At 37.5% G+C, this 69,894-nt stretch overlaps 2 protein-coding genes across 3 annotated transcripts; both read right to left on the bottom strand.

Moving 5' to 3' along the window:
- Positions 1 to 8,063: 8,063 nt before the first annotated feature.
- LOC115924823 (mesenchyme-specific cell surface glycoprotein-like) lies at positions 8,064 to 20,271 on the bottom strand. The gene is made up of 11 exons (XM_030987687.1): positions 20,076 to 20,271; positions 18,303 to 18,521; positions 17,698 to 17,893; positions 17,204 to 17,345; positions 14,732 to 14,846; positions 14,206 to 14,379; positions 13,745 to 13,807; positions 12,527 to 12,774; positions 9,825 to 10,042; positions 8,832 to 8,941; positions 8,064 to 8,362 (listed from the first exon to the last, which is right to left on the bottom strand). The coding sequence occupies exons 1-10, from the start codon at positions 20,269 to 20,271 to the stop codon at positions 8,842 to 8,844; spliced, it is 1,671 nt and encodes a 556-aa protein (XP_030843547.1). The 3' UTR covers positions 8,064 to 8,362; positions 8,832 to 8,841.
- Positions 20,272 to 45,288: 25,017 nt separating this feature from the next.
- LOC580575 (mesenchyme-specific cell surface glycoprotein) lies at positions 45,289 to 65,078 on the bottom strand. 2 transcript variants are annotated; one of them, XM_011677482.2, is made up of 12 exons: positions 64,862 to 65,078; positions 59,220 to 59,436; positions 53,216 to 53,434; positions 52,596 to 52,791; positions 51,980 to 52,121; positions 51,483 to 51,597; positions 50,960 to 51,133; positions 50,434 to 50,496; positions 49,359 to 49,606; positions 48,667 to 48,884; positions 47,746 to 47,855; positions 45,289 to 45,434 (listed from the first exon to the last, which is right to left on the bottom strand). In XM_011677482.2, the coding sequence occupies exons 2-12, from the start codon at positions 59,434 to 59,436 to the stop codon at positions 45,325 to 45,327; spliced, it is 1,812 nt and encodes a 603-aa protein (XP_011675784.2). In that variant the 5' UTR covers positions 64,862 to 65,078; the 3' UTR covers positions 45,289 to 45,324. The 2 variants fall into 2 exon arrangements, with proteins under 2 accessions (XP_011675784.2, XP_011675781.2); XM_011677479.2 differs by having other exon boundaries at positions 59,220 to 59,445; positions 64,862 to 65,076.
- Between the last annotated feature and the right edge of the window lie 4,816 nt (positions 65,079 to 69,894).

Here is a 69,894-nt window from a genome sequence, read left to right as displayed (position 1 = left end):
TCTGGTCGCTCGTCGACATCGGAGTAGGAGGCTCGACGTCTGTGCCTTCGAGGACAGATTCATGTAGCTCAGACAAGCGGCGCTGGCGATGCCCATCTCGGTACTCTTTCATCTGGTCACTAGTCGACATCGAAGTAGCAGGCTCAGCGTCAGTGACATGATTATCCGCAAGGACATCGAACCTATTCTTCGTCGGGACGGTATAAACATTTCCTGGTCGATTATCATACCTCGCGGGATTAACGCTTGCGATAGTTCCCACTATCTCATTGAGATCTATTTTCTCCTTTACCAGATCAGCACTATCGAACTTAGCTTCAAGATGGATAAGCCTGTCGGCTAGATCATGAACTGACGACAAAACTAGATTGAATAGGTCATAGAGATCAGCTTGCTCAGTATTCGTCTCCTGATTTCTTTTGTCATTACTCGCTTGATGGATATTGTCATTGATTGCACTTTGCAGCCTATTTACCAAAGTTTCTTTTACACCATTTTTATTTAGACCACGTTTCTGCAGTTCAGCTTTGAGTTCCTTCACACGGAGACTTCTTACGTTAACGATGGTCATTGTGACGTCATTTAATATAATTGTTCACCTGTTTGCTGAAAAGTACTGCGTTAACATCAGTGCGTAATAAATACTCTTGAGGACTGTATGTCACCAATTACACACATTACACCATTACCGAGGGTCATTTAACCCATTGCTTACTGGAACCTGGTGGTCCCTGTGTTAAGTCTATGGGAATTAGAGAATTCAGTAGTCAACAGGTTAATTTTTTCAATATTTTTTTTTCATGAATTTTTTTTTCCCTTAAAATTATTTTTTCCACATTTTCTTTTTTTCCCCAAAAATGCTTTTTTGGGTAATTTTTTTTTTTTTCCCGAAAAATGCTTTTTTGTGTAAGAATTTTTTTTTTTCGATTTTTTTTTTTTTTTTTTTTTTTCCCCAAATTTTTTTATAATTTTTTTTTTTTTTGTAAGGTTTTTTTTTTCTTTCTTGAACTATCTCGACAGATTATTTTTCTGTAATTTCCGAAAAAAAAGGGGATTTTTTTTTCTTCGGGCAAACAATTTTTGGACCCTCCCCCCCCCCCCCCCCCCCACAAAAAAAGGGCTATCTAATATAACAGTTATTGACTGGCAGGGGGTGTAATATAACATTCTTTGGACCTGAAGGGAGTTATATTTCCCCTCGTGACCATATTTTCCCTCAGCGCTGCGCGCTTCGGGAAAATATAACCACTTGGGAAATATAACTCCCTTCAGGTCCAAAGAATGTTTTATATACCTCATACATAGATTGCCATTCACTGATTGGTCAAGACTATATCACATGTCAAGGAGCATTTCGATCTATCAAGTATCATTACGTCAGAGGGGTTGATAGCTATTATATACCTCACTTAAGTAATCCAGCCATCTGATTGGTCGAAATTGCATTCATAAACTTCAACTGTTCCTGTAAAATTCCCGGTAACCATGCATAAAACATTTAATATTTTTAATAACCATGGTTATTAAAAAAATAGGTCAGCCTCCATGGTTACCCCATAGGTTTACATGTTAAAAAATGGTTTGAGCGATCGAGGATACCGTATGTGTGCGAAGGATTGGTCGGTAATTTCAATACAATTGAATCTCGATCGATCTTACCGACAATTTTATCTTGCATTGTTGACATGAAGACGAAAATAAACTTCCAAAAACAAAAAAACAACATCTGCCGATAGATCTTGATTTAAGTTCGTGCCAATATGCATTGCAAAAGTAAAAGAAGGGTCCGTTTAATGGAGCTTTTGCGAAGCATTCATCACGCCGAAGCCGGTTTCAATCCATTTTAATGTATATATTGTACAAAACTGCCCAGCACGTGAACAGCGCGCGATGGACGAGTGGTGTAAGGCGTTGGTGTAAGTTTCATCACTCATTGTACGCAAGGGTTCGACTCTCACCTTCGACAAAAAAAAAAAGTATTTATTATTTTTTATTTTTTAGTCTATTTTTTTTCGGCATATAAAAGTATTAATGACTGCTTTAATATTCGAGAAATAGTTGTTTTTATACGCTCTCGGGAAGGTTACAATTGGGCTATTCCCCTCGGCACGCCTCGGGTAATAGCACAATTCTAACCTTCCCTTGAGCTTATAAAAACAACTATTTCTCTCAAAGCAGTCATTAATACTATACTATCAAACCCTGGGATAGGACCCCAAACCCCTCCCGCGACTTAGTTGCGCACACAAATTTTTTGAGTTGCTAGGCTACCGCAATCGCGCGGTTACGCGCAGCGCGTAGGAACCTTGGACTTGATGTTGTATTTTTCTTATTTGGGTTAGTAAATTCCTCTTGATCTCGTTTCCTGTTTTTAGAGCTAGATCTAGACCTACAGCTAGACCTAATCATGAATCAATAAAAAGGATGAGGTATATAAAACAAATATGGACTGCTCTGTAATCGGATGATGGTGGGAACTACCACTCCCTCGGTGGTGTTCACACCGGCCCTTCTATCACCCCTCGGCTTCGCCTCGGGGGTGATAGAAGGGCCGGTGTAAACACCACCTTGGGAGTGATAGTTCCCACCATCATCCTCATGAGCAGTCAATATTTGTATAATATTACACCCCCTGCCAGTCAATAACTGTATAATATCAATGAATTATAAAGCATAACAATCGTATATTAAACATGGGATTAATTTCTTCATTTTATATAATAAGCCAACATTCTAGAAATTGAAGTAGTTATATGACGTATGTGTTCATTCCAATTTAGATTTCCATCGATAATGACAGCAACAGATTGGGTTGTTCTCTTTCTTTCGAGAGGGATATTATCTATAATTATGTTGTAAGGAAAGTCAGTGACATGAGAATATGCGTGCTTGAAATACATGCAATTTGTTGTATCGATATTCAGGGATAACGTTTTGCATTGAAACCATAGAGATAATTTTGGTAACTCATTATTAAGTGTATTTACTATTAAAGTGTTTGATTTATGATGTGAACAACAGATGTATATATTTTGATTTTGTTACGTTGAAATCTTGATAATCAATAAATAAATAAAATAACCAGACTGGAATTCGTCACTGCTGTCTAATTAGGTGACCTGCAGCAGATCGATCTGCGCTGAATGAGGAGGAAACTGTTGCCGTACGGTCAAAAATGAATTACTGATAAAAAAAAGCTTCTCAGCTCATACTAAGAAGGTGTACCTCCTTAAATAAATGAAATACATTTAAAAGGAACAAAAAATGGAAGCATCTGACTGGTTGAAATTGATCTTAACAAATATGAAACTTGACCCTCAATTGCATACTTAAGATGAATTCACTTAAACTTCGCGTAATTATAAGATTTGCCTGTCAGGTCAAAAATAACATTTATACGAAATTTGGGACACCTGCTGTACATTCCAGCATAACTGCACAAATCGTGTAAAGTGCGACAAAATGGTACTATGCAATGGCCGCTTTAAAGCACCATCTTCACCTTTAATTATAGGTTTAAATATGGGTGCTGGATATGGGTGACAGACGGACCACTATACGGAAACCGTACATAGTATGTTAGCAGGGAACGGATTAGTTGTTTCGTGACGAAAATGGCGATAAGTTCTTTTACATAAGGTCATAGCTGTTCTGTCTACAAATTCATTCACATTTAGTTAACAAGAGAATTGCTCTTTTAGAATATACACTTAGCTACAACATATTAGAATTTGGGAGAAAATCGGTCAGGAATATGGGCGATACGGTCCGATTAACATCAACAAAGACATCGGAAACATATAAATATAATGTAATCAATTGACTCTGAAGGGCTATACGATGATTTCACAATAAAAACTGTGGTCAAATTCATACTCTATCAGAATATGATAACAAATTTGGGGTTCATGGGTCGGTAATGAATCCACCATAAACATATTTTTGCCTATTTTTTAGATTTCGGCAAATTTGAGCGCGAGCGGAATTTTATTTTCAATGCGCGCTGATTTTAAGTCAGAACGGACTGACTTATAAAGAAGCAGAACCCAGTGGCGGATTCAAGGGGGGGGCGTGAGCCCCTCCCCTGGCCCCATGGGTGTCGATACTTACGTAATACCTATTCATCAGGGGGGGATGAATGAATAGATCATCCCCCCCTGATGAATAGGTATCAGTTACGGATCGACACCCATGCCTGGCCCCCAAAACAGATAAATGTAACCTTTTTGAAGAAAAAAAGGAGACGGGCCCCATCCCCCTGGCTCAAGGGAGGGGGGGGGGGTGGTGGGGGATGGATGTTGAGTAAAAACAAAACACTTCCATCCGTTGAAATATAGTGCTCCTTACCCCCCCCCCCTTTATTCGCCGCTACATATTTCTCACGATTTGGGCCCCCTATTTGGCCCCCTCCCTTGACGCCGGCTGGATCCGCCCCTGGCAGAATCAACCATTGGGTCCATTTATTACCTTTGTCACAGGGGAGGGATTTATTCTATGAATATTGACGGTACTACTTGAAGCAATTCATGTTTACCCGGTACAGAGTATTTTGACGAGCAAGTTCCCCGCCCCTCTTTACCTTGACATGGTACCCTTTAGATTTCTAGCAACATGTTTTTGAAATCTCATTATACCCACGCTCCACAACTCCCCACCACTGATGATAAGAATCTTCTATGGAAAACCCGCTTGCGTGAACAGCATGACAAATTATTTCAAGAGAAGATTTTCTTCTTTAAAAATATGTATTTCCTTTCAGAAGCAAGATTATATTGCATTGTAATTAGCCTGGTGGTACAGCGCATGTACATGACAACGGTAAAAAACGGTAAATAAGTTCACGATTAGTTCAGGGCGTGTTTTTGGTCCTTTTAGGCCGCTGACCCTAGGGTGACCAAAGGGCTGCCCGCTGTTTTTGCTGAAAGTTTTAATACCGGCGGGTTTGAATTGCGGCGACTTTCGAGGACGATGCACACATTAGGCGGACATCGGGTGTACACGTCCTCCTAGTGTAATCGGCCGATCATCGTAGCGTGTTAACACTCGCGACCTCATGCAATCCGCTCGTTTGTGCAACTTTCATCAGTACAGCCCAGAATATCATACAAGTCACACACTTTTGCATGTACCCATGCCTCTTTTTACATAGGAAAGGTGCCCCCTTTTACCTCAGATAAGTGCCCCTTTTTATTTCGGTGCCCGTCCCACATTCTTATAATTGCCTCTTACCACTTCTGATAAGTGCTTCCTTTACCGATGATAATTGCCCCTATTCAAATCTGAGAAGTGCCCGTTTCTTTTGTAAAAAGTGCCCCTTTCCCTTCTGATAAGTGCTCTAAGTGCTCCTTTTCATCTTTGATGAGGGCCCCTTCTCCCCATTCATAAATTCCCTCTTTTATTTTGAAACGAGCCACCTTGTCTTTCTCAAAAGTGTCTCTTTTTCTTCTGATAAATGCCCCTCTTCTTTTTTAATGAGTCACTTCCCTTTCTCATAAATGCCCCTTCGCACACGTCTGATAAATGCATCTATCAAAATCTCATAGGTGCCCCTATTCTTACGACAAGTGCCCATTTTCCTTTGTAATAGGCACAGGTTAAAGGAAGGAAATTAATATGAAAGATTTGACCCTCTCTATCCTTTAAAAAAATCTCTCTCCTATTCACTCGCTAACTCAAGCACACGCACACAAAATATCACGCCCAACTTAAAATGTGCAACCCATGCGATGGGTGTAACGATTAAAAAGAAGTAGAACAAAATAATATTCTAATGTTTTTGATTTAGTTAAAGAAAAATATTTTTGCCACTTCATATCCACATTAAGAAATAAGATTGCAGTGATTTACTCGAAAGAAATTTCCTTTGAAATTATGTCATACTGAAATATTAAAACTATATATTAGAACAGATTAGATAGATCAATTATAAGTATACATATAGGGCAAGCTAATACCTAGTCATTGGCTACATATTTTTGTATTCCCACACGCCAATTTTCGTGTGTAGTTTCTGGATTTTGAAACGACTTTGGTGGTTCTAAGCGTGAAATAACAAATAAAGTCAGACATTCAGCATGACAGTTGCTAATTTATTTCAAACAGAAAATGACATCATATATACTACATATATTCATCTTGTCATCACATTTGACATAAATCTTGCTTTCTTACTTTCTTACATTTGCTTATACAAGACTAATATAATCTTAACGATAAATACCACCTATAAAAAAGACTTGAAGTATGGAAATCAGGTAGCGAATAACTTAGGATACTTTAGAAATGTTAAAACAAATATGCTATGTACCTTCATCAGCCTCCTCACAGTAAGAAGGACCTTATTAGACTTAGGCCTATATCCTCTAACAAAGAATTAACGCCCTATTTTGACCTGATCATGCAAATTAAGATTGTTATCTCAAAAACTTTTGTTTCAGACTGTATGATATCGATATGTATGAGCAAAAGGAGCCCTCTTTTTAGATACCATGGAATATGGCGTTTGATGCCAGGAGAAAACTACGAGACAATCCTTCAATTGGCAACATATTTTGAGACGTTCAAAGCCACTGTTTTCCATTGAAATTTCCATTGTCTTTTTTTCCTCTTTTTTCCACATCATTTATTTATTGAATAATACGTACATTTGAAAAAATAATTATATTGATTACAAAGAAACACACATGAATTATACTTATATGGCAAAATTAATTATACTTTGAAAAAAAAAGATAATCAACGTTTTTTTCCAGAGGTGATACTTTTCAACATTTAAACCCCTCCATAATATTTCCTTAAAATAAATGTCGAATATTTTTGTAAAATTACATTTTCTTTTTTGCGTATATAAAACGTAAGAAGCTTAATTAATTAATAGATTTGTAAACACAACATATTTTGAATTTATATAATCATATTAATTGCTTACAATTATATCAGTGTATTATTATTTGTTTGTTATCAAACGATACTACTGTTTTTCTGAGAAAAAATAAAACCTTGTTCCAAAATATTTTTGAGTAATCACAAACATAAAATAAATGATAATAATTTTCTGCACATTTGCACTTCAAACAAAAATCATGATTAGATTTGTTGAAACGGTATAGATTTGATTTGATTTGATTTAATTTATTTTTCCACTTAAATATCCACAAGTTAAATGACATATATAAACCATACAGCATTACAATATATAATAGAACAAATGAATTATACAAGTAACGAAATACTGACAAGTATGTTCGTAATAAGATAAGTTTACATAGTTTAGATATTCTTCACATGCTAATTACTTATAGAGTAGTTTGAAATTAAACTGTTTTAATCGTTTTTCTTAACGTTTGTCAAATTCATTTCCATCTATTTGCCCAGGAAATTTTTTTTCCAAAAAATATTCCCAATAAATGTGAACATTTGGATTTATAAAGGTTCTATCAACAAATACCTTATATATATATAATTCGTGACATTGTTAGTTTTGTAACTGACATATTATGACATACTTTTGGTGTCAATTCAAAATAATGAAGACGTGTTTTTTCATATGAACACAAACAAGTTTCACATTTTAATTTTTTTTTCCAGTCACGAGGTATACACTTCCAAAATAATTTGACCTCACATAATTAATTATTTTTAATACAAAGTAATTATTGTCCCCTTTTAACATCCACATCCCCTTCGGCGTCTATAATGTCCCCAATAAATAATTTTCCAGATTTTAGCCAATGTTTCCACCATAAACATAATTTTTTTCTTTTAAACATGTGTTTACCAATTACAGCTGCATTATAATATTAGTGACCTCATTACATGATTTTTTTCTTCAACACATTGACATTTTTTCCATGCTGAAATACATTGTTGAGAAAATAAAGGTACATCTTTTAGAACTTTTAAATCTTCGTTTTTTAAGAAACTCATCTTGTCTTCGTTTCCGGCATAGCCCTGTGACATTAAAAAAAGAGAGTGAAGGGCGGGGGCTGGGGCGGGAGCAGAGGAGGAGAGAGATGGGGAGAGAGAGAGATATGGAGATAGATAGATATAGGAAGGGGGAGAGAGAGAGAGAGAGAGGCAGATGAGAAAAAGAGGAGGAAGAGGACTAATAACCATGACAAAAGAAAACACAAGTGTTAACCACCTCGATCACTAACAATTTCCAATTTAATATCCCGTAATGACTAATTTATTAAAAGTTGTTCGAGAAGCTTTAGAGCTGACGCCCAATCGGTAATAGAAATAACTTATGATTAAATAAGCAGAAAAGCAAAGAGCAGAGTCAGACAGAAGACGACTGGAGATGAAATCAAGATGGCGGCGTTGTTGTCTGTTGTGGTTGGTGGTTCAGTAGTCACACCGTCTGAAGAAAACATGTTTGAAAGTAAAATAAGCAAAAGGGGAGTGAACAGAAATGTTGGGATTTTGGGTTACTCTTCATTCACTAGGTCCATTATGTACTCCCACTCCCAACCTGTGCACCGTAATTCGCCTCATTTATTAGCATAACAATGGTACAGGCCGGCATCAGAAGACAGAGAACACAGCAGTAGAGGGCTATATTAAGAGATCGATATTAAAGGGGAACCAACTACTGGCGAGTAGTAGAAATTAGTCCCAGATCAGGACTCCCATCTCACAGGATCTGTCTGACTGTCTGTCTGTCTGTCTTTGATCTCGAGATCTCGACCACCTCACATTATTACTGTAAGGAACAGCCCAGGCCAGATTTCAGGTTACAAAGATGAAGAGGTTAAAAGCTGTTGAATTGTGGGAATATCCCTAGCACAGAAGAATAGAGATGAAAGGGGGGGGGGGGGGTTCTTACGTACCTGTAGGGGATCAATCGTCATAAACCTCGTAGAGAGATATAGTCCCGCTGACTGCACTCGTAACCATCAGCATGGGTACTCCTGTTACACTCACGGATGCAGGGATAAATCTAGAATAAACAATGGACGATATAAGAAACACAAGTTCTAAATCAGATTATTCTTTGTCTTGATGATCTCTTTTTGGTCACTCAGTTTTAAGAGCTTTAAAGGGATCCGGTAACTTTGTCTTAGATCCTTTAAAAATAATCCTTGATCTAGCTCATGCTGCAATTATAATTATAAACCTTAAGGTCAGTCAGGAACTCCATGACTTTTACAAGCCGATCGCTTGTCTGATTATCAAGATATTTTATAATGATTGGAATTACAAATTTTGAAAACCGTTCGCCGAACGGTTTTCATAACATACAGTCTATTGGGGAAAACGAGTATGGTTAAACCGGTCACTCAAAGATTTTTAATTTTTTGAGTCACTTCTTGATCATTTTGAAGCGCGATTTGTTTAGGGCTTCAATATTACACCATATGACAGACACTGGTAACATGTAGGACCGTGTATCACAGATTTAACATTGTTAGACGATCCCTTCAAGAGAAGGTTGAGTTCTGATAAAGATGATACATAATTTGTGAGCTTTGTCATTCTCTGCTAGCCAGAAAAAAATGTCATGCTATAAATCCTTCTTAGCGATGGATTGCTCTTCAAATGCCATCATGACGAGAAATAGCAGAAAAGTTTAAAACAGATTTTCATGCTTCATGTGTGTAGTTTCTTTATGCTAATTTCTGAGAGAAGTGCATTTTTTTTCATTGAGACTGATATCAAAAGAGTGAATTTCTTTTCATTTCGATAACTGCACAACCTTTGTTTGTTCATTCGTTCGTTTATTTCCATTTTTAGTTAAAATAAATATAAAGTGCAGTAAATGAAAATACAGACACCAGGTTCTTGCAAAGTGCTAGCGATCGTGTTCAAAATGCTGCCCTTACTTGAGATCTTCAGGATCAAGGTCGCCCAAGTTACGGTCGTCAAGAAGATTCTGGAACGTATCATTACGACCACCAGCACGGTACACGGTTTCGAACGTTGGTACGATCTCGCCAGATTCTAGAGAGTAGACGAGGATGGCCGATGTGCGGTCGACGCCGATGAAAATAATACGACGTCCACCGAGTTCGCCGATCTCCACCGATTCACATTCGGGACCCTAAGTAGGATGTATATTTATGAGACATACTAACGTAAGTCCGAATATAGAAAGTCATCTGTCATATAAATATGGAATGATTAATGAAATGTTCTGGTTTACCCAGGGACCAGAAAAACCTCTCCTACTCTCCCTGCTGATCAATTACTTATTATTAACCCCAGAGGCAGCGGAGCGACTTCCAAAGTGGGGGGGGGGGGGCACCAACCAAAAAGGGCACTTTCTGGGAAAAAAGGGCACCTACAAAGGGAAATCTCAAAGCGAAAATAAACAATTTATAGACATTGGTATATACCCCTATAATCTGATTACATTATCAGGGATGATTTCAATATTTTTTTCTCATTATACATCGTATAAAATATTGCTTTTTAAAGCATCATACCTTGCAGTTGGGTGTGATGGTCGAAAATATCATTTGTGAGCGAGGAAAAATATAAGATTGGTGAGAACACAGTGCGAAAACTATTTCTTACAAAGAGGAAAAAACAATCCTCATCGGGTTATAAATAAGCACATTTTCATATAAACAGCAAACTGAAAAGACCTTTGATAAGTAACATAATTATAACATCTATAAATGTGAGCGAGCGAGCTTTGGGAGATATTGCTCTTAGTCGCTTGAAATTAGGGGCACGTTTAATGATGAGAGGAAAGGGGGACACTTATCGAAGGGATAAGACACTTATTAGAAAATAAAAGGAGCACGTGTCAAAGTACAAAGGGTTATTATCAGAGGTGAAAATGGGGCACTCACCAGGAATGATATGGCACTTATGAGAATCGAAATTGGGCATTTGTCAACGGAAAAGAGACAACCATCAGATTTTGATAGGGGCATTTATGAAAAAGGGATAGGTTCCTCATAAGAAAGGAAAAGGGGCACGTATCATTGTTAAAAAAGGTTAATTATCAGAGGTGAAAAGGAACACTTATCGCACCTGAAAAGGGGCAAACACCATATTTGAAAGAGGCACTTATGAGAATGAAAAACGGGTACTAATAATAAAGGGAAATGTGCATTTGTTGAAAGAAAAGGAGCACCGATCAGATTTTGATAGGGGCATTTATCGGAGGTGAAAGGGGGCTTTTATGAAAAGCGGAAATTATGAAGAAAAAAGAGCATTTATTAGGAAGGAAAAGGGGCACGTGTCAAAATAAAAGGGGGTGTAATTAGAGATGCAAAGAGCACTTATCAGGAGGAAAAGTGGGCACTTGTCAAAATAAAACGATTGTTTCTCAGAATTTAATAGGGTCATTTACCAGACATAAAAAAGGAGCACTAGTAGGAGAATGAAAAAGGACTATTTTCATAGGTGAAAAGGGGCATTTATGAAAAGGAAAAGGGCTCTTTGTTAAATGGGGGCACTTATCATAAGGAAAAGGGGGCATTTATTACAAAGGAAAGGGGGCACATGTGAAAATATAAGGTGCGCTTATCCGAGTTAAAAAGAGATAGTTATTAAAAGGGAAAGGGGCACTTCTTACAAAGGAAAAGGGGAAATTGTCAAAGTAAAAGGGGCACCTCTAAGATTTGAATAAGGCAATTATCAGAGGTGAAGGAGGCGCTTAACAAAAGTGAAAAGGGGCGCTTCTCGTATCCAAAAAGAGGCACTTACTAGAGATTAAAAGGGCACTTATGAGAATGGAAAATAGACACCTATTTGCAAAGGAAACTGGGAACTTGTCTGGGAAAAGAGGTACGTGTCAAAATAAAAGGGGCACATATCAGAGGTGGAAATGAGAGGGGCACTTTTAAAAATTAACAGGGGCACATATCAAAGTAATAGGGGCACTTTTTATGTAAAAAGGGGCGCTTCTTACAAAGTTAAAGGGGCAATTTTTCCATTGAAAAAGGGGCACTTTTTGGGTACTTGAAAAAGTGGGGGGGGGGCACTGTGCCCACCTGCCCCCCCCCCCCCCCCCCCCCCCCGGGTCCGCCGCCTCTGATTAACCCGGCCTTTCCACTCAATACATCCGGATGGAAAGGGGCAAACGTGGGCAAAACATTTTCCCAGGGATGGGACTGAGGAAGGATCGAACCAAGGGCCTCACTTTACCAAATAATGTAAATGACAGAAGCTAACTAGACATGTTAGAGCCATTGAGTGCGTCAGACAAGTATGCACAATGAAACAACTGATGTCTGACAAGAATTACGAATTAAGATCTCGCTTTGTCGTGCAAATTTCATCTTGAGGCAGATTTAGGCTTTATAGAAATAAAGAGAAAGATATTAATAATAAAAACGTTACTTATAAAGCGCTTCCCACCGAAGTCTCTAAGCGCGTTAACAAAACAAAAAAATTGACTGACAAACAATTACATACTAAATAAAACAAAAAAGTGCAAATACAAATTACAATGCATATGGAATACACATCAAAGTGAACATAATTTATTGAAGAAAAATTAATTAAAGATTAATTAAAGAGTTAGTTAGAGAAAGATTCATTTGGTTGAAAATTTTGAAAGAAATTCTACCAGATTATCGGAGCGTTTATCAAACAAGTCTGCCGGTGATTCGATGACTGGATCATCCGATTTGGTGTTGGTGTTAAAGACGTCGGGGTAGAACTTAGCGATCATCTTCTCTACCTCGTCACCACTGTCATAGACGAGTGTGATGTCAGAGGCCCTGAAGATGGAAAACCCTCGAGCACCAAAGAAATAAAGCTTCTCGAATTTTCCCGAGCTGTCCAAGCCGTCGACTTTGCTGAATGCTAGACGTCCTGTAAACAACCCGTGGTAAGAAAGAGGAATATTAATATATGTATATGTATTTTTATCGGTGGATGTGTCCCTTGTGTACCACAACGTACCGGGTTCATATCCCTGTCACAGAACTTAAAGGGGCACGTTCCCGCCAGTGTAGTTATCGGAACATGCCATCTGCGTAAGAACCGTATTCTGTTGGTGTCAATAGGCAGCTATAGCGCCGTCCGCCAGCGCGTACGTATTTTGAGCGCCCTCTGGAATAGGGGAACATGCCCCTTTAAGATCTTTGGCAAGATATTAAACTTCATCTGCCAAACTCGACCCAGGCACCAATTTCTTAAGCTGCTTAAGAGCTGTAATGGCAACCGTGCTCAAGTCCGCCAATGTCCGCTGATCATCGTTTACAATAGACCATCCAATACCAACATATGTGTTGCTATGTCAGATCTGCCGTAGCATCATCAGGAAAATAAAGGTAATATGGAGATATTGTATGAAAGAATGCAATTTTTTTGTAAGCATGTGCTGAGCTAGGTAAGTTACAAACCCATGTTTCTTGTTAGCTTACTAATGATTGACAGATGATGGCTCAAGATGAACGAGATCTGGAGCCTTTTTTTAGGGTGGAGCTAAGCCGGTCTGAGAATATTTTTAATATTTAGAAATCTATGAATTATATTTAAATGTTTATGTAACAAAATATGCGTTGCATGCAGCCCTGCATGTAAACAGGAATTAACTTATATTTGCATGTCATCCGACCTTTGCTATTGTAAAGGTAGATTCCGTTGTACCAACATGGAGGATATCAGTCATTTGTTAAACAGGTGTGTAATAGTACATGTATATCACGGGCATAGCTGCGGGATGGGAGACACGAGGTACGGGTCCCCACGGAACTACGAGTGAAAGAAAAATAAAACGTTTTAAAAGAGAAAAGACGGAAGGAAAGGAAAGGAAACATATTAGAATTTGATTACTCACCAAGCATATCATCGTCACCAAGTTTCCCAATCAGCTCATTGTCAAATGTTTCTGCAAAATCCCCTATAAACATGATAAACGTAGCAAACATCAACATTTGAATTTAATGGTACTGAAGATGTTCACTTAATAGATCATACCTGTAATTCACGTCCAGTAAATATTATACCAGACTCTAACCACAACAACAACGGCAAAAATAAATAAAACAATACAAAATAATTAAAAAAACACGATGGCTAACATTTTAATTATGAAATAAAAAGGTATATGTGTTATTTTAGTGTTGGCCATGTACATCCAGTTGATCAAAATTCCGACACTGAAATGCTGTTTATTTTCTCGTATATACATAGATACATAGCCACACACGCACAAGCACACATACACACACAGGTATATCCTCACCTACATAATTAGCATTACACACCCTCACAATATATATGTATGTAAACTTTTACCAGCTTTAAATTTCTTTCCTCTCTGATCTTCGGCCCACTTCTCAGTTCCTAGCTCGTAATCAAAACTATCGCCTTCATTGGCCGTGATGATATAACCAACTCCGTCCACTTCAAAATACTTGATTCCATCGGGCTGGTAGAAGCTGGAGATGTTGTTTCTCCTGAACATGATTCCTGTTAAAAAGAAAGATCAGACGCATCGTGGATTTATCCAAACGAAGCGTCATTCACATTACGTCAGTACATGCCCTAATTGAGCCCCTAAGTTACAGTTTTAACGTCACTTGCACTTTCCATGTTGCACCTGTTATATAAGCGATATTTATTTCAAATTAAGTGTTGCAAGCTGTGACACTCACTGACGCAGCCCTGCGTCAAGCAAAGTGCTATTGAATTGTCTTAGGCTGATTTCTCGAAAGGCTTTGCGACCGTTTTAAACATAAACGAATAATTTATATTAAATAAAAAAAATCACTTGATTGCGTGAGTGACGTAAGCAGTTAATAGTTATAAGCGACCTTCTTACCACCATCTCTGTCGCTTGCATCAAGATCCAGGTTGAGCCAGCTTTTTTCACCCAGGGGGTAAATGTCCTCTATTTCACCAGCCAGTAGATCCACCACGGCGATGGCGTTGTTTTCCTTTAAAAGCAACATAATTGATGTAAGCAAAAATGCCGGGGACAACAAAGATCATACATGGTTCGATTTAAAAATATAAAAATTAACCATTTTCACCACTTCAGTTGAAGTGACTCTAACTTAAAGAACAATATTAAGGATAGGTCCACGATTCAGTTTTTTTACATTAATTTTGAAGAAGTTTTAAGAACACTATTGAATTTGTTTACCACAAAGAACAGAATGTACACTGTTTATAACAAAACGAGTTTTTAATAAAGCAATTAAAACATTCTTATTGGTGATTTGTGACGGAGAAAAGTATGGTTAATGCTATAAATCTCGAATATGGGGCTTTTTAAATTGTAGGCACACCCGTTGCAATTATTGGCAATTAAAAAATTAAAAAAAATTGGACAGATTTAGCTACCCCTCTCAACAGTGGTGGATCCAGGGGTGGGGGGCGGCCCACCACCCCTGGTGAAAAAAAACATGTAAAAACACGTTAATTTTACCTTTTTGTGGAGATGGGCCCCTCCCCCGCCGTTAAAGGGGGGGGGGTGCCATTATGGTGTAAGGGGAATAGCATTAGATTGGTTTAGAAGCTACTTAACAAATAGGAAACAGTTTGTTACTTTAAATGGAATTGATTCAGATATGCGGACGTCACTTGTGGGGTCCCTCAGGGATCCCTTCTAGGCCCGCTTTTGTTTATTGTGTATATTAACGATTTTCAACTTTCCGCAAAGATGTTATCATTCATTTTATTTGCAGATGACTCAAGTGTATTTTTCTCTCACAGAAATCCACAAACTCTTTTGCAGACTGTAAACTCCGAGTTGACTAATGCGACTTTGTGGATTCATGCAAACAAGTTGTCTTTAAATCTAAAAAAAAACTAATTATATGCTCTTTAGTAATTCCCTGAGTATATTGCCTGGCAATGTAATGTTTGATGGTGTTGAGATTGAAAGGGTATCTACATTTAAATTTCTTGGCTTGCATATTGATGAACATTTAAATTGGAAGTACCATATTAGTAAGCTTTGTAAATTATTGTCACGAAATACTGGTGTAATTTATAAATTGGAATCTGTGTTCCCGCTGAATACGTATGTTGTACGCAACTTTAATTTTGCCATATTTGCACTATGGTGTTCTAGCTTGGGGCAACTCATTCAAATCTCAAATGGATAAATTACTACTGGTACAGAAAAGAGTAATACGAATTGTTTGTAATACTCACTATCTTGCGCATACAGATGTTCTTTTTTTTTTTTTTTATAATAGTGGTGTTTTGAAAGTTGAAGATATTTATCATTTACAACTAGGAGCTCTAATGTATGAATTGAATGCAGGTCTACTGCCAGTAGCCTTGGCTGGAATATTTAAGAAAAATAACCAAGTTCATAGTTATTCCACACGACAGGCGCAAGCAAATCACTTACCTCTTGTTCGAACGCAATTTGCCCTTACTACTTTGGGGTCCACTGGACCTAGGTTTTGGAATTCCCTTGAACCAAGAATAGCGCAATCGGTCAGTATTTATGTCTTTAAGCGCAAACTGAAGTTACTGTATTTGAGTCGATATCGTCTAGATTTATAGTTGTGATCAATATTTAAGAAAATTATTTGCTATATAGGTCAGCATAATTCTACTCCCGTTTCTAACATCCATTCATCTGTCTGTCTTGTTTAGTTTTTGTCTGTATTTCATTCCTGTTGCTCGTAGTATATTCCTGTTCCAGTTGTTTATAGCCATTATTTAGTACTCAGTAGATTTTATTGTCCTTATTTGTGTTTAATATTTTATCAGTTGTTTAGTTAGTTTAGTTTTGTAAGCATTTAAATGTACACATTATTCTTATCTGACGAGTTTGTTCTTTTAGGAAATACTCATGAACTACTCATGAGGGACCTTAAATCCACAAGCCTTGCTTTCAACCAGGGTCACCTCATTTTTCTATTGTAACGCCATATTCTGTTCACTCTTTTATATTCATGACATATTTGTAATGTGTGTTATGAAAGAAAGATAAATAAACTTGAAACTTGAAACTTGAAACTTGAAACTATTTTTCAAATTTTCGAGGGCCCCCAAACTAAATAGTACTCACTACCCCCCCCCCCCCCCCCCCCCCCCCACTGAGCGAATTATCAGCCGGCGCGATTTTCAAATTTTCGGGAGCAAACAAAAAGAAAAGAAATTAGTGCTCACTACCCCCCCCCCCCTTAATATTTTCTCACGAATTGGCCCCCTCCCCTGCCGCCGGCTGGATCCGCCCCTTCCTCTCAACACCATGCACCGTGGATGTTAATTTGATTGTTCGATTGTTGTTTTTGAGATGTTGTCCTCAATAATCTTGCAATGGACTCACTTGCAATCCGACGAATGCTTTTGTGTCATCATAATTATAGGTGATGTATTCAGGCTCTAGATTTTGGGCGAACGTTTCATTGGCACCGTCTAACTCTCCGTGGTATGGATAACGCACCCCTCTTGCAACGTATTCATCCGATCTAAGAGGTTAAAAGCAAAAGCATTGGAGGACGTGAAATGGACCATCAACATCATGGACTGAATTTTAATTTACAATTTCAACACTTAACAAAGTATCCATAAAATCAATCGATTAATCTTTACCAACTGCATTTTTTATCGTTTTCATTATTATCATCATTATCCATCATCATCACCATCACCATCATCAAAATCACCACCTCCAACCCCACCACCACCACCATCATCATCATCACAACCACTATCACAGCAACCACTACCATCACATTCACCAATACCACACCATGATTATCATTACAGTCATCATCATCATCATCATCATAATCTTAAACACCACCACTTATACTTTACCTATCATTGAACTGTGTTAAGTTGATCAAAGTTGAGGTGAACGTGGAACCGTCAACAGATAATCGGATGATGGAAATAGACCCTTCTCGATTGATGAATTCTGTCTGGTCGGCATTCTGTGCAGCTTCTCCCTCATTCGCGATGACGATCGTACGACAATCGTGAGAGAAATGAAGCATATCAGGTGTGCTGCCAACTAGATTCAAAGTTGAAAGAGAAGATTAAGTTCTAGTAGAAAGTTTTTTTAGGGGGAACTTATTTATTCGTTGTATGCCATTTTGGAACAATAATTACAAATGTCCCCCCAAAAGAAATAGATGGTTAGACCATACTTTCAGACCTCATGACATGTAGTCCCACATATCAGTTTTCGTGTGCAGTGCATGTAGTTTTATCAACATTGATCAAGTTTCTTTTAATGTTTATTATTCCAAAACCTCACCCTTGACTTCTCTTTCCTTTAACGACAATATGGAGTTCATTTCCTTTATATTGTTATATACATACATGATACATACAAAGGATGAACTATGATATGACTATTTCATTGATATATAGATCACATTTGGAGTTTATATACAGATGTGTACATATATATATCGTACCTGATATTTCATGGAGCTTTGTCCAGTTTCCAGAAGCTTTGTCGTAGAGGGAGTAAACATGCAGAGTTCCATCGTCTGTCTTCCTTGGTCCCTCGAGTACGAATCCCACAAAGTCGCCGCAGGTCTCGATATCGTTACATGTCGTGTCGACTGCAATACGCTCCAGAATTGTGGGTGTGGTCACATCCGACCAATCATTGATGTGGATGTAGTTATCACCTGTGTTCGGGAAAACAGTATACAAATAATGCGATGTTACTTACGTGTGTGTTAGCGCAGGGCCAGTGCACGAAGTTTAGTCAGTGCCCATAGGGATAATGCACGCGCCCGCAGGACAAGTGCGTTATCGATATCGCACTGACTAAACTGAGTGCACTGGAACTGCCCTAACACACTAGCGAAAGACGGATCGGCAATACATGCTTACACTATAGTCTAGATCTGGAGAATACGGTAGATAGCTATTACATCTAGATCGATCTAAGTTACATCTAACTAAACTAGGCCTAGAATATTCTAGATCTAGATCTAGATACAGTGTTTTGACAAAACACCCCTTTTCAGTTAAGGCAGCCATTTTAATTTGCGCGTAAACATTGCGTTATCAATGTTTACAGATGCGCATGTATTGTTGCGTCACTACCTGCGCTGTGCGGTCACGTCATATTAACATGGGCGCCATTTTAACTTACCCATAAATTAAAATGGCGCCCATGTCTGCGCACGCGCACTCTTGTAACCGTGTAAAGGTGTCTTATGCACAAATTAAATTTGGCTTAAGTACGCGAAAGAGATATCGGCAGGTATCGAGCGAGTGTTATCAATTTTTGATGGGAGCTCTTTTGCACGGTGGGAAAAACTAACGCTTGCCCACGTGATTTCAATCGACCAATCGGATTGCTTAGATGCTAGAATCCGTCTTATAATAACAACGATGATATCGAGTATTTTTCTAAAAAAGAAGAAACGGTTACAGTAAACTTGGGGTAATCATAGCATGTAGTTTAAGCTTCTATCAACCTTCACATTTAGTAGGCAAGCACTTATTCATGCTAGTTCCGGTGTTTACTGACATTTTTCGAGACCAATACCTTGTTTGTCGATCAAAATAAATGTATCTTCATGTCTCATGGTAATTTTTTAGGGAAAAGCAATCTAAGCAATCATTTCTGAATTTGAGCAACAATCCTTCGCCATTGCAGCTCTTTAATACTACTATGACGTGCAGTAACACATTGAAATTTCAGGACTCATTACAAATTCGTTTATAAAATGGGTTCAAGAATGTATAGCCAATGAGAAGCGTCAAAATGGATCACGTGACCTTGCGTATTTTTTTTTTTTTACTATATGCACGGTACTATCCGCATGGGGTGCACTTTGGTGATAACAGCCGTGGGTGAAGGTTGTGGGGAGACATTTATAGCACCATATTGAATACCATCATGCGCTGCATCGACCATAATGCACATACACCTGTGTGTATTTGTATATTAATCAGTTGATTACCACTTGTGGTTGATTCTTTTGTTCGGATTATTTAGTAGAGAGAATTAGAAATTGTTATTCTCATGGCTAACGACGAAGAATTATTATCCTTTTTTTTTCACCCGCCTTTATAATTTATTTAAATAGAGAGAAAAAAATCTAATGTTAGGCTTCCTGGAAGAAGTTTCAATTGACACAGAAAAATACCAATAAATCCAGAATAGCAATCGATGACAACCAAATGATTTTTTTTGTTGGCCTAATGCCAAAAGCAGAGAATAATACCTGCAGAATAACCAATTTTGTTCGTAGAATCATAGCCGGTCTGCTCCACTGCTCCAGCATCAATACCATAGAGACCTTCTTCTCCGTTATAGCTGTATGGCAAGTAGATGGTGGAAACTGGACGGAGAGTCACTACTGCAGAAACGACTGGTATTAAGACCAACAACGTGGCGATGCAAGAAACCTTTCGCAGCATCATGGGTGCTTTAAGTATCCTCTGCATGTTCTAAATCGGAATAAATAAATTTAATGACGATGGATTTGTATAACGCAAATGCTAGAGGAAATCACAATTTGTTATATTATCGGGTTAGTATATTGTCTACAGTCCAGCTACATACCGGAGGCCTTCTAGCCTTCTAGTATTGGGTCGGAAATCGTAAACACTTTAAAGGTACCACAACGTTTAGGTATGGGGTCATGAATTTGGTTCAAATGAACGTATTGGAAGCATATGCGATCTTACAATATTCAGTGATCGTTGTCGCGGTTGAAATCGAGTCAAAAGTTATGAAAATAACATAATAAACTCTTTATGTTGTATAGCTCCCTTTCAAGGTCAAGATATTAATTAAACTATAAAACAATGTTTCGTGACTAAAATCGACCGATTAGCTTTTCCCGTTTGGAAATTATATATCACAACTATGACATATTCTGAGATTTTCATGGTCGCAGCTACCATTGTACGGCCGTAGGCGCTATTGGAAATTTATCAAAATTCACTGGGAGCACCGGTAAATTTTTATATTCAATTTATCTCGAAAGCAGAAGTCTTTTAGGGGCTAAATTTCTAGTGCTTATAATATATCCAAAGGGGCATCCAAATATATCAAAATTTTAAAGAATCACTTTCCACCCAATTTTCAAAATTTCCCAAAACTTTGTATTACCTTTAACACAGAACAAAATGGTACAAGTGTATGTTGTGAGTGGAATCCATCCCAATGTGGCATTGTAGGAAATTAGAGGGCCGACAGCTTAGCCAAAACAGCAATAACACATGATATTGAAAATGTTCTTCCTTCCAGCTGTAAAGAGATGCTCTCAAAAATCCAAGATAAATCGATGAGGCAATAATAACAATGATAAAACAATATCTATAAAGCGCATAATAATCAAATGTTTCTCTAAGCGCTGTACCAGCATGAATGATGAGAAATATAATCACATAAAAGGAATCAACAAAGAGAAATAAACAAATGTTATAACTACTAAAATGACTAACTTAACAAAGTAACTTACATAATTAAAAGATAGCTAATATGGTCAAAACAAATAACGTATTAAGTAAAGATAGCTTAATCTAATTAATTAATTGCCAAAGAGGTGCGTTTTTAGTAAAGATTTGAACGTTGCAGAAGTGGATGTCTGTTGTTTGAATTTGGGAAGATTGTTTGGTCCACAACTGCAAAAGATCTGCCCCCATAGAATATAGTATTGGCCTTTGGTACACAAAGTAATGCTTGATTGCTTGAACGGAGGGTTTGGGGAGGGTGGTATTGTTCGAGCAAATCAGTCAGGTACGAAGGAGAAGAACTGTATTGTGCTTTAAATGTAATTGATAAGAGTTTGAATATGATGCGCTTTTCTACAGGAAGTCAGTGTAGTTTCTAAAGAGTATACTTTGTTGGCAATACCAATGGAATCATTCCCAAAGAGGCCGTTTTTTGTACCATATACAACCAAAAATCCAAGCTACATTTGAATCCAACTTGCACAGTAGAAGAGATGGAAGCACAATTCACCGACTGAGAGTCGGTAGTTGCCTTTTGAGCGAAACTCTTTTCAAACTAGGCAAACTTCCAGATAGCCTTTGTTTATATTGTAAAATGTACATCATTATATTATTGAATGGAAACAGTTCGACAGAGAAGAATACAACTACGACAAATAAATAAAAATGTACCACTAAGCCTGGAAAATTAACTCTCTCCAAAGAATCAACGAACTATATTAAGATATATACGACAAGCAAAGAGATACGATATCCTTTAACTCTTACTGTACTAGGGGGAGGGGGGAGGGCCTGGGAGGCCCCCCCCCCCCCCATCGACGTTTTCGGAGATTGCGCCGCAACCGCTTGGAATTTTGAATTGTCGTTTCATGACTGTTTTCCCTCAAGTCTTACGCACATTTTGATACCATTTACGGCGAAATCGGATATACCTGTAAGGTGTTACATAACAATTAGTATGCGCATGTCATCAAACATATGCTATAATTGCATATATTCATGTACAAGCAGAAATGTGAATACAGGTTTAGATGTATTTCTTCCTATGAATTGATATCAAATTGATTTTTATATGTTTCTCTATGTAACTTGATGTATTCCAGAACAAAAGAATACACTAGAAATAAAACAATAGATATAATAAGAAATAAAAAACATTAAAATACAAAAGAAAATAAATATTTGAAAATCGCATCAAATTTGCATAAATTATCATTATTAATTACATCAAAATAACTATTTTGTGTTAGAAAAGAAGTTTCATATGAATAATGAGTTTCAATTAACATTCAAAAGTGGAGTCTGACAATTTTTTGAATGATTCTATTTCCCTGTTTATTTCCAGATTTGATATTCATGAATGCGTATTCATAATTTGTGCAAATTAACCTATGCATTTTCAGATATCATTAAAATAATGTAACATCATGAATTTGAGATGAAGGAAACATTTATTCAATACATTTTCAAGATTTTTCACAAGTCTACAGACAAATATGTCGAGTTTTCTGTAAAATGCATAAAATTAGCATTTTGCATAAATAATTAGGCTATAACGAGAAAAATGTGCATATTAGGAAAAAACTAATTATACCATCTTGTTGCTTACGTAAATATCTACAAACATGCAAATGTTCGTGTTCATCGGACTTGCGACGGCCGAGATCATAGGGGGGGGGGGGGGCCCCCCCCCCCCCCCCCCCAGTCACGAGGTGCTCAAAATAGCTCTCTCTCTCTCTCTCTTCTCTCTCTCTCCCGTTTTGGTTTTTGGTTGGGTACTATATAAACGTATTATGTAACTGTTAACGTAATTGTGATGTAAGTCCCTGTCTATCCGTCTATATGTCCAGTGTCTGCTACTGTTCTCTTTGTTTTTGTTTTATTTAAAAAATAATAAATTGCTCGTTCTGGACAGAACGACATCGGCCAAAACAAGGAAACTCAAAAAACGTCATGCTATAGCAGTATACACTGTGTATCTGAGTGGCCTAGATCCGAAGGATTGATAAGCTTGCTCAATGTACGTAGCAGGGTTGGCCGGGATCTAGTCCAGATTCAGGCCGTTCTTTGTTTTTATTCTTCCATCACACGCAGCGCGGTATCTGACCACTGATCGCGCAATCCCCAAATTTCCGTCCATACGTATTCGAGGTCCAGATTTAGAGGAATGGCTAGGTCTACTTTCAACGTTGAGGGTGTGTTATTTTATCAGCTGATGGGTGCGCTAAACGGAAACGGTACAGAGGCTGGACTAGGCGGGATCCAGCAGTGGACCTAGCAGTCTCCTGCAGTAGATTGTAGCAGAAGTGGAGACCCATTACATGTCAAAATAAAGTTAGCCGTTTAAAAAAATCAAACATTGAGTGATTCATTGTTTTCATCAAGCATTAGTTTATACTATGGGATATACAAGAGATTGGAAATACATGTAGTATTCTTTGACAAGGTTACCCACTTATGGAAACTTTTGCTTGGATTTGTCTCATAAAAGAAGTTGAATGTTGATTGCAGGGGTCACGGGCCACTGGCTTTATCTAGTGTGCGTGCATTTGGAACAGGTAAAAAAATCAATTCAGACGCTGAAGGTTTTTGAAATAAGCTTTTATTTAAATTCTGTCAACAATATACAACCAATCAAAATATGTTTAATACCAGAAGAAAGCTAACGATGAGTATATTCATTATGCCTTAGTCACACCTTTGCGTATGTGGCTTGCGTATTGTTGCGTATTTATGCCAAGCCGTTTTAACATTTATTCCTATTTCTTGATATCAATAATTACCATTGCTAACAACAGAAAATCATTTCTTGATATCAAGATATAGGAATAAATGTTAAAACGGCTTGCCATAAATACGCAGCAATACGCAAGCCAAAAGCGCAAAGGACTGAGGCATAAGCCACTCACCCGAAGCCGCCTGACCACAATAGCACAAGGGCTTGCAAGAGCAGCTGAAGTGCGATTGAAACTCGCTATTTAGCTCTTCTCCAAGCAATGCAAAAAGAGACGACATTGTGCTGGGTTATTACGTTTTTTTCGACAAAAGTATAGAGAAAGTGCAATTTATTTGTTAATATTATACTTTTTGAAAGGTTCAGCCCAAGTTACTCCCGGGCACCCCGATGCTGGATAGAAACACACTTTTAAGAGGTTTTCACTTTTTCATGCAAAAATGCTCATTTTATTATATGCACGCAAGTCAGATTGGGCGGATGATACACCGTTTCCATATGTAGAGCCGATAAATAGCTTCTTTTTGTTGTTGCTGTCATTCTATATTTATTTGTATCACCTTCTTCGACAATTATATTTTCCAGTTATTCGGCCCAGGTATATGCAGAGTTTACGTCTCTCACGGACATAGAATCGTTTACTTGTCTATAACTTCTCTCTTAGTTTCTCTTTATACACTTTAACTCATATAGTTGGAATATTTTCGTTTTACCCCAATTTATGCAATTTATTCCTAATAGATCTAGATAATAGTATACATTCTCAGACTTTATTGAATAATAATTTTCCAATGTGTGTTTTGCGTGACATAAAAACATAAACAAATCCTCTATGCGGCCATGCATTATGCCTCAAGGCATGTGCACACAGAGGATTTTTTTATGTTGGGGACCAGGGTAAAAATGCAATAAATTATTGAAATTTTATTGCATTTTCTTTGTTTTTTAGTATGAATGGAAACTGCCCCCTACCCTAGCCCCCGCTGCGTACAGTTATGGTTCAGTGGCAAAGCAAATCTGCTGGAGCTGGAGACGATCGCGCAAGGACTGAAACATGGAGAAGTTTTTCGTTATGAAAAGTGTGAATCCTCTGACACCTGGTTGTTCTAAAAGACCAGCAAATAATGTTACTCGACCAATAAATCAATATTGAGAAGAAGATCAGCAAAGATGTTGCAGGGGCGGATCTAGGGGGTTTAGGGGGTTTAACCCCCCGATCCCCCTTGGGTTGCCTAGTGAAAATGTGATGTGTATAGAAAAACGCTATCATGTAGTAGTAGATGTCAGTAGATGCCAGGAAAACATCAATAACGGGGGTTCAAGATAGCACCAAAAAATCGCCTCGCCGTTTCGCGGCTCGTGGACGATGCTCCGCATGTTAGTAGATGCCAGGAAAACATCACTTACGAAGGTTCAAAATAGCAATAACAAAAATCGCCTCGCCCCTATGCGGCTCGTGGACGATGCTCCACATCGTATTTGGGTTACCCCCCACCCTTAGCCAAAAGCTAGATCCGCCCCTGTGTTTTGGAAGGATATGGTAAAGCATGTAAATAAAGTTGTTCCGAATAATGAGGAGGGCATTATGTGCAGAACGGGAAGAAATTGAGAGAAAGTCACCACGGGCTGGCGCGGATCCAGCATTTCTTAGGGGGTGGGGGGGGGGGGGGGGTCCAAATTTGAAATTATGCGAGCCAAATATTGGTACGTAATGGTGACCAGCATTGACGTAATGGGGGGGGGGGGTGCAGGGAGGGGCGATTTTCCCACTCCCTCCTCCGCAAAGCGCCGAAGCTTTGACGTTTTATTAAATCATTAGTGAAAGAAGGCGATTCGTTGCCCGTTCTCGAAAATAATCCTCGTCTGAATTCAGTTTACCCCCCCTCTTGCACAAAGCGCGGAAGCTTTGACGTGTCATTAAAGTATTAGAGAAAGAAGACGATTCGTATTACCATTCTCGACTCGTAATCCTTGTCTGTATTCAGTTCCCCCCTCGAGCGCGATATGCGGAAGCTTTGACGTTCCATTAAATTATTATAGAAATAAGACGTTTCGTTGTACCGTTCTCCAAAATAATGCTCGTCTGAATTCAATTTACCCCCCCCCCCCGTCCGCGCGAAGCGCGGAAGCTTTGACATTTTATTAAATCATTAGAGAAAGAAGACGATTCGTTGTACCGTTCTCGACTCTTAATCCTTGTCTAAATTCAGCCCCCCTCTTGCACGAAGCGCGGAAGCTTTGACGTTTCATTAAAGTATAAGAGGAAGAAGACGATTTGTTGTACCATTCTCGACTCTTAATCCCTGTCTGAATTCGGTTCTCCCCTCCCGCGCGAAGCGCGAAAGCTTTGACGTTTCATTAAAATTATTAAAGAAAGAAGACGATTCGCTGTACCGTTCTCGACTCGGCTCAAGGGTTTTAGGCACTAAATTACGGTCAGATGAGTATCATCTGGGGAGGCAAGGTCCTTTCGGCCCCCACCCTTCTCCACACGTTGCTGGCGGGATTAACCGCAACTGATCTATCTCCCCTTCTTTTGACCTTTTTTTTTCTTCTTCCTCTTTTTTGGTCCCTTTTAGCTCTCCTTTTTTCCTTCCTTCTCTATTTTTTTAGTGGGGGCGGGGGAGGGAAAGGCAGAAACTAGTGCTAAGCCAATCACAGAGAATTCATGGTTTCAACAAAATGCCTGTCAGTGCATTGTAAATTTGATTTTTCTTCAAATTTCATTTAAAAATCTTTTCATATTTGATAAATATGGTGAATTGGCATATGGGCTATGGTTGGAGCGTTGGATGCGTTAAACAGCGTTGGTGTATTATGTGGATTTATCATATTCATATTCTGAATATTTTCAGCGAATTGAATAATATTGAAAAGGATACAATTCATCATTGTACTCGATAATTCTCAATAAACATATTCTCTCTCTCCCCCCCCCTCTCTCTCTCCCTGTCTTGCATAAAGAAAATATGAAAATAATATTTTGCCTTAATTAAGAAAATTGAAAATTATATCAGTATTAAACAGGGAAAAGGAAAGGGGAGGAAATTAATCAAAACAAACATTGACGAATCCAATTCAGTGTTCTTTCGTGATGCATAAGAATGAAAGTACATTAAAAGGTGAAATAATGAATTGAGGAGCGATGATAAATCAATTCTTTGACGTTGATTGATTGAATAAAAAATAATGAAACAATATGGTCTCAGGGTCATATATCTTCGAATATTAGAAAGTTTCATCCACCATCGTGTTGTTGAACACTATTTGCAATTTAATTTTAATGCGGTGACTTGTCGGTTACGAGCAGAAGGTCATTTAAGGCTTCTATATTCTATAATACTATCAACAGATATCTGGATAGAGACACTTCGTCACATCAAGCTACGAGAAAGTATATCATCATCTCACAGAATTCTGCTCGAACACCGCATCGAAATTCTTTTCTCCCTTTTTTCTTCTTCCTCTTTTTTGGTCCCTTTTAGCTCTCCTTTTTTCCTTTTCCTTCTTTCTCTCTCTTTTTTTTTAGCGGGGGCGGGGGGAGGCAAAAGCCTTTTGCCCCACCTCCATCCGCAACTTGTTGGCAGGAAAATTGCAACTCATATCCCCCTTCTTTTATTTACCTTCTTCCTCAATTTTCCTTCCCTTTATCTCCTCTTTTCCTTTTTTCTTTCCATTTCCTTCCTTTCTTCTCTCTTATTTTTTTTTATTGGGGGGAGGCATTAGCCTGGAAGGCAAGGCCCTTTTGCCCCCCCCCCCGATCTCCTTCTTCCCCCTTTTCTTTTCTTCTTCCTCTTCTTTCTTTCTTCTTTCTTTCCCTTTCTCTCCTCTTTCCCTTTCCCTCTTTTCCTTCTCTCTCTCTCTCTCTTTTGCGGAAGGGGGGGGGGGGGGGTAAGGCCCGCTGACCCCGCTGGATCCGCGCCTTCATCTACCTTATATCTACTAACGTTAAATTCTTATAATGGATCTTGAAGATTGATTGACCTGGTCTCAGTGACGGGCAAACTTTTTTTTCTCAATTACTTGGTCTAACCATGAAAACCGTCTAATTTTACTTTAGATTTTCAAACAGTAACAGTTACGACCTAAATTAGGCCTAAGGCCAAGGGCTGTACTCTACATTTTAATAACAAATTAACGTTAACGTTAGACTTAACTTAAACTGTTGTTTCTCTATGATACAAGTGGGAAAGGAACACTTTTTTTCAACAAAAACAAGAAAATCTTTCCCCCCTTTTCCCCCTTCTTTTTTCCCAGGGGGGGGGGGGGGAGGAGGGCGGCCCCATCCTTCTCAACACGTTACTGGCGGGATTAATCGCAACTGATCTATCTCCCTTTCTTTTCATCCTTTTTTTTTTCTTCTTCCTCTTTTTTGGTCCCTTTTAGCTCTCCTTTTTTCCTTTTCCTTCCTTCTCTCTTTTTTTTTTAGCGGGGGCGGGGGAGGGAAAGGCCTTTTACCCCACCCCCATCCCGATCCGCAACTGGTTGGCGGGAAAATTGAAACTGATATCCCCCTTCTTTTCTTTACTTCTTCCTCAATTTTACTTCCCTTTATCTCCTCTTCCGTGACTGGTCCCTCAGAAACTAGTGCTAATCCAGTCACAGAGAATTCATGATTTCAACAAAATGCCTGTCAGTGCATTGTAAATTTGATTTTTCTTCAAATTTCATTTAAAAATCTTTTCATATTTGATAAATATGGTGCATTGGCATATGGGCTATGGTTGGAGCGTTGGATGCGTTAAACAGCGTTGGTGTATTATGTGGATTTATCATATTCATATTCTGAATATTTTCAGCGAATTGAATAATATTGAAAAGGATACAATTCATAATTCTACTCGATAATTCTCAATAAACATATTCTCTCTCTCTCCCCCCTCTCTCTCTCTCTCTCTCTGTCTTGCATAAAGAAAATATGAAAATAATATTTTGCCTTAATTAAGAAAATTGAAAATTATATCAGTATTAAACAGGGAAAAGGAAAGGGGAGGAAATTAATCAAAACAAACATTGACGAATCCAATTCAGTGTTCTTTCGTGATGAATAAGAATGAAAGTACATTAAAAGGTGAAATAATGAATTGAGGAGCGATGATAAATCAATTCTTTGACGTTGATTGATTGAATAAAAAATAATGAAACAATATGGTCTCAGGGTCATATATCTTCGAATATTAGAAAGTTTCATCCACCATCGTGTTGTTGAACAATATTTGCAATTTAATTTTAATGCGGTGACTTGTCGGTTACGAGCAGAAGGTCATTTAAGGCTTCTATATTCTATAATACTATCAACAGATATCTGGATAGAGACACTTCGTCACATCAAGCTACGAGAAAGTATATCATCATCTCACAGAATTCTGCTCGAACACCGCATCGAAATTCTTTTCTCCCTTTTTTCTTCTTCCTCTTTTTTGGTCCCTTTTAGCTCTCCTTTTTTCCTTTTCCTTCCTTCTCTCTCTTTTTTTTTAGCGGGGGCGGGGGGAGGCAAAAGCCTTTTGCCCCACCTCCATCCGCAACTTGTTGGCAGGAAAATTGCAACTCATATCCCCCTTCTTTTATTTACCTTCTTCCTCAATTTTCCTTCCCTTTATCTCCTCTTTTCCTTTTTTCTTTCCATTTCCTTCCTTTCTTCTCTCTTATTTTTTTTATTGGGGGAAGGCATTAGCCTGGAAGGCAAGGCCCTTTTGCCCCCCCCCCCGATCTCCTTCTTCCCCCTTTTCTTTTCTTCTTCCTCTTCTTTCTTTCTTCTTTCTTTCCCTTTCTCTCCTCTTTCCCTTTCCCTCTTTTCCTTCTCTCTCTCTCTCTTTTGCGGAAGGGGGGGGGGGGGGTAAGGCCCGCTCACCCCCGCTGGATCCGCGCCTCCATCTACCTTATATCTACTAACGTTAAACCCTTATAATGGATCTAGAAGATTGATTGACCTGGTCTCAGTGACGGGCAAACTTTTTTTCTCAATTACTTGGTCTAACCATGAAAACCGTCTAATTTTACTTTAGATTTTCAAACAGTAACAGTTACGACCTAAATTAGGCCTAAGGTTAAGGGCTGTACTCTACATTTTAATAACAAATCAACGTTAACGTTAGACTTAACTTAAACTGTTGTTTCTCTATGATACAAGTGGGAAAGGAACACTTTTTTTCAACAAAAACAAGAAAATCTTTCCCCCCTTTTCCCCCCTTCTTTTTTCCCAGGGGGGGGGGGGGGGGGCGGCCCCATCCTTCTCCACACGTTACTTGCGGGATTAATCGCAACTGATCTATCTCCCTTTCTTTTCATCCTTTTTTTTTTCTTGTTCCTCTTTTTTGGTCCCTTTTAGCTCTCCTTTTTTCCTTTTCCTTCCTTCTCTCTTTTTTTTAGCGGGGGCGGGGGAGGGAAAGGCCTTTTGCCCCACCCCCATCCCGATCCGCAACTGGTTGGCGGGAAAATTGAAACTGATATCCCCCTTCTTTTCTTTACTTCTTCCTCAATTTTACTTCCCTTTATCTCCTCTTCAGTGACTGGTCCCTCAGAAACTAGTGCTAAGCCAGTCACAGAGAATTCATGATTTCAACAAAATGCCTGTCAGTGCATTGTAAATTTGATTTTTCTTCAAATTTCATTTAAAAATCTTTTTATATTTGATAAATATGGTGCATTGGCATATGGGCTATGGTTGGAGCGTTGGATGCGTTGAACAGCGTTGGTGTATTATGTGGATTTATCATATTCATATTCTAAATGTTTTCAGCGAATTGAATATTGAAAAGGATGCAATTCATAGTTGTACTCGATAATTCTCACTTAACATATTCTCTCTCTCTATCTCTCTCTCTCTCTCTCTCCCTGTCTTGCATAAAGAAATATGAAAATAATATTTTGCCTTGATTAAGAAAAATTGAAAAATTCATCAGTATTAAACAGGAAGAAGGAAAGGGGAGGAAATTAATCAAAACAAACATTGACGAATCCAATTCAGTGTTCTATGGTGATGCATAAGAATGAAAGTACATTAAAAGGTGAAATAATAAATTGAAGAGCGATGATAAATCAATTCTTTGACGTTGATTGATTGAATAAAAAATAATGAAACAATATGGTCTCAGGGTCATATATCTTCGAATATTAGAAAGTTTCATCCACCATCGTGTTGTTGAACACTATTTGCAATTTAATTTTAATGCGGTGACTTGTCGGTTACGAGCAGAAGGTCATTTAAGGCTTCTATATTCTATAATACTATCAACAGATATCTGGATAGAGACACTTCGTCACATCAAGCTACGAGAAAGTATATCATCATCTCACAGAATTCTGCTCGAACACCGCATCGAAATTCTTTTCTCCCTTTTTTCTTCTTCCTCTTTTTTGGTCCCTTTTAGCTCTCCTTTTTTCCTTTTCCTTCTTTCTCTCTCTTTTTTTTAGCGGGGGCGGGGGGAGGCAAAAGCCTTTTGCCCCACCTCCATCCGCAACTTGTTGGCAGGAAAATTGCAACTCATATCCCCCTTCTTTTATTTACCTTCTTCCTCAATTTTCCTTCCCTTTATCTCCTCTTTTCCTTTTTTCTTTCCATTTCCTTCCTTTCTTCTCTCTTATTTTTTTTTATTGGGGGGAGGCATTAGCCTGGAAGGCAAGGCCCTTTTGCCCCCCCCCCCCCGATCTCCTTCTTCCCCCTTTTCTTTTCTTCTTCCTCTTCTTTCTTTCTTCTTTCTTTCCCTTTCTCTCCTCTTTCCCTTTCCCTCTTTTCCTTCTCTCTCTCTCTCTCTTTTGCGGAAGGGGGGGGGGGGGTAAGGCCCGCTCACCCCCGCTGGATCCGCGCCTTCATCTACCTTATATCTACTAACGTTAAATTCTTATAATGGATCTTGAAGATTGATTGACCTGGTCTCAGTGACGGGCAAACTTTTTTTTCTCAATTACTTGGTCTAACCATGAAAACCGTCTAATTTTACTTTAGATTTTCAAACAGTAACAGTTACGACCTAAATTAGGCCTAAGGCCAAGGGCTGTACTCTACATTTTAATAACAAATTAACGTTAACGTTAGACTTAACTTAAACTGTTGTTTCTCTATGATACAAGTGGGAAAGGAACACTTTTTTTCAACAAAAACAAGAAAATCTTTCCCCCCTTTTCCCCCCTTCTTTTTTCCCAGGGGGGGGGGAGGAGGGCGGCCCCATCCTTCTCAACACGTTACTGGCGGGATTAATCGCAACTGATCTATCTCCCTTTCTTTTCATCCTTTTTTTTTTCTTCTTCCTCTTTTTTGGTCCCTTTTAGCTCTCCTTTTTTCCTTTTCCTTCCTTCTCTCTTTTTTTTTTAGCGGGGGCGGGGGAGGGAAAGGCCTTTTACCCCACCCCCATCCCGATCCGCAACTGGTTGGCGGGAAAATTGAAACTGATATCCCCCTTCTTTTCTTTACTTCTTCCTCAATTTTACTTCCCTTTATCTCCTCTTCCGTGACTGGTCCCTCAGAAACTAGTGCTAATCCAGTCACAGAGAATTCATGATTTCAACAAAATGCCTGTCAGTGCATTGTAAATTTGATTTTTCTTCAAATTTCATTTAAAAATCTTTTCATATTTGATAAATATGGTGCATTGGCATATGGGCTATGGTTGGAGCGTTGGATGCGTTAAACAGCGTTGGTGTATTATGTGGATTTATCATATTCATATTCTGAATATTTTCAGCGAATTGAATAATATTGAAAAGGATACAATTCATAATTCTACTCGATAATTCTCAATAAACATATTCTCTCTCTCTCCCCCCTCTCTCTCTCTCTCCCTGTCTTGCATAAAGAAAATATGAAAATAATATTTTGCCTTAATTAAGAAAATTGAAAATTATATCAGTATTAAACAGGGAAAAGGAAAGGGGAGGAAATTAATCAAAACAAACATTGACGAATCCAATTCAGTGTTCTTTCGTGATGAATAAGAATGAAAGTACATTAAAAGGTGAAATAATGAATTGAGGAGCGATGATAAATCAATTCTTTGACGTTGATTGATTGAATAAAAAATAATGAAACAATATGGTCTCAGGGTCATATATCTTCGAATATTAGAAAGTTTCATCCACCATCGTGTTGTTGAACAATATTTGCAATTTAATTTTAATGCGGTGACTTGTCGGTTACGAGCAGAAGGTCATTTAAGGCTTCTATATTCTATAATACTATCAACAGATATCTGGATAGAGACACTTCGTCACATCAAGCTACGAGAAAGTATATCATCATCTCACAGAATTCTGCTCGAACACCGCATCGAAATTCTTTTCTCCCTTTTTTCTTCTTCCTCTTTTTTGGTCCCTTTTAGCTCTCCTTTTTTCCTTTTCCTTCCTTCTCTCTCTTTTTTTTAGCGGGGGCGGGGGGAGGCAAAAGCCTTTTGCCCCACCTCCATCCGCAACTTGTTGGCAGGAAAATTGCAACTCATATCCCCCTTCTTTTATTTACCTTCTTCCTCAATTTTCCTTCCCTTTATCTCCTCTTTTCCTTTTTTCTTTCCATTTCCTTCCTTTCTTCTCTCTTATTTTTTTTATTGGGGGAAGGCATTAGCCTGGAAGGCAAGGCCCTTTTGCCCCCCCCCCGATCTCCTTCTTCCCCCTTTTCTTTTCTTCTTCCTCTTCTTTCTTTCTTCTTTCTTTCCCTTTCTCTCCTCTTTCCCTTTCCCTCTTTTCCTTCTCTCTCTCTCTCTTTTGCGGAAGGGGGGGGGGGGGGTAAGGCCCGCTCACCCCCGCTGGATCCGCGCCTCCATCTACCTTATATCTACTAACGTTAAACCCTTATAATGGATCTAGAAGATTGATTGACCTGGTCTCAGTGACGGGCAAACTTTTTTTCTCAATTACTTGGTCTAACCATGAAAACCGTCTAATTTTACTTTAGATTTTCAAACAGTAACAGTTACGACCTAAATTAGGCCTAAGGTTAAGGGCTGTACTCTACATTTTAATAACAAATCAACGTTAACGTTAGACTTAACTTAAACTGTTGTTTCTCTATGATACAAGTGGGAAAGGAACACTTTTTTTCAACAAAAACAAGAAAATCTTTCCCCCCTTTTCCCCCCTTCTTTTTTCCCAGGGGGGGGGGGGGCGGCCCCATCCTTCTCCACACGTTACTTGCGGGATTAATCGCAACTGATCTATCTCCCTTTCTTTTCATCCTTTTTTTTTTCTTGTTCCTCTTTTTTGGTCCCTTTTAGCTCTCCTTTTTTCCTTTTCCTTCCTTCTCTCTTTTTTTTAGCGGGGGCGGGGGAGGGAAAGGCCTTTTGCCCCACCCCCATCCCGATCCGCAACTGGTTGGCGGGAAAATTGAAACTGATATCCCCCTTCTTTTCTTTACTTCTTCCTCAATTTTACTTCCCTTTATCTCCTCTTCAGTGACTGGTCCCTCAGAAACTAGTGCTAAGCCAGTCACAGAGAATTCATGATTTCAACAAAATGCCTGTCAGTGCATTGTAAATTTGATTTTTCTTCAAATTTCATTTAAAAATCTTTTTATATTTGATAAATATGGTGCATTGGCATATGGGCTATGGTTGGAGCGTTGGATGCGTTGAACAGCGTTGGTGTATTATGTGGATTTATCATATTCATATTCTAAATGTTTTCAGCGAATTGAATATTGAAAAGGATGCAATTCATAGTTGTACTCGATAATTCTCACTTAACATATTCTCTCTCTCTATCTCTCTCTCTCTCTCTCTCCCTGTCTTGCATAAAGAAATATGAAAATAATATTTTGCCTTGATTAAGAAAAATTGAAAAATTCATCAGTATTAAACAGGAAGAAGGAAAGGGGAGGAAATTAATCAAAACAAACATTGACGAATCCAATTCAGTGTTCTATGGTGATGCATAAGAATGAAAGTACATTAAAAGGTGAAATAATAAATTGAAGAGCGATGATAAATCAATTCTTTGACGTTGATTGATTGAATAAAAAATAATGAAACAATCTGGTCTCAGGGTCATATATCTTCGAATATTAGAAAGTTTCATCCACCATCGTGTTGTTGAACACTATTTGCAATTTAATTTTAATGCGGTGACTTGTCGGTTACGAGCAGAAGGTCATTTTAGGCTTCTATATTCTATAATACTATCAACAGATATCTGGATAGAGACACTTCGTCCCATCAAGCTACGAGAAAGTATATCATCATCTCACAGAATTCTACTCGAACACCGCATCGAAATTCTTTTCACCTTTTTTTTTCTTCTTCCTCTTTTTTGGTCCCTTTTAGCTCTCCTTTTTTTTCTTTTCCTTCCTTCTCTCTCTTTTTTTTAGCGGGGGCGGGTGGAGGCAAAGGCCTTTTGCCCCACCCCCATCCGCTACTTGTTGGCAGGAAAATTGCAACTGATATCCCCCTTCTTTTATTTACTTCTTCCTCAATTTTCCTTCCCTTTATCTCCTCTTTCCCTTTTTTCCATTTCCTTCCTTCCTTCTATCTTATTTTTTTATTGGGGGGAGGCATTGGCCTGGGAGGCAAGGCCCTTTCGCCCCCCAATTTCCTTCTTCCCCCTTTTCTTATCTTCTTCCTCTTCTTTCTTTCCCTTTCTCTCCTCTTTCCCTTTCCCTCTTTTCCTTCTCTCTCTCTCTCTCTCTCTCTCTCTTTTGCGAAAGGGGGGGGGGGGGGGGGTAAGGCCCGCTCACCCCCGCTGGATCCGCGCCTGCATCTACCTTATATCTGCTAACGTTAAACCCTTATAATGGATCTAGAAGATTGATTGACCTGGTCTCAGTGACGGGTAAACTTTTTTTTTTCAATTACTTGGTCTAACCATAAAAACCGTCTAATTTTACTTTAGATTTTCAAACATAACAGTTACGACCTAAATTAGGCCTAAGGCCAAGGGCTGTACTCTACATTTTAATAACAAATTAACGTTATCGTTAGACTTAACTTAAATTGTTGTTTCTCTATGATACAAGTGGGAAAGGAACACTTTTTTTTCAACAAAAACAACTAAATCTTTCCCTCTTTTGTCCCCATTCTTTTTCCCAGGGGGGGCGCCCCCCCCCCTGGATCCGCCACTGATCACGGGGAAAAAAGTATACGACTATGTAACAAGTACATTTCTAAGAGGGAAAATGCCGACTATAAATAAATGATAATGATAAAATACCAAGGAATTTAGGAGTTTCATGGGTACCAATCCAAAGGAAATTCGTATTAAAATAAGAGCCCCCGTCAGCACTAAAAGAGCCCCCGTGAGAAGGCTCACGGGGGCTCTTTTTTGTTGGAAGAGCCCCCGTGGACAAAAATTTAATTTGAGCCCTGCTCGTAACTGTGAAATAAAAACCGTGTGGGTGTGCTATATTAGTGCCCTTTTGTGGGGCATTAATCCTCATTACTGTCATATATGACTTAAGGGCGTAGGTCCCCTATTTGATATGCATATTAGCACACACATGCTTTAGCAGTCACGCAAAACAAACACTGGCAAATTATTATTCAATACAATCTGAGAATGTATTCTATTATCTAGATCTATTAGGAATAAATCATTGTCAAAATAATTCCATAAATTGGGGTAAAAAAAAAATATTCCAACTATATGAGCGACAGTGTAGTAAATATTCAATCATATTTATGCTGGAAATATTGAATGCATCATCCTCCATTGCACCTCTCTGTTTCTCTCTCTCTCTCCCTCTCATCTCTCTTTTCTGTTTCCCTTCTCCTTTCTTTTTCTTCCCGCTCTCCCTCTCTTTTTCTTCCCGCTCTCCTTCTCTTGCGCTGTGCATCTCTCTCTCTCTATCTCTACTCTTTAACCATCTCCCTCTCTCTCTCTGTCTCCCTTTTCCTTAAATTTCTGTGTTTACGACATGATAATTGTCCACGCCCCCATCAAAAAGACCCAGTTCACTGCCTACACTTCAAAATTTGCTGTTCTTACCTTCGTATTTTGAAGTCCGAAAGAAAGTTCACCTCCTCGATTGGCTGTTCTTTGATATTTAAAATTCGCTTAACGTTGAACTATTCGATAATGTACTGGTGATTTGCGCAAGTCGATGTGGCGTCTAAATGTATACCATCCAACTAAACCGAACCTGACACCACGAATGCCGTTAAAAAGCAAACGATAGTTTTCGCGCAAAATAGGCAAATAGATAGAATAGACAAATAGCCAAAGATAAGCCCCGCCTCATTTGTAAATAGATCGAAATATGAAATATGTGAATGATATTTCAGCATTATTCATAAGGTGCTGCGGTGCGTGAACTGCGAAGTCTGTCCGACCTGAACGGTATACAAACGTAACATGCGTAAATTGAGGACCATAGCTATGAGTATTCATTCAGTATTCAACATGCAAGATAAGAAAAATATCCATTATTTCATAGTACACAGAAATGACTATCTCTTCATGAGATATTTTAGATTTGATTTTGATTTGATTTGATTTTCTTCTTGTATTCATGTAAGTTTTTCGATAACAATAAAAATATAAAGTACAATAAGTATTTTTCTGAAAATGAATCATAAATAATCATATATATATATATATATATATATATATATATATATATAAAAGTTGTTATTAACAAAAACGAATTGATAAACTGTCAAAAATACTAATTTTCTCAAACTTTATATAACATAATACAATTATTTGCGGAAGAAGGACTATCATTGTAAGCAGATTGCTTGATAATACGGCAGACCCAAACAAAACCCATGAAATAGATTATTATTAAGCAGAACGGATAGGTAATTGAAAATACAAATTTTGATGATGGTGATATTGACAATACAGACGATGATGGTGATGAGGATGATGATGGTGATGATGATGATGATGATGATAATTCGAATGAAAGAAGAGATGAAATTATGATACAGACTGAAGAGTTGTCACAGAAATTCTACCTTGAATATTTTGATAATAACATCGTTTGCCGTAAATGAGTAGAGGGAGCAACATGATTTAATAGATCCTGGGAGAGAGTTTCATAGGTCAGGACCATGGTGTCCTAAGGATCTATGGGCAATTAGTAATTTCGGGTTTACTAGATGAAAATTTGAGGAATTACGGGTAGGGTAAGAGTGAATGGATTTATTCATAGTGTAAAAGTTTTGAAATGAAAGAGGGAGCATATTATTAAAATACTTAAACATAATCAGTAAACTTTGTAGCGAATTTATGTCGAATACTGTTAGTGTTTTCAGTTTGTAAATTATTGAACTTGTGTGAGATAAATATGGGGAACCAGTACATATACGAAGGGTTTTCTATTTTGTGCAATATATATATATATATATATATATATATAGTGAACTTTTTCATTCCTTGTTTGCCATTTTGGAAGAATAATTACAAATGTCTCCCAAAATGGAATAATCATTAGATGGTTAGACCATACTTTCAGACCACATGACATGTAGTCCCACATATCAGTTTTCGTGTGCAGTGCATGTAGTTTTATCAACATTGATCAAGCTTCTTTTGATGTTCATTATTCTAAAACCTCACCCACGACTTCTCTGTCCTTTAACAACAATATGAAGTTAATTCCCTTTATATTGTTATATACATACATGATACATACAAAGGATGAACTATGATATGACTATTTCATTGATATATAGATCACATTTGGAGTTTATATACAGATGTGTACATATATATATATATATCGTACCTGATATTTCATGGAGCTTTGTCCAGTTTCCAGAAGCTTTGTCGTAGAGGGAGTAAACATGCAAAGTTCCATTGTCTGTCGTGCTTTCTCCCTGGAGTACGAACCCCACAAAGTCGCCGCAGGTCTCGATATCATTAGGGACTTTTAGATTTGCACGTCAACAGCTTTGACTGCAACGTGTGACGTCATTTTAAGGCACTGCGCATGCGTTACGTCGTCTCAGTCGATGATCGAGAATGCGTCAACCTTGATTTTCCTAAATCTAGTACATATTGATATTTATATAGCGCCTTTACATGCTCAAGGTACTAGCTATGCCGCGTGCGCATAACATGTACAGTTCCTCAGGTAGACAAAGGAACATCCCTTCCCTGCTATGTAAACAATGTGTAGAACAAGTGTCACATGCATAATCACCTGTTCTACACATTTTGACACGCATGATCAGTCCGCGTTCGTCGTGTTCTCGTCCACTCAATCTAAAAGTCCCTAATGAAATTGCGCCCTCCCCCGCTGATATCTTGCTTTCGCAACTCTGAAAAACGAAAATGTTATGCATATTTAACCGGTTCTAAGACAATAACCCCTTGTAAAGTCACCCCCATCAATTACAGTGGGAAAATTAACCCCAAGGACAATTACCCCTGGAAAATACCCCTAAGGACCCCCCCCCCCCCCAGGACAATTACCCTCCGGGGATTACCCTCTAGGAAAATCACACCTGTGTGCGTGTGTGTGTGTGTGTGTGTGTATGTGTGAGTGGGGGCGGCAGGTGTTTTTTAAAAGTCGTTTAAAGCACTTTATGTTTAAAGAGTCTACTTAATTATATGTATCCATATTAAAGTATAAATATTTGACCACAGCAGTGGGCAACATTGATTTGATCCACATATTCTGTACAGTAGGTACTCTTTTTCAACGTATAAAGCAATGGGGATTATTGTAATAATTATAATAGTTAAAAAATAAAACAGTAATGAAACTAAGTTATTACAAGAGACTAGCAGAAGCGGCGATCAAAAGGTGGGTGGGGGAGGGGGGGGGGCAGATAATCAAGTCCCATCATGCACGTTTCCAAATAACCCCCTCTCCCCTTTGAATTGTGAAATGTATCTCTTTCAATGGGGCTTTTGGGCACTCCGTTTAAATCTCTGATTTGTGCCCCTAGTCTCTCCTCTAGTAACGCATAACCGTTTCCCATTGTAACCAACACCCTCTTCCTGTTTACCCGCAGTTTCCCGTTTTTTTGTGTGTAACTTTTCGTTTTCTAAAGCCCTCACAAATTTGAGCCTCAATCAATCGGAGCATGTTTGTAGATAATTAACATTGTTGTAGGTATTGATCACCTAGACCGAAACGACTTTCTCGTCGGGGGTGCTGATGCGTGCCCATTAATTCAAAGATTCCCGACAAGCAGAAGATATACATGTAATACAAATTAACGCCAGTAGCAGCAAAGTTAATAACAAGAGAACATTATGCTGACAGCATTTTTATAACCATCTGCATCATCTTCAGCACCTTCTGCTGCAGCCACGGCACACCCTCTGAAATATTACGAAGCGATTCCGCCCCCACCCAAAAAAAGGAAAAAAGAAAAAACCTACGGCTGCCAGATGCATGCCAGGCACCCACACAACTAACATTCACACAATTAATCAGAAGTAAAACTTTTAGGATGATAATTACAATACGTGCATGTGCCATGTTTGGTGCCAAGTTATATGAAACGAATTTGATGCGTTGAGACAAAACTTATGTAGGTGGAAAGTTTAGAGCTATATATTGTCAAGCATTTCAAAGAGTTTATTATCTAGAGAATGAAAGAATGTACATGTATAATGTTTATCATATTAAATACAACTATGGAAATAGTTATGGATGGGTTGACAAACTAAGATATAGGGCAAACGTTGGAAATATTTTGTTTGGTATATATATATTTACATATAAATTAAATCATCAAAACAATCTGTTATTTGTATGAGTATGTATGAAACTCAAATCGTTCTTAATCAGAAGTATTTGAATTCTTGATTTTACTGCCTTGTATTGTCTTGTGGTGGGTTTGTGCGGTAATGTGTATTTATAAAAAAAGTCATATATTCATAATAATTTACTCCTTTACAGTACCCAATCATCTTTTTAATTTTCTATATTATATTGAATTTACAATGCGACGCATTTACCTTTATTAACGGTGGTCGTCTCAACAAATCCTCATGTTTTTTTTAATGGTCACCCAATTCCTATAACAGGGACTTTTAGATTTGCACGTCGACAGCTTTGACAGCAACATGTGACGTCATTTTAAAGCACTGCGCATGCGTTACGTCGTCAGTCGGCGATCGAGAATGCGTCAACCTTGATTTTCCTACATCTAGTACATACATATTGATATTTATATAGCGCCTTTACATGCTCAAGGTACTAGTATGCCGCGTGCGCATAACATATACAGTTCTTCAGATAAACAAAGGAACATCCCTTACCTGCTGTTATGTGAAAATGTGTAGAACAGGTGTCACATGCATTTTCACCTGTTAAACACATTTTTACATAATAGCAGTGAAGGGATGTTCTCTATCGCCGACTGATGACGTAACGCATGCGCAGTGCTTTAAAATGACGTCACATGTTGCTGTCAAAGCTGTCGACGTGCAAATCTAAAAACTATATTTTGTCCTCTTTCTGTGTCCGTGATCTTCATAGTGTTACTTCCTGCATGCATGTATATCGTCGTGTGCAATCTAAAACATTTATAATTGTAGTCAACATGGGCAGTTAAGTACGTTGACACGCATGATCAGTCGGCGTTTGTCGTGTTCTCGTCAACTCAATCTAAAAGTCGCTATTACATGTCGTGTCGACTGCAATACGCTCCAGAATTGTGGGCGTGGTCACATTCGACCAATCATTGATGTGAATGTAGTTTTTCACCTGTTTTCAACTATGATATAAAATATTTTTCTTAAAAAGAAGCAACGGATACAGTAAACTTTGGGTAATCATAACATGTAGTTTAAGCTTCTACTCACCTTCGAATTTAGTAGGCAAACTCTTATTCATATTTCTTGTTCACACTAGTTCCAGTGTTTACGGACTGTTTTCGAGACAATCATAGTTCTTTGTTTCTTCATGTCTCATGGTAATTTTTAGGGAAAAGCAATCTAACCAACAATTTCTGAACTTTAGCGACAATCGTCCGCCATTGCTACTCTTTAATACAACTATCCCCGTGTCCACACACAACAAATTCATCGTGTGACTATCCCGAAACGGAATAGTTATACCGTTTCGGGGTATTTATACTATATGACATTGTGTGTGTGTGTGTACGCTGACTAACGATACGTCGTATAACGAAACGCGGGTCTGGGCATCGTTTCGAACTAGAACTCGATAAAGTATCACGGAATGGTTTGTGTGTGGACGTATGATCGAACTAGAACGGTATAACTGGGAGGGGCTTAACGTGATCACACGCGAAAGGAGACATGACATGAGTTTCGGGATTACTTTCTTGTGTGTGTGGACGCCCTGGAATGTATACGATGATTCTTTATATTATGACGTTTCTTTATAGAGTTTCGGGATAAAAATTTGTTTGTGTGTAAACACCCTGTATGACGTGCAGTAACACATTGAAATTCGTTTATAAAAAGGGTTCAAGAATGTAGCCAATGAGAAGCGTCAAAATGGATCACGTGACCTTGCATAATTTTGTTTTACTATATGCACGGTACTATCCGCATGGGGTGCACTTTGGTGATAACAACCGTGGATAAAGGTTGCGGGGAGATATTAATTGCACCATATTGAATACCCTCATGCGCTGCATCGACCATAACGCACACACACACACCTGTGTGTATTTGTATATTAACAGTTGACCTCTTGTGGTTGATTCTATTGTTCGGATTATTTAGCAGAGAGAAATATAAATTGTTATTCTCATGGCTAACGACGAAGTATTATTATTCTCTTCACCCACCTTTACGATCTTTTTAAATAGAGAAGAAAAAAAATCTAATGAAAGGCTTCCTGGAAGAAGTTTCAATTGTTGTTAAGACATTTCTGTTGATTCCGCTCGGTTGATTCTACTGTTCGGACTATTAAGCTATTAAGATTGCAGTGATTTACACGAAAGAAATTTCTTTTGAAATTATGTCATAATTAACTTTTAAAACTATAGATTAGAAAAGATTAGATAGATTAATTAAAAGTATACCTAGAGGGCAAGCTTATACTTAGCCATTGGATACATATTTTTGTAGTCCCACACGCCAATTTCCGTGTGAAGTCTCTGGATTTTGAAGCGACTATGGCGGTTCTAAACGTGATATAACAAACAAAGTCAAACATTCAGCATGATAGAGTTGCTAATTTATTTCGAACGGAAAATGACATCATATATATATATATACTACATATATCATTCTATTCATCACATTTTACATAAATCTTGCTTTCTTACTTTCTTACATTTGCTTTATATACAAGACTAATGTAATCTTAACCATAAATACCACCTATAAAAAGACGAAGTATGGAAACCTGGGGGTGTTTCATAAAGCTGTTCGTAAGTTACGCACGACTTTACGCACGACTGGAACATGTTCTTGGGTGCTAATCAGATTCTCAATCATTTACATGTAGCACAAGAACATATCATCAGTCGTGCGTAAAGTCGTGCGTAACTTACGAACAGCTTTATGAAACACCCCCCCCAGGTAGCGAATAACTAAGGATACTTTAGAAATGTTTAAACAAAAATATGCTATGTACCTTCATCAGCCTCCTCACAGTAAGAAGGACCTTATTAGACTTAGGCCTATATCCTCTAACAAAGAATTAAGGCCCTATTTTGACCTGATCATGCAAATTAAGATTGTTATCTCAAAGACTTTTGTTTCAGACTGTATGATATCGATATGTATGAGCAAAAGGAGCCCTCTTTTTCGATACCATGGCATATGGCGTTTGATGCCAGGAGAAAACTACGAGACAATCCTTAACTTGGCAACATATTTTGAGACGTTCAAAGCCACTGTTTTCCATTGAAATTTCCAATGTCATTTTCCCTCTTTTTTCCCCATCATTTATTTATTGAATAATACGTACATTTGAAACACATAATTATATTGATTACAAAGAAACACACATGAATTATACTTATATGGCAAAATTAATTATACTTTGAAAAAAAAAGATAATCAACGTTTTTTTTCCAGAGGTGATACTTTTCAACATTTAAACCCCTCCATAATATTTCCTTAAAATAAATGTCGAATATGTTTGTAGAATTACATTTTCTTTTTTGCGTATATAAAACATAAGAAACTTAATTAATTAATAGATTTGTAAAAACTACATATTTTGAATTTATATAATCATATTAATTGCTTACAATTATATCAGTGAATTATTATTTGTTTGTTATCAAACGATACTACTGTTTTTCTGAGAAAAAATAAAACCTTGTTCCAAAATATTTTTGAGTAATCACAAACATAAAATAAATGATAATAATTTTCTGCACATTTGCACTTCAAACAAAAATCAAGATTAGATTTTATTTGATTTGATTTGATATGATTTGATTTGATTTATTTTTCCACTCAAATAAACTCAATTTAAATGACATATATAAACCATACAGTATTACAATATATAAAAGAACAAATAAATTATACAAGTAACGAAATACTGACAAGTATGTTCGTAATAAAATAAGTTTATATAGTTTAGATATTCTTCACATGCTAATTAATTATAGAGTAGTTTGAAATTAAACTGTTTTAATCGTTTTTCTTAACGTTTGTCAAATTCATTTCCATCTATTTACCCAGGATAATTTTTTTCCAACAAATATTCCCAATAAATTTGAACATTTGGATTTATAAAGGTTCTATCAACTAATACCTTATATATATATAATTTGTGACATTTTTAGTTTTGTAACTGATATATTATGACAATTCAAAATAATGGAGACGTGTGTTTTTTAACAAAAAACAGTTTAACATTTTATTTTTATTTTCCAGTCACGAGGTCACTTCCAAAGTAATTTGACCTCACACAAATAATTATTTTTAATACAAAGTAATTTTTGGGCCCGAATAACATCCACATCCCCTTTAGCGTCTATAATGTCCCACATAAATAAATATCAAGATTTAAGCCATTGTTTCCACTATAAACGTAATATTTTTTCTTTTATATAATATGTGTTTCCCCATAACAGCTGCATTCTAATTCTACACATTGACATTTTTTCAATGCCGAAATACATTGTTGATAAAATAAAGGTATATCTTTTAGAACTTTTAAATCTTTGTTTTTTAAGAAACTCATCTTGCCGTCCTTCCTGGCATAGTTCTATGACATTAAAAAAGAATATTCATTAATAGAGAGAGAAGGGCGGGGGCTGGGACGGGGGCAGAGGAGGAGAGAGATGGGAGAGAGAGAGAGAGGGGGGGGGGGGGGGTGAGAAAAAGAGGAGGAAGAGGACTAATAACCATAATAAAAGAAAACACATATATTAACCACCTCGATGACTAACAATTTCCAACGTAATGACTAATTTAGAGCTGACGCGCAATCGTTAATAGAAATAACTTAATGATTAAATAAGCAGAAAAGCAAAGAGCAGAATCAGACAGAAGACGACTGGAGATGAAATCAAGATGGTTGCGTTGTTGTCTGTTGTGGTTGGTGGTTCAGTAGTCACACCGTCTGAAGAAAAAATGTTTAAAAGTATAATAAGCAAAAGGGGAGTGAACAGAAATGTTGGGATCTTGGGTTACTCTACATTCACTAGGTCCATTATGTAGTCCCACTCCCAACCTGGCTGTACACCGTAAATTCGCCTCATTTATTAGCATAACAATGGTACAGGCCGGCGTCAGAAGACAAAGAACACAGCAGTAGAGGGCTATCTTCAGAGATCGATAAGGGGAATCAACTACTGGCGAGTAGTAGGAATTGGTTCCAGATCAGGACTCCCATCTACTGAAAAAAGTTTTACAGCATGCTGCTTCGAAAAAATTGAACAATATTCCACTTTCGGTTAGATAGTTACTCTGTCTTGCTCTTTCAAAAGTTCCGTTAAAATGTATTTCTGCCCTCAGTAACTTAAATAAGATTAACCTATTTATTTCATTTGTTTTTCTTCACATTTTATAGTTTTGTTAGCGCTATGGTACTTTTTTTGTTTTTAGCGCTCCTAAATGATCGATATTATAATTATCATTATTGTTCTGTAATATTTTTATAATTGTTATTATTAGTGTTGTTTGTTGTAAAAGTAGTAGTAGTAGTATAGTAGTAGTACTATTATAAGTTATGTGTTTAATGTTATTATTATTATTATTATTATTATTATTATTATTATTTATTTATCATTATTAATTATATCATCATTATTATTATTATTGTTATCATTATCATTATCATTATTATTGTACGGGGTTAGGAAATTACCCTGTGACCTGTAGAGGGCGGAGTGTTGAGACAAGCCGGCACTCTTTGCCTTCCCTCTCACAGGTGAGTTGACCAAACTTGAACCACTTTTATGTTTAGTAAATATTGATATTGTTATGCTAAATATTTGTTATGTACATATGTGTATTGTGTCAGAACGATTTCAGTTATTATTTTGATGTAGCATGTGGGTTGATATGACTATATTGGAAGCGAGGATTTCAAGTTAAAATGTGTGATGCTTAGCGTTATGATTTGTTATATGCATTTACATTGCAGTACATGGTCATGTACACTAATTAGTTGAACGTGGTACGTGCGCGCGCGCTAACGTTTTACCTGGTCCCAGGACCAGGGCCAGGGCCAGGGCCAGCTCTAACTTATGTGGTGAGTTATGTGGTGAGGCCTTGGTTCAGGAACGAGGCCAGTGAGAAAGGTAGGGAGCATAGAAAAGAAGTGTTTATGATAGAAGTTTATTGTTTAAAAGCATTGCATGTTGTTTGTATTTTGGTTGCTAATCAATTATAATTTGATATTAATTATGACGCATCAAACAGTGACGATTGAACTTTGCCGTTTGTCTGACTATTTAGCTCTCAGAGGGTTTCTAGCGCCCTCTATCATTGTAAACCTTATTTCTCATTTTGCTGATTACTATAAAAGAATACTGTTACATGTTAAATTGATATGGAATAATTGGAGTAAGAGCAGTGTTAAGGTATAGACCAGGAGATTATTGGAGTTTGTTTGGAAGTAAGAAAAATATTGAGATGCAGATATAAAGAGATTTATAGTTTCCAGGATTTATCAATATTTCTGGTCTTGCGATATTTTGATATTCAAAAGCAGAGATATTTTGTCTTTGTTCCATTGTTATGATATTTTTCATGATATAGTTTCATTAATCGTTCTATAATATGTGCTTACTTTGAAAAGGGGGTACCAGGATAGCCCTATTTAAGTTTATGTTATTATGATATTTGCATTGTCTTAATATTACAATGTACAACTTAAAAGTATGGTTTATTGAACACGAATTAAGTAGTGGTATATAGTTCAAATTATGAGGTTATTAAACCTAGCTTGGTGTGTTGGTTTATCCAAATTTGTGGTTGCTCTATATGAGTTTTGTATTGACTGTTACTTATTTTGTTTAAGTATTTGGGTCAGGTATTTACCTGTGTTAATGTAAAGAGTTTTCGCTACATTGTACTGTGGCTATTGGTTTTTAAAGGGCAAATTTTTTATATTTGATAAAATAACATGTTTTAAGGAATGCATGATCTCTATGATTATCAACATTATTATGTGATATGTAATGTGTCAGTTATTGGTTACTACTAAAAATAAAGAGACTCTTTGCTTGCCCCTCTCACAGGATCTGTCTGTCTGTCTGTCATTGATCTCGAGATCTTGACCACCTCACATTATTACTGTAAGGACCAGCCAAGGCCAGATTTCAGGTAACAAATATGAAAAGATGAAGAGGTTAAAAGTTGTTGCATTGTGGGAATATCCCTAGCACAGAAGGATAGATATGAAAGGGGGGGGGGTTCATACATACCTGTAGGGGATGACTCGTCATAAACCTCGTAGAGAGATATGGTCCCGCTGACTGTACTCGTAACCATCAACATAGGTACTCCTGTTACACTCGCGGATGCAGGGATAAATCTAGAATGTACAATGGACGATATAAGAAACACTCGTTCTAAGTCTGATTATTCTCTGTCTTGATGATCTCTTTTTGGTCTATTCAGTTGAATTCCGGTAAAGATGATACATAATATGTGAGCTTTGTCATCCTCTGCTAGCCAGAAAAAAGTCCTGCTATAAATCTTTCCTAGAGATGGATTTCTCTTTAAATGCCATCATGACGAGAAATAGCATAACAGTTTGAAACAGGCTTTCATGCCTTATGTGAATATCTTTACATTTCGATAACTGCACAACCTTTTCTCGTTCATTCGTTCGTTTATTTACAGTTTAGTTTAAACAAATATAAAGTGCAGTAAATGAAAATAGAGACACCACGTTCTTGCCAAAAAGAGTTGTTCAAGTAATTATCTTAACACTTGTGACATAAAAGATGAAATGAGGTATAAATATAAAAATGAGAATAAGAGAACTTTTTAAAAGGCTACAACTTCAAGGGCCTTGTTATGCAATTACTCTCAAACATTCCCAATTTAAATCCTGATATTCTCTTGAAAAAAATACTTAATCTTATGTCTATGTTTACATACACATTTACAATCTCAAATTGCCAATAATTCTGAAGAAAATGATAACACTTCCCGATCGCAAATAGGCCTACTTTCCAGAAAGTTACTCAAATACTCAAATAAATTTCCCTGTTAGTTGTTAACCCTTATCAGATTGTGGAACACGTCACATTGCAAAAGGTAATGGACGAGACTATCATAATCGCCCATGGTTGATTTCTCGAAAGTTCTAGCGATCGTGTTAAACATGCTGCCCTTACTTGAGATCTTCAGGATCAAGGTCGCCCAGGTTACGGTTGTCAAGAAGACTCTGGAACGTATCATTACGTCCACCAGCACGGTACACGCTTTCGAACGTCGGTACGACCTCGCCAGATTCGAGAGAGTAGACGAGGATAGCCGATGTACGGTCGACGCCGACGAAAATAATACGACGTCCATCGAGTTCGCCGATCTCCACCGATTCACATTCGGGACCCTAATAAAGTAGGATGTATATTTATGAGAAATACTAACGTAAGTCCGAATATAGAAAGTCATCTGTCATATAAATATTAAATGATTAATGAAATGTTCTGGTTTACCCTGGGACCAGAGAAGTCGCTCCTGTTCTCCCTGCTCATCAAGTACTTATTATTAACCCAGCCTTGCCTGGTACCCACTCAATACATCTGGATGGAAAGGGGCAAACGTGGGCAAAACATTTCCCCCAGTGATGGGACTGAGGAAGAATAGAACCCAGGGCCTCACTTTACCAAATAATGTTAATGGCAGAAGCTAACTAGACATGTAGGAGCCATTGAGTGCGTCAGACAAATATGCACAATGTAAAACTGATGTCTAACAAGAACTACGAATCAAGCTCTTGCTTTGTCGTGCAAATTTCATCTTGAATCAGTATAGAAATAAAGAGAAAGATTCATTTGGTTGAAAATTTTGAAAGAAATTCTACCAGATTATCGGAGCGTTTATCAAACAAGTCTGCCGGTGATTCGATGGCTGGATCATCCGATTTGGTGTTAGTGTTGAAGATGTCGGGGTAGAACTTAGCAATCATCCTCTCCACCTCGTCGCCACTGTCATAGACGAGTGTGATGTCGGAGGCCCTGAAGATGGAAAACCCTCGAGCACCAAAGAAATAAAGCTTCTCGAATTTTCCCGAGCTGTCTAAGCCGTCGACTTCGCTGAATGCTAGACGTCCTGTAAACAACCCGTGGTATGAAAGAGGAATATGAATATATGTATATGTATTTTGATCGGTGGATGTGTCCCTTGTGTACCGCAAAGTACCGGGTTCATATCCCTTTCACAGCACTTAAGATCTTTGGCAAGATATTAAACTTCATCTGCCAAACTCGACCCAGGCACTAATTTCTTAAGATGCTTAAGAGCTGTAATGGCAACCTTGCTCAAGTTCGCCAATGTCCGCTGATAACCTGTTTACAATAGACCATACAATACCAGCATAGGTGTTGCTATGTCAGATCTGCTGTAGCATTACCAGGAAAATAAAATAATGTGGAGATATTGTATGAAAGAATGCAATTCTTTTGTGAGCATGTGCTGAGCTAGGGAAGTTACAAACCACTGTCTCTTGTTAGCTTACTAATGATTGACAGATGATGTCTCAAGATGAACGAGATCTGGCGCCTTTTTTTTTAGGGTGGAGCTAAGCCGGTCTGAGAATTTTGTTAATATTTAGAAATCTTCGAAATATATTTAGATGTTTATGTATCAAAATATGCGTTGCATGTAGCCCTGCATGTCAACAGGAATTAACTTATATTTGTATGTCATCCGACCTTTGCTATTGTAAAAGATGATTCCGCTGTACAAACATGGGGGCTTTCCAATTTTAGTAATTTCTTTAACTGGTGTTAAATAGCATGTCACGTGCATGGCTGCGAGAGGGGAGACACGAGGTACGGGTCCCCATGGAACTTCAAGTGAAAAAAAAAAACGTTTTAAAAGAGAAAAGACGGAAGTAAAGACAAGGAAAGGAAACATATTCGAATGTCATTACTCACCAAGAATATCATCGTCATCAAGTTTCGCAATCAGCTCATTGTCAAATGTTTCCGCGAAATCCCCTATAAACATGATAAGCGTAGAAAATACGAAATTTTGATTTAACATTACTGAAGTTGTTCAGTTCATAGATCATAATGTCTATCCAGTTAATAATTTTACCTGACTTGAATGTAATGGTACTGATGTTCACTTTATAGATCATAATTTACGTACAGTAAATATTATACCAGACTCTAACCACAATAACAACGACGGCAAAAATAAATAAAACGATAACAAATAATTAAAAAAACACGACTGCTAACATTTTAATTATGAAATAAAAAGGTATATGTGTTATTTTAGTGTTGGCTATGTACATCCAGTTGATCAAAATTCCGACACTGAAATGCTGTTTTTTTTATTGTATATACATAAATACATGGCCACACACGCACAGGCACACATACACACACAGGTACATCCTCACATACATAATTAGCATTACACACCCTCACAATATATATGTATGTAAACTTTTACCAGCTTTAAATTTCTTTCCTCTCTGATCTTCGGCCCACTTCTCAGTTCCTAGCTCGAAATCAAAACTATCGCCCTCATTGGCCGTGATGATATAACCAACTCCGTCCACTTCAAAATACTTGATTCCATCGGGCTGGTAGAAGCTGGAGATGTTGTTTCTCCTGAACATGATTCCTGTTAAAAAGAAAGATCAGACGCATCGTGAATTTATCCAAACGAAGCGTCATTCACATTACGTCAGTACATGCCCTAATTGAGCCCCCAAGTTGCAGTTTTAATGTCACTTGCACTTTACATTTTGCACCTGCTATATAAGCGATATTTATTTTAAATTAAGTGTGGCAGGTCGCAACACTCACTGACGCAGCCCTGCATCAAACAAAGGGCTATTGAATTGTCTTAGGCTGATTATTCGAAAGGCTTTTCAACCGTTTTAAACATAAATGAATAATTTATATTAAATAAAAATCGCTTGATTGAGTGAGTGACGTAAGCAGTTAATAGTTAGAAGCGACCTTCTTACCACCATCTTTGTCGCTTGCATCAAGATCCAGGTTGAGCCAACTTTTTTCACCCAGGGGATAAATGTCCTCTATTTCATCAGCCAATAGATCCACAATGGCGATGGCGTTGTTTTCCTTTAAAAGCAATAGGTTAAGGATAGGTCCACGATTCAGTTGTTTACATTAATTTTGAAGAAGTTTTTAAGAACACTATTGAATGTGTTTACCACAAAGAACAGAATGTACACTGTTTATAACAAAACGAGTTTTTTATAAAGCAATTCAAAGATTCTTATTGGTGATTTGTGACGCACAAAACTATGGTTAATGCTATAAGTCTCGAATATGGGGCTTTTGAATTGTAGGCAAACCCGTTGCAATTATTGGCAAATAAAAAAATTAAAATAATTGGACAGATTTAGCTACGCCTCTCAACACCATGCACAGTGGATGTTAATTTGATTCTTCGATTGTTGTGTTGGAGATGTTGTCCTCAATAATCTTGCAATGGACTGACCTGCAATCCGACGAATGCTTTTGTGTCATCATAGTTATAGGTGATGTATTCAGGCTCTAGATTTTGGGCGAATGTATCATTAGCACCGTCCAACTCTCCGTGGTATGGGTAACGCACTCCTCTTGCAACGTATTCATCCGACCTAAGAGATTGGAAGCAAAAGGGTTTGAGGAAGTGAAATGGATCATCAACATCATGGACTGAATTTTAATTTACAATTTCAACACTTAAACAAAATAACAACAAAAGTCAGTTTAAAAAAAGTCATCATAATCTTTACCAACTGCATTATTTATCGTCATCACCATTATCATCATTATCCATCATTGTCACCATCACAATCATCAAAATCACCACCTCCAACACCATCACTAACACCACCATCATCATCATTAATACTATATCACCGTCAACTCAACCACCATCACCCCAACCATTATAACCACTACTACCATCACCATCACCTATACCACCACCATAATTACCATTACAGTCATCATCATCATCCTCATCATTGTCACTACGCACCACCATCATCATCATCTTCAACACCATCACCACTAATGTAATCATCATTACACTCATTATCACCAATGCTATCTTCTCAATGGTCTACCTATCATTGAACTGTGTGAAGTTAAGCAAAGTCGAGTTGAACGTGGAACCGTCAACAGATAATCGGATGATGGAAATAGACCCTTCTCGATTGATGAATTCTGTCTGGTCGGCATTCTGTGCAGCTTCTCCCTCGTTCGCGACGACGATCGTACGACAATCGTGAGAGAAATGAAGCATATCAGGTTTGCTGCCAACTAGATTCAAAGTTGAAAGAGAAGATTAAGTTCTAGTAGAAAGTTGTTTTTTTAATTGGTGAACTTATTCATTCGTTGTATGCCATTTAGGAAGAATAATTACAAATGTCCCCCCAAAAGGAATAATCATTAGATGGTTAGACCATACTTTCAGACCTCATGACATGTAGTCCCACATATTAGTTTTCGTGTGCAGTGCATGTGGTTTCATCAAAATTGATCGATTTTCTTTTAATGTTCATTTTAATTCCAGAACCTCACCCTTGACATTCCTTTCTTTTTACGACATTGTAAAACTCATTCCCTGTACATTATAGAATACATACACACTACATGAAAATGATGAACTATGGTATGAATATTTGATTAATATATAGATCACATTTGAAGTTTATAGACAGATGTGTACATATTTATATCGTACGTGATATTTCATGTAGCTGTGTCCAGTTTCCAGAAGCTTTGTCGTAGAGGGAGTAAACATGCAAAGTTCCGTTGTCGGTCGTGCTTTCTCCCTGGAGTACGAACCCCACAAAGTCGCCGCAGGTCTCGATATCATTACATGTCGTGTCGACTGCAATACGCTCCAGAATTGTGGGCGTGGTCATATTCGACCAATCAGTGATGTGGATGTAGTTATCACCTGTGTTCGGAAAAACAGTGACAACTATTATATCAAATATTTTTCTCAAAAGAAGAAACGGATACATTAAACTTTGAATAATCATAACATGTAGTTTATGCTTCGACTTACCTTCAAATTTAGTAGGCAAGCTTTTGTCCACTCATGTGCCTGTACTAAATGTTAAGGTTGGTAGAAGCTTCAACTACCTGTTAGAAAGGAACTGTATTCATAGTGTGTGTGTATGTATTGGATTTTTACAGACGTATATCAATCAATCGTAGTGAAAATTAGATGTGAATATAACTTGTGGAATACAGTCGATATTCTCAGTACCACCATATTCATGAAGAAACAAAGTAAAACACGGTCAAATATTATACATCTAGCATACTTGGTTTGTTTTGTCTGCTTGTTGGTTTGGTTTCAAAGTGATGTACATGACTACAAAGAATATAACATCATCTCGGAATCGAATGGTAATAAGAGAAAACAGAAAAAGAGAAGGGAGAGAGATAGTTAAATAGAGATAGAGGGGGACGACTGGACGAGAGACAGCCAGAGAGAGACAGAGAGAGAAAAGAAGAAAGAAGAAGAAGAAAAAAAAAAGGGGGGGGGTATTATGAACGTACATGTAGGAGGGAGAGACTTTAAAAAAATGATAGGTCCGCATCCCCTAATCCTTCTTAATTCCATATCTAATTTCTTTTTTTAAAGGCCGATGCCGCAATCCACAAAACCACTGCAAGTAGCCCCTGGAAGGGTAGACACACGTACGCTACGCCCCTGTCACGTACGGCAAAGTATAGTAGACGACCGATCAAAATCAGACCGGTGACTCAGTATGATAAATGGATCGTGTGACTGATAATTCGTGATATAGTAGTGCAAGAACCTACACCTAAAAGTAATTGTGTGTAGTGATCAGCCAAGTGGGCTAGACTTATTGCGTAATAGTTTAAAACGGAAATCGGTAGCACTAGACAGGTGTCAATGGCAGTGAGTCATTACCAAACCTGAACAATGACCACATGCTTAGTGAAAGAAGGGATAGTTTTATTTTGACTATGGATAATGGATTGATGGCACTAAAACCTTGTTCACCTATGATTCAGTATGAGTTAATTCTGATAGTTTTAAACAGAACAATCAATACAAATAATTATGACCAAAATAAATCAATCAACGAATTCAATGTGCATCAGTATAATATATAGTTTGCAAATCATTATTCGAATGTAAAGATTTGCTGAAAATGATGCATGTTTTCCTTAATTAATGAAAAACTGGAAAGAGAGAGATCCACTGAGAAGCAGAGCTTTTAGAATATAGATTCCTCAAATAAGGATTATCATTAATTTACGCAATGAATACATGAAAATCAAAAATGAAAAAAGAAAAAAAAGGACAAGTAAATGAATGAATTTGTACGTGAGGAGAGATGATATAATAATTAATCCATAATTTAAAAATTTATAACGAAATGCATTGTACAGCTCTGGGTGAACATTTAAAGGAAACAGACTGACAACAAAGAAAGGCATGCTAAGACAGGACGCAAAAGAAATGAAATAAATTCACAAGACGAAGGACCATGAGAGCAAAGTACAAAGAAACTCCAACTGATGCTTCATCTAACCTCTGAAGACCGTCATGATCATTGTGTATGTCGTATCTGCTTAAGACGGCGTAAGACCATGGACCTATCACGAATGGACATTCGTCGTTTTGTTAACGAATTCATTGTGATTGTCTCCGTCAATGCCGTCACAATAACATTCCGTACATGTTTCTACACTTTGATCTCATGAGGTCCACCGCCAATGAGCCGGGACAGAATCAAGATAGTGATTTTAAACATGTTAATATACATGCGCAGAAGATAATAAATCGCTTAAACCTTGGAAATCGATGTGCAGTTGTGGTTAATAATCAGAAATTGTTGTTCCATGTATTGTGTTTTATTTTTGAATAACACGTTGATATTACCAGATAGGTTAAATTTGGATTGTTTGTGATTTAAAATTCCGTTTTCCCCAATTTCCTCATAATATTCCAGAATTACAACGCACATGGCTTATAAAGATCATGGCCGTCTAATTGTTTTATAAGGTCATTGGTGCGTGCGAAAGTGTGCGAATCAGTAATAATACATTTCATATCACCAAAATCGTCTGCTTTTCAACTTTGCTGCTCCCCATTGGTAATTCTTTTTGTTTAAGACACACTCTTATATAGCACACCATCCAAACAAAACCCAAGAGAGGGAAACTGCTCCTTTGTCTATGACCGAAAATGTTTACGCAGTCGTTATTGTTAAAACAGCTGAATGTTCTCATTAAGATGCAAATAATCAGAAGATGGTGGACCTCATTGGATCAAAGAAAGAATCACGTCGAATGTCCATCCGTAATAGGTTCATGGTAAGACTGCGTCGGCTATTGACGCGTTATATGCGAGAGAGATATTTTCAACAAAGTGAATGCAAAGTAACTTTTAACGTCGAGTCAAATTAAAGGCGCGTGCATTTATTTGCATTCATTATTTGCTTGACTAGAAGATGTGATGACGCAATCGCAATGACGCCTTTGCGTCAGCTATTGACGCGTTATATGTGAGAGAGATATCTTCCAAAAAGAGAATGCAAAGTAACTGTCAACATTGAGTCGAATTGAAGGCGCGTGCATTTATTTGCATTCATTGTTTCCTTGATTAGCATAGGTGATGTAGCAATCGAAATGACGCCTCTGTGTCAGCTATTGACGCGTTATAATTATGTGAGAGAGATATCTTCCAAAAAGAGAATGCAAAGTAACTGTCAACATTGAGTCGAATTGAAGGCGCGCATATTGCTCCGTTTAGTCTCATTTCACAACGCCCCCTGTCGTCAGAGTCAGCAGCCTAACATGTTAGCCTATGGAATGTTACAACAAAAATCGTTAAAAAATTCATTTTTTTATTTAAACGAAAAGCACATCCACCCCGACGTACGTTATCACTAGCTCTTTCATTAGAACCCCCATGTCCCTTTGACTTTTGAAAGTCACCCACCGTCATTTTATCAAAATAGGTTGCAAGCTCGTCATTGCCTATAATACACATGTGAAACAAGTCGAACTTTGGACTCAGTTTGCCAAGCGACTTGAAGATTATATGTCAAGCACACGAAGGATAAGAAGCATGAATTATCATATATCACTTATGCTTGGTTCATTTAGTCCATTTCATCCAACCCCTCCCCCCCCCCCCCACCGTCATTTTTCTATTTAGTAAAAGCAAACATTTTGGCGAGGTAAGCAAAAACATGAATATTCATTAACGGTCAGACAATACAGCCTTTTAGTACGTAACGTATAGTGAATAGGAATGGGCGATGATCCGTCCAGGAGGTATAGGTCAGTGGTTTGTGCTGGCAATAATCCAACGAGCAAACATGAGACAACCGGAGCCATATGTGCATTTATTTGCATTCATTATTTGCTTGATTAGCATAGGTGATGACGCAATCGAAATGACGCCCTTGTGCAAAGAGCATTTGGCTCATGATACAAAAATCAGTGATAATGATTTGTTATGCAAAGCTACTTCTCTATACCCCCCCCCCCCCACTCCCCCACTTCCCGCCACTTTATTGCCATTCATTTATATCATCAAAGTACTTATATTTTGCATCGGTTGGTTTAGGCGCATGAGAGCATCATAATGTGAATGGGACTTAATCTTATGAAAGGAAGTGAGATGCTGATAGAAGCCGAAGGTCAATGTGTAGGAGTTGATCGACTCTCACACACATGACGCCAATGATTGATTTCAAGAAGAAAAAGTACACAATGTCAAGGGGATTTGAAGTGAAATGAATTGACGCCAGGCCGGGACGCCAGCCGCGGAAATTCTCAATATTTCCAGCATAGGTGTAAATGAAGCTATAGAGAATAATAACAATTTATCGTTATTGTTTGTCAAATTGCATGAAACGTTAACTTGTACATAACAATATGATAATAATATGATGTTCTGCTATATATACCGCATCACATTATGATGTAACGTCTCTATGTGCTTCCAAAGGATTTGGGATATTATTACCCTGCCTTTAGCTTCGGCAGCTGTAAATCAGTAGGTGAGCATTCTCACCATTAAAGGGACTTGGTAACATTGTCCAGAAGAGAGAACATGGTGCTAAGGTAGTGACTTCAATGCTAGATGTACAATTAAAGATAAACTAAAGTTTGAGTGAAAATAGACCATTGTTCATAAAAATTGGGAAAAACTGATCTGATCGATTCCTTAACTTTCTCTCAACTATATTATTACAGTTTAATTACATTTCAGGGCATAAATGTAAATCGTCACAAAGCAATGAATTGACTCCATATACCCTTCCAGACATTTAAGTGTTGAATTCTTTTTTTAAAGCCTGTCTTATGTCTTATTTTCAAGGAAAAACGGTTGGGAATATTAAAAAATTGTTGGGGGAATGTACTATCAATCACTGTTAGAGGGTGTTGCACAGTGACGCCTTCAAAGAAAACCATAAATATCTTTTTTGGTTTGAGAATTTTGAGTACAGTAGAAAATATAAAAAGTAACATTTCGTTCAAAAATTACACAGTTTTTTCATCAACCTTCAACAATGTTGCCGAGTCACTTTAACGACGTGCAGTAACAAATCGAAATTTCAGGACTCATGACACATTCGTTTAACAGTTGATTCCGCTCGGTTGATTTTATTTTTCGGACTATTAAGCTGATCGAGATAGATAGAAGTTGAAATTAATATGACTAACGACCTTGCATTATTATTCTTATTTGTACACCGACTTTACAATGCTATTATTATTATTATTATTCGATTGGAGAGAAGATATATAATGTTATATAAGGCTTCCTGAGAGAAGTTTCAATTGTTGTTAAGAAATTTCAATATCTCCGCTGTTATCTAAAGTCTGTGGTTGTCTTTATTTCTGCAGAACTCTGTATCTACGAAGCTTTCTTTATAAATCTGTGGTTATCCCTACTTTTGCAGTTACCTTTAATTCTGAAGTTGTCTGTATTCCTGTGTTATATTTAAGTCTATTTCTGAAACTGTGTTTATTTCTATCTTTGTTTGTTTATTTTCCATTATTAATGTTGGCCTTTTTGGTCGTCCATAAGTGTGTGCAGGTGCTCGACATTAGGGACTTTTAGATTAGCACGAAGACAATAGGTCTATGCTACGCTCGACGTCCTAATATTAAGCACGGCCTTGAATGGACGTCACACGTATTAGTCCACGCAAATCTAAAAGTCCCTAATGGTACGCGATGTGCATCACTGATGTGTGTTGTCTGTAAGTCGACCCCCTCCCCTCCTCTGGACGTTTGTCCTTTCGTGCTTGCGCAAGATTGTTAGAAACAAAATTTTATTATTGGCCCCATTTCCCCTCCTCTCCTAGAAAAGAAACAGTGTCTAATTTTTTTCCAGGACATTAATTAAAACAAAAACTGATTGGAAAGATCCCCCCCCCCCCAACTCCGTGAATGAAGGGATACCATGCGTGTTACCAAAATGTCCGGTTCGTAGTACACAAAAATCCGGCCCGTATTGACTTTACACACCGGGCTTAGGGGGGTGTTTTCAAAAGGAGGGAACATGCATATGCGTACCCTAAATACCACTGAATGGGGGGGGGGGGGGGCGGGGGAAGGATCCAGTAAACATATGCCACAATGAAAAAAAAATGCAAATTCCTAAAAGAGTTTTAGTCGATTTTTGTGATAATTATGTAACGCCAAAGGGGGAGAAAATTGACATTTAAGCTATTTACCTGCAGAATAAGCAATTCTGTTCGTAGAATCATAGCCGGTCTGCTCCACTGCTGCACGATCGATACCATAGAGACCTTCTTCTCCGTTATAGCTGTACGGCAAGTAGATGGTGGAAACTGGACGGAGAGTCACCACTGCAGAAACGACTGGTATTAAGACCAACAATGTGGCGATGCAAGAAACCTTTCGCAGCATCATGGGTGCTTTAAGTATCATCTGCATGTTCTAAATTGGAATAAATCAAGTTTAATGATGATGGCAATTTATCAAGCAATGCCAAAGAAAATCACAATTTTTGGTATAATCGGGCAAAGTTTAAATTGTCTGCAGCCCAGCTACAAACCAACATGAAAACAAATCACCAGTCAAACGGGCATGCGCTAGGTGGTTTGAACATTGACCTATACTACGAGTAGGCCCCATGGTTTGACAGACCGACGCAGCCCACGTGACACGTTCATATTGAACTAAGCTGAATATTCATTAGACTGGGCTACCATTTATTATTATTGTTGTTTTATTATTTAATGGTTTATTCAAAATACTGAACAAGAACATTCAGTTTACAATAAACGCATGTGAGATACATAGCAATATTACAACAATTATTACATGAAGCTAACGAGAATACATACAAAGATTTATATATATGTACACTATTCTAATAGTTAAAATATGCAGGTTAAATCAGCGTGAACAAATTTACAATATAAACATTTTTAATTTTGTATAGATTTCGAAAATGGTGATGAGAAAATTCTTTTTAAAGAAAATCAGCAGGAAACACCCTGGTATGAACTGAGAACTATATACGTTATCATTTCTTATAATAAATTAAAAAAAATATCCTACAATAGTAATACTGGAAGATAGTAGTATTCAAAGTGTTACAATTTTGTTTAAACTGTTAAAAAATACATGGCTTAGGGGAATTATTGCACAAAATTAGGAATGAACGAAAGTTAGAATTGACTGTAATGAATAAATGCCAAATTTCTAATTTCATTATAACATTGATTAAATGATGAAGCACTGAGATATGTCGTAAAACCCTAAGAGGCAGTTCATAATTAAAAATAGTATAAATACCACTACCATGTCTGTGATCATTAATTAGAGGCCATTTGTGTTTAGAGGCCTCGAGCGGTATGGAATAGGGCTCTTCCTATAACATTCAGTTCTGCGCTTCGGTTCGACGCATATTTGGTTTTATAATTTCTTCTCAGGAGTCTAGTATTTGAGTTGGCCTCAAATCAATAATCTTAACATCCACTTTTGAAAGCAAACATGTCAAAACGAAGTGGTAATACATGGCTCTGCCCCGTACAGACAAACACTATAAGTTATCATTAGGGTTCTTACAGACGCAAGACGTAACCACCAAGTATGTATTATATATATTGACACATAGAATTTATGTAAATCACATCATCAAATACTTTTATGTAACATTTTCCTGGATGATGCTGTGATCAAGAATGCTAAAGGTTTGTTTTTGCTTTTTCTATTTTCTTAGCGATTACAAATCTATCTTTCCACAGAAATTGATAAAGGTAGTTCATGGAATACAATGTTACGATTTCAAACACTGATGAATGTTAAAAATAAAATGCATGTTATGCATAAACGGTAAGAAAAATTAGACGTCTGTGCTGTTTTTTTTTTCAAACTAAATGCTTGATAAAAACAGGAACATCAAAGGAAAAATTCCGGCTGTCACTCGTTTATAGACAAAATGACTAAATTTTGTACATTTTACCAATAAATGAATACTGTCTTGTGCTCATTGTCAAAAAGCAACGACTGAAACACTAAATAATAATTTTGACTAAATCTGTAAATGATAGACCAGGGTCTGCGCCCTAATTTGGGAAGGGACCTCACAAATTTTCATTATTTATTTTTTTATTGAAATACAAACAAAATATGTTCAACCTCTTCATTCAACGAAGCAAAATGTAGTCATACGTTTGTATTGGTAACACCACAAAACTAATATTTCACTTTTCGGTTTAGCGTTCACTGCCACCATTGCCTATTGTTATACCGGCTATATTTGGCTATGACCTTACAGGCAATCGATCAATTTTATGAGACATCTGTCTACACTTTTAGTTTGTTTGGAGTTGTTAACCAATTAAAGACGGGATAAATGGGACTCAAAGTGCAGAGTGTACATATTATAATAAAATTCGTAGGACACTTAAAGGTACTATGTCCCATTTGCAGGCCAAAAAAATGAAAAAGTTAAATTCCAACTGCATTTGAAAGATTATACTAATTGAGAACTTCCCTAAAAAAAGGTGGTGCTTGAAAATGTCTTCAAGTGGGAAAATAACGACTATTAGTTGTCAAATCGACTTTAGGGCTATAGAGCCCAAAAGTAATTGTCTTGATTTTCAGACAATTGTACCGAATGGTCATACGTTTTATGCTGCGCAAAGATTCAATCAGTTTAATCTTGGCCATCACAAGAAGTGGGTTATTGATGAAGACAAATGCTCGTGTACCCTTTACAACTCTTTTCATGTATGTTATTACCAAAGAAGAAAATAGCCAGTCAGTCACTCAATATAGTCTGACAGTGAAGTCTAGCAAGTAAACTGGTTTCCTTGCATAATTTGAATATGAGGACACTGCTAACGTTTAAATTTCACAGACAGGACATACATGACATTTTCATAATTCCTGCAAAGTTCTACAGAATTTGAGGTTGGCTGCAAAAGGGACATTGTACCTTTAATATCGGTATCTTTCTTTTTAAATGAATTTATGAATAAATATTAACATCTGACAAAGTCATGGCTATTAATAGTTTTTGAAAGTCATGTTATCAAATAATTTCTGGTAAAACATAAAACATATCCCCGGATAGTCAATGCAGACCTTAATATTACTAGAATAAAAAGAGGAGACATAGTGACAGAAAGAAAAAAATATAGATCTCTGTCGGAATATTTTTTATTTTTTTTAAACTCTAGATGAATAGATGATAATGCGAGAAACTTGCTTACTTTGGCACCACTAAAGAAGAAAAAAAAATGAGGAAAGAACAAGCAAATACATGTACAGTGAAAGATAAGAAAGAAAATAATATAGATTCTGTAACGAAAGCATCATTACTATTGATTGACTTCATATTGTCACATATTAATTAATGGATATTCAATCACGAGCAAAAATGTGAAAGAACTACCAGAGTCGCTAAGGGTATAAGGAAAATAAGCTTCAGAATTTGGAGAAGATAAAGAAGAAGAAAAAACACAACTCAGGAAGGCAATCCAATCATTGAAACAATTTCATTTGAATGAATCGAACGCGGGAAAAATGAGAGAAACAGTGAATCTCAAATATACAATGTAATCAGTGGATTGTGACATTTGTTTCTTAAAAACATTTCATTAATTTTTCCTCCAAAGCGCTTGCTCCCTTTGAGCAGTACTCAGCATGAATATATCCGATTGTCATTGCGGGTCCTCTATTAAAACCCTCCTGAGATATACATTTGAATAAAACATGGAGTTATTAACTCCATGGATAAAATGACATAGTGGTCATTTTGTGGGTTGTAACAAAATTGAAAAGTTTACTGCAATTACTTTGAGACATTACAGATCCATAGTGAGAGGGAATGTCTATATTGATTACAATTTTCCCATTCATAACTTTCGTATCTTATTTCCGATTTCGCCTAAACTTCTTTTGAGTGTGTTTTTCTGATTTTGGGGCTATTTATTAGATTATTTTGCTATTGAGGTAGAATTAAGGTAGGATTTCCTACCTTAATAAGTCAAGTCAAGCACTAATAGACCAGTTCACGGTTAGCACATTACTGCAATGACCCCGAATATTCACAGATCTTCAAAATATGAAGAGGTCCCACTTGAAATAATCACTCCTACAGCGATGGAGGTGCTATATGAATAGCCTAAAGTTTGTTCCCCCTTTTAAAAGAATATTTCCACCTGCGTATCATGGAGTGCACTGAATGTGCATGAATGAATAACTTTCATGAGCATGTATCCAGTATTTCGTCTCCGTGTATTTCAACATTTGTTCATTATGACATCAGTGTTTACATTGTACACACATACTTATTACGTAACACTCGAGATTCCGTTTTGATCTTTTTGGAGGGTCGGGGGGTTCCTATCAGAGCAGTCTCCAGCAGTAGATTGTTGCAGAAGTGGAGACCAATCAATTGTCAAAATAAAGTTAATCCGTTACGTAAAAAAAAGATTGGGTGATTGAATGTGTTCCTCAAGCATTAATACATACTATGGGATATACAAGAGAAGAAGAAATACATGTACATACTTTGACAAGGTTACCCACTTATGAAGAAATTAGCTTGGATTTGTCTCATAAAAGAAGTTAACCCTTAATTGTTGACGGGAACCTTGTGGTCCCTGTGTTAAGCCTATGGGACCAATAAAGTTCAGTAGTCAGCGGGTTTAAGGGTTGAGTGCTAGGATCATTGGCCACTGGCTTCATCAGGCAGGTATTGCATCCGGTACTTCCGGGTCAAAAAGTCAATTCAGACGCTGAAGAATATTTTGAAAGGTTTCCTTTATTCCGACAATAATTTACATGTATAACCAATCAAAACAAGATTAATACCAGAAGAAAGCTAACGATTAGTATATATTCATTAACCGCTTACCCCAAAGCCGCCTTACCTCACTGGAACGAGTGAGTAAGGGCTTTCGAGAGCGGCCAAAATGCAATTGAAACTCGCTATTTTACTCTTCTCCAACGCAAAAAGAGACGACATTGTGCTGGATTACTATGTTTTTGCGACAATAGTACAGAGAAAGTGCATACTATTTTGTATATTGTACTCTGTGAAAGGTTACCCAAGTGAATCCCGGGCACCCCAATACTGGAAAAGGAACACACTTTTAAGAGAACATCACTTTTTTATGCAATAATACTCATTTGTTCTATGCCCGCATGTCAGATTGAGCGGATGATAAACCGTTTCCATATGTAGAGTCGATAATTAGCTTATTTCCGATGAGGATATACTGATATTTGTCACTCCATTGATAATTAGATCATCACTTGTCTATAAGGTTTGGAGCTGAATGGCTACAAAATAGGGGGAAAAGGCGTAAACAAATTGATAAATAATAACTTCAAAATTAGCATAGCTTAAAAAACCATGGCCCATTTTATAGTTAAATCGTGGAGGTAGAATAATTGTCAGGTCATTTGAGAAAACGGTAATCGCAAAATTATGCTTCTAATTTTCAAAATCCCCACCTAATTGAAAATTAGATGGGGATTTTGGGGTGTTTTTTTTGCAATTCAAGATCCGTGCTGTAATCAGAAATGAATTCGCCAAGTAAATTGTGAATCGCATCTGTCATTTCACTCCTAGTCCAGGCAACATCATCATAATTATAATCAATGACATTTGGAAATTTTGACTTCGTTTTGCAGTAGATTCACTCCGAACTACAGAGGAAAACTCCAAAAATAGTGGTAACGGAATTACCTATTTTTAAATTCAATTGTGCTATGTTGAGAGTAGAGGTCAACTCCAAAGAATAGTGATCCACAGTATGACCCCGAGTATGACTCCTAATAGAATGGATTCAAACCCATGTATAGTTAAGAAGAGTAGTAGAAAACTTACCTATATTGTATGTTTCAACGGTAGAGCGTGTATCTTGGCATTCGCTGGTCTCCTTATCTGTCCGGATGTAGCGAGTGAATGAGAACTCATCTGTTGTTGATCGGCAACAGTCGATACCAACTATCGTGTTTTAGCTTTCGACGCAATCATTATATACGAATGAACTTGATATTGAACTCTTCTACTGCTTAATCATTGACACCTTTATTTATTACGGTGGCGTTACGATGGTGCATAGGGACACGTGCCTCCCAATAAAATAGCAAGGTAGGGAAATGAAAAGAAAGAGGTGGAGAGGATTTGTATTGGGGTAAACATATTGAATATTTAAATAAGAAGGTATCAAAAGTTGCGTATTTGTTGAAAAGACTTAGACCATATGTTAAACAGCAAACTGCACTAATATTTTATAAATCAGTAATTCAATGTAAGTTTGATTACTGTAGTGCAATTTGGGGGAAATGCCGGAAAAGGAAGTTTAGAAAGTTTGCAAAAACTAAAGAATAGGACACTCCGGGTGGTACTCCAACTCCAAGTTGAATGGAGGTTCCCTAGCCGAGATTTACTTCTTTGTTTGAAAATAGAAATCTATCAAAACGGAGAGATGAACATGTTTTATGTATTTTGTATAAAATAGTGCATGGAATGATATATGGTGGGTTTAGAAAGTACTTTCTTATTAAAGAATGTCATTGTAGCTTGAGAAATGCTCATAAAACCTAAGATCAGATCCACATATGAATTTCAAGAAAAGGAGTTTATGTTATAGAGGCAATACATCTTGGAATCAGCTACCTATATAAACGTAAAAATATATCTTTCTCTTTTTTTTTAGATCAAGGGTAGTATAAATATTAGTTTTTATAAAATGCTATTTTGCTGTTTGAGTTTTAAATATTTTAAATAATAGATAGTATCTATTTTCCGTATACGCTTAAATATCTATTCATATAACTATAGACATCTAAATTAAATGACCTCTCTGCTTTTGATTTATAGAAAATAATATTTCTTCAATTTGTTTGAAAAAAATCCCCAGGAATATTGTCTACAAAGTACTATTTTTTTGGTTGAAAGGACCACTCTTTTGGACACCCCCTCCGATTTAGGGATGATCGCTATAAACATTCAAGGGCATACCTCTAAAATATTGCGTAATGCGATGGAGTCTATTGATCAAATAAGGTGTACCTATTTTGTGAATTGGTGGCAACACACTAACAAAAACTAATCATGATATTTGACTTTGGCCCTTCGCTCGAGTACCATGACTAATGCTAAATCCATTTCGGAGTGCAATCGTCTTGTCATAACCCCCGAGCTCAAGCCCCCTAACAACCGATGAGGAAATCCAAACAGAAATGGAATGATTACTTTTAAATCTCTCAGCTAAATCTCCCGGATGTCAGAAGATGAGACAACTATAGCAATTGTAAATGTTTTGTTTGTTGATGTGATTCGTGTCGATTCAATCTAGGTGTGTCAGTAGATAAAGGTCAATCAACTACTTGAATTTCACATAAAAAATTAAGAGCACAAAGGGAATGAATTATTATACAAATATTCGAGGGAGCGCAATCTTTGCAGAGCGAGTTTGATTTAGCGTTCTCATGTTTACTGCAAACATAATTTGACTGCAGATAAGGTTGGCGGCACAGATGAAATTGGCATTCAACATGACTGCTTGAAGTAAAATTTAGAAATGTCAATTAATGATCTCAGAATGTCGAGACCATTATGTGCGTGAACCATGCATTTTCTTTTTCTCTATCTCTCCCTCACACTCTTCCTCTAACAATATTGTTGGTGTTTGAAGGCCTATATTTTGGGGTCTCTGTCCCCTCTCTCTCTCTCTCTCTCTCTCTCTCTCTCTCTCTTTCTCTATCCTTCCCTTCTATCGTCTCTGTCCAGGCGCGCGGGAAGCAGTTTGGGATGGGGGGGGGGGGGGGGGTCAAACATTCTAGGGGCTCACCTTTAGGGGCAGTGGTGTAATGAACAAAATCATTTGGAGGGCAGAAGAAAAATCTGCATCGCCACCACTCTTATATGTAACATGCATTAACGATCAGGTAGAGCGTAGCGCAAATTGGCTTGGGGTTCAGGGGCTGAGACACATGAAGCTCAGGGGTTTTAGGCATTTAATTACGGTCAGATGAGCATCCAAGTGCCCGCCTTAGGGCCCTTGGTGAGGTCCAGGGGGCAGAGCCCCCGTATTGTGACACTGGCAGGTCACTATTCTTTCTTTGTTTTTCTCTTTTTTCTTTTTCTCTTTCAAATAGTTTTTTTTTTGGGGGGGAGGGGGTGGCTCGACACCCCCCCCCCCCCCAAGCCCCATCGTTCTGCAGGCGCTGACATGAAGGCTTCTAAATAAGCATATTTTTTGGTCTGACTGTAAATTTGTTATTTTCCAACAAACGCATAAAAAAAGAATAATTTACAAACAAAATGAGAAAAAAATCCCGGAAAATCATGTAATTTCAGCATCATTTGTCTATCACTGGATATATCGAATCACAAGAAGGAGAAGAAAATAAAAAACGTTTGAGTATTTTTTTTTCGGGGGGGGGGGGGGACAAAATTCAGTACGCCAGCGTTATGGGCTCATGTCTTCCCACCCCTATGATAAAAAAAAACACAAACGTTTTCCCATCCTCTCACTTATTTTCACGATATGCGCGTATCCCTATTATCAAATCCTCCCTTGATAAATATAGGAGCATACGGAATGTATAATAATCTTTTCTTTGAATGGAATATGATTTTTGTTGTGATTCAGTCAGGTTTTATTATTTTTTATTCTCTTTTTTGTAAAAAAATACAAACCATTTTTACTCCTTTGGTGTTGATTTTTTTCTCGGGGGGGGGGGGGCTATTTTGGGAGAATGCGCCCCCCCCCCCCCACTATTTTCGTTTAGGGGGGGAGGCGTCCACCCTCTGCCCCTCGGCTACTTCCGGCGCCCCTGTCTCTGTATGTCACTCTGTCTGTCGGTCTCTCTCTCTCTCTCTCTGTGCTACCACAAACCATGCCTTTTGTAATAAGTGTGTAGTCATTTCAAAACTAGCACTACACGTCATGCAATGTATGTGTCAGTGTAAACTTTTCTGTCATAACATATACACCTACGTACTGACTGATACATTGAAAGCGATTATTAAAATGTGTACATAGATCGAGCTGATTGAACTCATTACGTATCCGTAATTTTAACGAAAATTCATATAACAAGATAGCAATTTATTTCGAAAAATCAACCTTACCCAATTTCAATAGCCTTGTGAGAACATTACATTGACGTATTACGTAATCCGAAAATGATTTCTATAGGATATACAATAGGGAAATAAAAGTGTTCTTAATCAATTAAAAAAAAAAGTTGCTATATCGTGTTATATTAGCTAAGCCCATCCCCTCTCTCCCCTCCCCCTCCCAAACCGCTCTGTACCTCCCTCTCTTGCTAATTTGGTATCATTCTCGAAGTGTCTAAGACATTAAACCCCAAACAATACGATATCAACACTGCAAATTTCGAACTCTGCTCTAAAAGGTGCAACAATATAGGGTTGCCAACTGCTTAAAGGTAATACAAAGTTTTGGTATGGGGTCGTGAATTTGGTTCAAATGAACATATTGGAAGCAAATGCGACAATATTCACTGACCGTTGTCGCTGTCGAAATCGACTCTAAAGTTATGAAACGGTAAATAATAAACACTTTATGTTGTATAGCTCCCTCTCAAGGTCAAGATATTAATTAAGCTATAACACAATGTTTCTTGACTAAAATCGACCAATTAGCTATTCCCGTTCGGAGATTATATACAACAACTACATATTCTGCGATTTTCATGTTCGCAGCTACCATTGTACGGCCGTAGGAGCTATTTGAAATTTATCAAAATTTACCGGGAGCACCAGTAAATCTGTATATTTAATTTTTCTCGAAATCAGAAGTGTTTTAGGGGCTAAAGATTTTAATGTTTTTAATACATCCACAGGGGCATCAAAATGTAGCAAAAAATTGTAAAGAATTACTATCCACAAATTTTTCAAAATTTACCAAAACTTTGTAATACCTTTAATACCCAAGTCACCTACGAACCAGTAAGACTGGACCAATACCACGCCCACCACAGACCTCGACAAATTGATTCTGTCCGTATTGTGATCGCATACCATCCATCTATCAGTTATTCCCGGTGTCCGACCTTCAACTTTTTTTTTTCATCCTAAAATTATAGTTCAAAGTACTTATTTCGACCGATGTTTGAATATGACCTTACTAGAAGAGTCTGCGCCCAATATGTCGCCATATGTAAAGTTCAATATTACTGTCAGCATTGTCACCTGCAAGTGGAGTAGCTAAAGAGGGCAGGGGGAGAGGGTCCCCCTCCAACCGAACATGGAACAAATAAATATAAACAAAATTTCAAACAGATCAACATTAAGGGAAAGAAGGAAGGGAGCAACTCCTCTCAGACCCTCTCCCTAATTTACTTTCAAAAACGTATTTTCATTTTACTCCCTAGTCATCGATTGCTTGATAAATCGCAGTTCATGTTACTCAGTAAGACAAGTGCCCCTCATTGAAAGTGCTCCCCCTTTCTGACCACACGTTACGACACTATCAACGAAATATCTTTAACCAGGTACTGAATTGTCCAAGCTTGATGAGGTGTTTCAGGAATATGATTCATTAATAACTTTGATTGAAACAATGTGGGAAATTATTTAATTATTTTCTCAAGGTCTCTTCCTCTCTCATGGAGCCGCGATGGTTCATTGATAGAGCAATTGTCTGGTTACCACCAGGTCCCGAGTTCGAAACCAAGTCGATGCGCTAGTACCCTTCGGTATAAGGCATTACTACTAATACCAAGTCCGTGGGAGACGACTTAAAACCGATGGATCCCCATTTATAAGCGTGTAGCACAGCAGTCAGGTAAAACAACAAATCATCATCACCATGCTTCCGAATCATATCACCTTCAGTCAAATAAAGAAAGAAAATGAAAAAGAAAACGAAACACACACAA

The sequence above is a fragment of the Strongylocentrotus purpuratus genome, unplaced genomic scaffold (assembly GCF_000002235.5).
Source record: "Strongylocentrotus purpuratus isolate Spur 01 unplaced genomic scaffold, Spur_5.0 spur5_scaffold_16, whole genome shotgun sequence".
NCBI classification, from domain to species: domain Eukaryota; kingdom Metazoa; phylum Echinodermata; class Echinoidea; order Camarodonta; family Strongylocentrotidae; genus Strongylocentrotus; species Strongylocentrotus purpuratus.
The sequence above is the reverse complement of the archived record's forward strand: the minus strand, read 5'-3'. Positions and strand labels throughout refer to the sequence as shown.

Bases quoted from the DNA above. Each gene is read 5' to 3' on its own strand.
- LOC580575 (XM_011677479.2), bottom strand. From the start codon at position 59,442: ATGCAGATGATACTTAAAGCACCCATGATGCTGCGAAAGGTTTCTTGC. The intron at 51,598-51,979 runs GTCAGTCCATTG...TTGCTTTTAAAG, and splicing joins AAGCATTCGTCGGATTGCAG to GAAAACAACGCCATCGCCAT. The intron at 49,607-50,433 runs GTGAGTAATGAC...GGTTGTTTACAG, and splicing joins TGATGACGATGATATTCTTG to GACGTCTAGCATTCAGCGAA.
- LOC115924823 (XM_030987687.1), bottom strand. From the start codon at position 20,271: ATGCTGCGAAAGGTTTCTTGCATCGCCACGTTGTTGGTCTTAATACCA. The intron at 18,522-20,075 runs GTATTATTCTCT...TCCCGAACACAG, and splicing joins CAAAATTGGTTATTCTGCAG to GTGATAACTACATCCACATC. The intron at 13,808-14,205 runs GTAAAAGTTTAC...TCATGTTTATAG, and splicing joins AGGAAAGAAATTTAAAGCTG to GGGATTTTGCAGAAACATTT.